This window comes from Cibotium barometz, chromosome 14, assembly GCF_041138505.1.
Source record: "Cibotium barometz isolate CiBa-2024 chromosome 14, ASM4113850v1, whole genome shotgun sequence".
Lineage (NCBI taxonomy): Eukaryota > Viridiplantae > Streptophyta > Polypodiopsida > Cyatheales > Cibotiaceae > Cibotium > Cibotium barometz.
In genome coordinates, this window is record NC_141059.1 from 35,408,388 (window position 1) to 35,480,476 (window position 72,089).

Here is a 72,089-nt window from a genome sequence, read left to right on the forward strand (position 1 = left end):
CTTGGGACAACAACCCACTTTCTGCTATAGCACATCATTGTTTTTCTTCTACAGTTTACCTTGGGATAGCAGCACTCTCTCTTGTCACATGCACGTCCATGACATGGCTTAATCTTCAGCATGTGTGTACTGATCCACAGTCATAAGCACACTTAAGAACAATGATGCTAATTATTTATGATTAAGACACAGAGGAGAGAGAAGAAGAGATAGATTAAAGCTCAGGGTTTTCTTGTATAACTGTTACAAAAAGGTTACTGATGCTTTTACATGCATGAGGCTTGTGGTCAGGTCCATAGGGGTTGACCCTAGCCCTTTTACATTTATTCTACTCTCGACTGAATATTGATTTATGAACTGAACTATGACTTACAAATTGCTGAATATGCTTGAGTTACTTATATATATTTTCTAAGGACCAGTCGGCCAATAGGGAAGCAAGTCGGCCAACTTTGGGTGGACAAACAAAAGCTAATTGGCTTTATTCACTATTGCGCTTCACTATGGCTCGTCATGCCTTGCTACTACTGCCCCTTATGTTGACTGTAACCTAGACAACACTGTTGGCTGTAGATAGTGTACCAGGCTCCTCATGCGCATTGTATACTGCTGCAAATGAAGATGATGATGATGATGTGATGTTGTTAATGCTATGGTGCTGATGATGATGTTGTTCTAGACCATCTTGATGATTGAAGATGCTTCTGCCTACTATTGATTAGGGATTTAGACAGTTCATACTAAAGATTAAGCCATGGCACGGGCATGCACATGACATCTCTGCTCACCATCTCACATTATCGAGACGGCAGCCATCTCTGCTTCTTCTACAGTTTACCTCAGGATAGCAACCATTTCGTATCATCAAGATGGTAGCCCTCTCTTGTTATCTTCACCATCAACACCACTTGGGACGATAGCCCTCTTTGCTCCTCACCACCCCTCAGGTATTGCAGCACCCTTGCCACCAGAGCTTGCACCACTCGGGGCAGCATCCTTATCTACTCTTCATCAGTGCAAGCTCCAGTGACAAGGGTGTTGCAAGAGTGGTCGGTGTTGAAGGCTCACATCGCTGCATGCATAGGCACTCTGAGGTGGTAGTGGGCAGTAGAAGATGAAGTGATGATGATGCAAATTTTGTTGATGCTACGGTACCTGAATGGTACTACAACACTCAGGACACAACCCTCTCTGCTCTTCATCTACCACCTCAGGTATCGCAACACCCTTGTCACCAGAGCCTGCATCACCTCATCTTCCACTGCCACTACCCCTTTGGAGTGCCTCTGCATCCACCGTCGGTGAGCCTTCGACACCGACCACTTGTCGGAGTTCTTTGCCTCACATTGATGCAAGACTTCATCATCAACCGGGCTTTTGCTTTGCTGTGTTGTTTTTCTCTAATCTCTCATGCATTTGGTCCTTTCGTCCTTTTGTCCTCACATGGTATCAGAGCTATCGAAAGCACACACAGCATGGATCGTCTAGCCACACTCCTGGAAGGACCAATTATTCTCACCACAAGTTGATTCTCCAAACTCTGATCTGGACCACACAACAAGGAAAGGGACTTCTTACTCAGTGGAATTCTTTCCATCACGATGATCGCCCTCTCTAACTTTACACATCAATGTTTACTACTGGCAACACCTAGGGACAACAACCCACTCTGCTACAATATAATACTTCAACATTTTTCAATTGGCTACACTTTGGGACAACATCCCTCTATGCCACATAGATCACATCAATGTTACATATCTGTTCATAGGATAGCAGCCCTCTCTACTATAGTAGAGCATATCAGCATTTTATCTTTAGCTCATGGGACAGCAGCCCTCTCTGCCACATAGAGCACTTTAGCGTTTTTCCTCAACTCACACCATCGGGACAAAAGCCCACTCTACTATAGTAGAGCATATCAGCATTTCATCTTTAGCTCATGGGACAACAGCCCTCTCTGCCACATAGAGCACTTTAGCGTTTTTCCTCAACTCACACCATCGGGACAAAAGCCCACTCTGCTACTACAATATAGGACATCATCATTTTATCACCAGTACTCTCTGGGAACAGCAGCCCACTCTCTACTACATCACATCATTGGGACAACAGCCCACTCTCTGCTTATCTTCACCCCGTAGCCCTCTATGCTCTTCACCACCCCTCAAGTATGCAACACCCTTATCACCAAATCCTGCACCCTTCAAGTATACACCACCCTTAATACAAGAGCCTACACCCTTTAGGTTTTGTAGCACCCTTATCACTAGAGCTTACACCACTACACCATGCGGGATAGTAGTATCTCTGCTCTTCATCTACCTCAAGTACCGCAGCACCCTTGTCACCAGAGCTTGCATCACCTCATCTTCTGCTCTGCCACTACCACCTCGGAGTGCCTCTGCAACCATTGATGCGAGCCTTCGACAGAGACCACCTGTCAAAGTGCTGCTTGGTCTGAGATGATCCCAAGCTCGTAGTAATAAACTGGCAAATCTATCCTCACTAGCCCATAGAAATTTGTGGGTCAATCGTTGAACCTAACCCCATGAGAAGGCCCAACAAGAAGTGATATACCGCATGGTGGCAAGAAGAACCTAGTTTGCCACCACTACCTGGACGGCTAAGGAAAGCCTTGTTGAACTCCAGTATAGTAGCTTCTTTCGATTGCTCAAAAGAAGAGGACTGCTCCAGGGAGATATCGATGTTGCAGCCCACTTGGCATAGGAGAACTGATTCTTTTATTGTCATGTATTAGGCCATTCTAAGTTGAAGTGTCCCAAGCGTATAGTGAGTGAACCATAGTGCTGGAGGTGACAATTCTTGTAGCTACTCTTAGGTTATCACATGACTGGAAGTTGTGGTGGATTATCCCATATGCAAGAACATGGGAAGTTGATATATAGGGTGGCACCTTGTCATAGATATATAGAGTGTGGTGGCACCTTGTCTAGATATCTCCTCCGGCCAGGTTTTGGGGGGGGGGGAGAAATGGCTAGGAGATGGGAGCCCAACCACCAACATTGCTCAATGCCCTAGGGTGGTGTGTGTGTTTTGCTGCTTGCATGACTTTAACATGGTATCAAAGCTCAGCCTATGTGGTCCTAGGCAGTCCTAACTTCTATTTGATCGAGGTGCTCGAATTGAAGGAGGGCGTTGGAGGTGGTAATTCTCGTAGCTACTCTTGGGTTATCGCATGACTAGAAGTTGTGGTGGATTATCCCATATGTAAGAGCATGGGAAGTCAAAGTGCCATATATAGGGTGTGGTGGCACCTTGTCATAGATATCTCCTCTGGCCAAGTTTTTGGGGGGAGAAACGGGCTGGGAGATGGGAGCCCATCCACCAATGTTGCTCAGTGCCCTAGGGTGGTGTGCGTGCTGCTATGCTGCATGACTTTGACACATAGGGAACACTATAGCTAGTAGTAGCACTCTAGTTCTAGCTTCCATAGTCACTAGGTTTGAAGCTCAATAGACTAGGGTCTCAACCTTGGGCAAGGTCGAAAACCTAAGCACGAAGGGGTCTCAATCGATATCCATATTGATGTGCTTCAAAGTTCACCAGTTAGTCCTATGAGTGGAGAATACTATGTGGGTAGTTCTTGGGCTTTAGTTAAGGTGGCTAGTAATTTTGAGTTGTTTAAGGCTAGGGGCATCTAAATGATTACCTGGTCATGCTTCTTTTAGATTGTGGTAGTACCAAGGAGGATGCCATTTTTGAACAAGTGGCTCAAAGGGCTAAGTTGGAAGTTGTCTTAGTCGATAGAAAAGTCTCATGATTTGTGTCAAACTTGACTCACAATGTCAAGCACTTAAACATCAACAAAAATAAATTCACTAGAGATTACATTTTTTTGCAAGGCATAGCTTGAACATCGACTAAGGAGGTTCAAAGAAGTATCTCTCGCACTAGTCAGGTTGGTAGTGGTAGCACACCGACGATGAGTGTTCATCTACTCATAATGTGGTGTGTGGCACAAAAATTGACCCATCACACACGCAAACTACAGAGGGGACACATGGCACGAAAAGAGAAAGTTGGCTGCAAGTAGAGGAGTGCAAAATTCTAGGGCATCTGTGTGCAAATTTTGGTGCCAATCCGGTATGATTTTTACATGGTCATGCATGCATGTGTGTGGGACTTGGCCAGCTAGGTGGCCAAGCACAAAGCTTGCTCACAAGGCAACCAAGAACAGAGCTTGCCCTTAGGCATCGAAGCACAGAGGAGGTTGCAGGCAGCCAAGCATCGAGAAGGTTGCAAGGATCTTGTAAATCTAGAAAAAATAGAAGCGAACAAAATGGAGCATTACTTGGATGGAGGGAACGTGGCGGATGGGAGGAGAGGCGGTGGGCCAGTGGGCACTGATTGATCCCTTGCTTGAGCTAAGCCGAGAACGCAAATGGCTCCTGCGAATTTGTAGTAGCCATCTGATTTAGTTTTTTTTTTAAATTTCCCATAGTGTCGCTTACATGACGTCTGTATAAGTGATGTCATGTAAGCGACACATTATAGTATGCAGTCATCGTGTAGACGACACTAAATCAATCGTCGTGTAAATGACATTCAAAGCAATAGATATTTGTGATGGAACATTATTTTTTTCAAACGCACCGCTTATGCGACGTTTGTCATCATTTAAGTGACATGTTTGAATAAACCTACCAGTTTAGCCATGTTGCGGGTTGTTCTAGTGCTATGTGCTGTCAATTGGCTCTGTTTGGGGTTTATGGTTGTTTATAGTCCCCAAACTAGCTGTCACATGGGCAAACAGCCATGGGCTAGCTTGTGGCTAGCCCATAGGCATGCCTTTCTTAGCCTACATGCTAACTACTTGCTCCTAATGAAAATCTACTACTATGGCTTGACTTCTATAGGCATTTATCTGATGATTTCTCCAAGTGGGTAAGAGAATTGATACGTGGAGACTCTCTATGGCTGTGGAGACTGACCTATGTAGCTCGTGCCTAACATGTCCCAGACTGGGGCTCACAATGGGACTACAACATATAACAAATATTCCTAAAAAGGTAAATCCTACTAATAAATATAGCACCTGGTGTAAAGCCATAGTGTGTCGCATAGCACTCCAGTGCAGGGTGCATGTGACTTTCTCTCCTGCTTAGCTTGGCGGAGGTTCATCACTTCCAAGTAGTCCGCCATGAGCTGGGGATACTCGGGGAAGAACTCTTCGTCGAGCCATACTGCTTCATGGGGGTACCTCGGTCTCAAAACTTTGTGTAGAATTGTCTTTATCTTTGACCAGATCCATGCTTCCACCTATGGAGCAGAATCTGTTCAAGCTCAAAAACTTTGGCTTTGTCTACCACGACTAGTGTAAAGTTGGACCAATGTAGGGCTCTAACTAAGAAACATGGAAAACATTATGCATAGTCCAACTATCTGGAAGCTTAGGATTCATAGAGACATCATTTATCTTTTTAATGATAGAAAAGGCTCTGAAGCTGCAAAAGGAGAGTTTTGGACAATGTTTGCCCACTTGCTTTAGTCTTTGCTTCATAATCTAGAGATATACCGAGTTCCCTTCTTTAAAGTTGACATCTTTTCTTGATTTGTTGGCTTGCATGGTGTATGATTCTTGTGCTTTGGCAAGCCGCTCTTTAACAGAATCAATGGTCTTTGAAAATGTTTTGGTGTTCTTGTTGGCCTCCAAGGAAGGTGATACCATTCTTGTCAGAAGTGATAAGAAACAGCGGCCAAACGCTGCCTCGTACACGGAGTTCGGCCAATGCTAGGTGAATGAGCATCATTTGAGGATGGCTTGAACCAAAGGAATATAATTCTTCCACTTTGACTGCTTGTCATTGCAATATGATTTGAGAACATCAAAAGCCAAGCTGATTGTATATTTCTGTCTGGCCGTCTGTCTCTAGCAAAATAGAGATAGAATGTACTGGACAGATGTAACTTGGTCCCAAAGTTATCAAACAATTCTCTACAAAATTTTGAAGTAAACTTGGGATCCCTGTCTGATTTTATTGTCCTTTGGTAAACCTCTGATAGGGTACCAATGTGAGATGAACAGGTGAGCAATGTCTTCGGCTGTGGGGCTGCTTGCTTGCATGGGATCAACATGGAGAATTTCTTAAATCGATCCAAAATTTTCATGGACCATGTGTTCCGAGATCCAAATGCAATGGGAAGAGGTCCAACAAAGTCTATACTGATATCCTGGAAAGGATCGTCTAGAACTAGAAAAGGTTGAAGTAACCCTACCTATTTTGTATGAGGTACCTTCATTTTTTGGCATTTTGTATGAGGTACCTTCATTTTTTGGCATATTTTGTATGAGATACCTTCATTTTTTGGCATATTTAACATGATTTGGCATATTGATAGCCATCCCATCTCATCTTTGGCCAATAGAATAATCGTTCAAGTTTCTCTAGCGCACTGTTATTAAATACCACAATGACCTCCAACGAGAGAGTCATGAGCATCATGGAGAAGTGTCTATCATTTTTCCCTAAGAATGCACAGCCAATTCTTATAAAATAAACAGCCATCATGAGTTGTATAGTGAACTGGTTTTGACTACATGGCCAATCTAAATTGAGTCCCGGATCCCAACGAATCCTTGTATTGTGCCTTCGTACTGTCAAGATCTTTTCCGTGTATTTCAAGCACAGTGGACTCCTACAAATTTAAATTGTGCCTTTTTTATAGAGAGAGCACCAGCAATGGGGTTATTTGAGCCAGGGATGTATTCAATCATACCTCAAAACTATTGGAAGATCTGACTTCATCTGGCATGTATGTCACTCCGTTGGGCACTAGGCATGGTTTGTATCCATCTCACTGCCTAGTGATCTGTCTTAACTATGAACTCTCTCCCATAAAGGAAATGTTCCCAATGTTTAAGCGTTGTCATCAACCCCAATAACTCTTTTTTATAAACATAATGATTCTTTTCTGTATAATTTAATTTTCACTTATAATAAGCCACCGGCGGGCACCCTTCTTGTTTTAGAGGACCTCAAAAGGATCATCCCATGAAACCAATTTGAGAACCGAAGACTTAGAGGCCACTTTTTTCAAACTTATGTGAGTAGGGAAATACACTCCGCCTTGTGCAACTCTCACAATGTAGTCAATATATGTTAGCCGGCAAGCATAGGTACTTTCCAGCTTGACCATAAGGTAGTTGGATGCATATTTTATGCTTCCAGCTTGCTTACGTGCAAGCTAGCAAGCACCCATGTTGTAAATAGCCCTGAAATTGGCCCTAGTTTGTAGCCCAAACATAGGAGTTTCATCGTCAAAAATGGTGTGCTTGACCTACTTGCTTGCTACCTCTTCCAAGTCCTTGGTCTTGCTTCACTTTAGCCCTCCCTTGCTTATATGAAAATGCAAAAGTATAGCCCTATGTGGCTTCCCCAAAACATAGATATCTCACCCTAAGATGGCACCTAGATTGCTTCAAAGTAGCCCTGCTTGGCCTTCCTAGATCACTTGCTTGCTACTTGACAGTTTGACCATAAGCAAGTGGGACATGCATTTTATATTTCCAACTCACTTATGGCCAATCCGACAAGCCTACATGCTTGCCGGAGGACATAGATCGAAGCCAGCAAGCATGGGTGCTTTTTGGCTTGACCATAAGCAAGTTGGAAGCAAATTTTACGCTTCTTCCAACTCGCCTATGTCCAATCCGATAGCTTACATGCTTGCCGGCTAACATAGATGAAGGCTAGCAAGCATGGGCACTTTCTAGCTTGATCGTAAGCAAGTCGGAAGAAAATTTTATGCTAACAATTTGAAATGACATTGAATAAGAAACAAGAACCACATGCATGTATTACCTTTGTGCCACTGCCATATGCATGCTAAAAACCATTCTTTTGTCCATAATAAATTTGTCGATCTGCAATCTGATGTCCATAACATGATCCATGACATATGGCCTACACAAAAATAACCAAGAAAAAGCCCAAGGGGAATCAAACCCCTAAGTAGCCATGTATAGCTACTCTATGACCGATAGGCTCCCTCTTCCACCCCACCCATAGTTAGTAACTTATCAAAGAAAAAAAAGCAAGCAAAGAAAAATCTTGCCGCATTCGTCTTTGCAATTGTATCTGCGTCCTTGGAGCTAGGGTAGAAAAGGATTAAACTGCACATTCACATGTCCAATTCTTTTATGCCAAATGTCTATGTCTACAACAATTCTTGAACCATTTGCAAACATCACAGCACTCACTTCAGGCATGTTTACATTCAATGTAAACATTCAGCCCACTCTGTTGCCTTTTGCAACCAACCTGCACTTGTCTTTAAAGTCTTCAACACATAACAACCACCATCAGGATTAAACCGAACCTGCAAACCCTGCTCAATCATCTGGCCATCTGAAACCAGATTCTTTGTTATGTTCGAAACATGAAGTACATCTGCAAGGGTACTTCACTTTGCCATCCTGCATAGACAATGGCACATCTCCAATATGGGCAATTGGATGAGCAGTGTCATCCCCTATTTCCACAAAACTTGGTCTTTCAAGGTTTTTCATCTCCTTGAACCACTCCCCATGACTTGTCATGTGGTTCGAAGCACGTGAATCAACGTACCATACATCATCTTTATGTGCTGCTTCAACATTTTTAGACATGGCATTAACGACATGCTGCATAACAAACAACCTTACATTATCCTCATTGTTTCTGCTCGAGGATGCATAGTTGTTTTGCTGCAATTTTCCATTTTACATGTCAGCCTGCTTCTTATAACAATCTGCCTGCACATGTCTAGGCTTACCACCATAATAAAAGCATCCACGTGTATCATTATATTGCCTTTGCCAATTTCCACGACCTCTTTGACTCCCCCTGCCTCTGAATTGGCCTCTTCCACCTACGTGTTGTTGTTATTGTGAATTCTGGGACTATTGTTGTTGCTGCTGGCTGCTGGCCATAATTCTAATTACCTGTTCGGCCACCTCCTTGGCTGTGTCCACGGCCTTCTCTACCTCGTCCTCTTCTTGAACTTGTGTAGAAGGCCTGTTGCTCTGAGCTGTTTTTGTTTTGTGAAGACTGTTGGTCTTCACCCAAGCTCTTCTATTCTATAATCAACATAGACACCAAATCTGTGAAATTGGGAATGTTTTCTCGAGTCTGAATAGACGTTTTGAACACCTTGTATTGTGGCCTGAGACCATGTAGACAGACTTCCACCTTATCATCATCATCTTCTACTGAAACGCCAATAGATCCAAGGGAGTCCACAATACCCTTGAGCTTCAATGCATAGTCATTCATAGACATACTCTTTTTCTCCATAGTATGAAGTTCATTCTTCAATTGTATCTTTCGTGCCTTGGTATTCATTTCATAGAGTTTTACCAAGGTGTCCCATGCCTCCTTGGGGGACTTGGCATCATGTATGTGCCCAATCATGGTGTCCTGTATACAGATGGTGGAGAGCCAATACATAACTTTTTTGGCTCCTTGGTTCCAATCCTTGAACTCTTTCACATTTGCAGCAGTCGGATTGATCTCCGGTATCTCCGGTATCTCTGGTGCCTCTTCATGCTCACCTTCTATGTAGTCCCAGCAGTAACCCTTTCCCATCAGGAAATTTGTCAACCTAAACCTCCAAGCATGGAAGTTGTTCTTATCAAGCTTCTCAGCAACAATCTGGTTTATGCCATCATTTGACATCTTGCCAGACACACAAATTTACCAAAAACAACACTCTGGTTTGTTTTGCACAAACTGTTGTATTTTCTGCAGCGGTACTGTACTACACTCAAATGTCACAACCAGTGACCTCAATGTGAATACATACACCCAATGGCAACTGTTGACCTCCTCGCAGCACACACAATGTCTGCACAACCAATCTATCTTCCTGTAATTCTTAAAATAAAATTCTACATAGAAACGATGACTTACCCATCGCAGTGCTCAAAACACCTGCTTTTTGAAAAACAAAGGTCCTAACGCGCCCGAAACACGTTTTTGGCCCAAAAAACGATGTTCAATAGGACAAAATAGTTTCCCTATAGCTTTACTCCCACGAAGAAAGCTCCTCAATCAGAGATCATTTGTGCCGGTGCTGCCCGTAGAGCTCCCAACAAGGGTGTAGTCACCAACACAAATAGGGAAGATTAGTTGAAGCTCTTACCCTCGTACCGCTTCCTGTGCTTCTCTTGCTTGCAGCTCAGCCCTTAGCAAGCTCTGATACCATGTAAAGATGCAGGGGAGAAGAGAGCTTGAGCTCTTGCAAGCACACACACACTCACAAAACCCTAAAAGAGAACACACAAGGTGAGAGGCTGAAAATCTTCTTTTTCTTCACAGAACACTCAACACACCATATACAAAGATAAGAGTACACACAATAAGAAAAGGTACTCAACCAGGGTTCTCTATAGTGTGAACCCAACTAAATGAGCTGGCTCTATAACTATGCCAGTCTCTAGAATGGCTATCACATAGCCTGTCATCCCACTGGCCCCATATCACCCATGATCTCACCAACCATGCCAGTGGTGTAAGTGTGGGGCCTATCCCCTAGGCGGGTCACCAGTGTTTTGTCCACCGCCTCACTAGATGAGCTCGATATCTCAACAAATGGTATCTTTCTCTCTCTCTCTCTCTCTCTCTCTCTCTCTCTCTCTCTCTCTCTCTCTCAATATCTTAGTCTGTCTCTCACTCTCACTCTCCCTATCTCTCACTCTCACTCTCCCTCTCCCTCTCCCTCTCAATCTCTCTCTCCCTCTCCCTCTCCCTCTCAATCTCTATCTCTCCCTCTCAATCTCTATCTCCCTCTCAATCTCTCTATCTCTCACTCTCCCTCTCTATATCACTCTCCCTCTCCCTCTCAATCCCTCTCAATCGCTATGTCACTCTCCCTCTCCCTCTCCCTCTCTCAATGTCTCTATCTCTCCCTCTCAATCTCTAAACCTTTGCGATGTCGCATACAAAAAACCATGTGTTAAGTTTATTTTAGTTTTTGAAAAAAGATAGGCGTCACTTAAGTGATCCATTTTATAGACATCATATAAGCAACACTAGTCAAGCTACAGACGTCGCTCTAACGGTGTCATATAAGTGACGGTAAAAAAAGTTTTGCATAGGCGAAGCCGTATAGCGACACATAAAAATATTATCTTAAACGAAACTTTAAAATAAAATTTTTTTATGGGACCTAGCTAGGAGTAGGGAGAATGGATCATTGGCCCTCCTCCTTAATAAATAGCCTCAAATGGTTAATAAATAGCCTCTCTTTATCAGCCTCAAATGGATCATTGGCCCTCCTCCTTAATAAATAGCCTCAAATGGATCAGTGGCCCTCCTCCTTAATAAATAGCCTCTCTTTGTCAGCCAAATGGTTAATCTATGGAGTGTATTATCCATGGGTGGGTGTACTAGGGAATATGGAGCTACCACAAGAGGAGGCACCTCTAATGGAACCACCTACTACAAAATCAAGGTGTAGTTATAATGGAGGATCCATAGGTGAACATACTAGGGATTTCTATAAAGGAGTTACTAGAATCTCAAAATTTAACATAGAAAGGTGAGCTACTTATTTCAAACAAGAGGGAGAGGCCTAAAGTTAAGGAAAGAAAACCTCTAAAAATCAATAGAAAGAAGAAAAAGAAGAAGAAGTGTTCATGTAGTAGGAAGATTGGCATGCAAAACTTTCCATTAGGCTATGTAGTAATGAAGTGTACGATCTCCTAGAGGACATGAAAACCAAGAAGGTGGATATGATGGCTTTCCAAAGCTATCCCTTGTGCTTCTCCAAGCCACGTGGCCTTCACTCCACCCTAACCCTCATGTCCCTTTAATACAACTGGTTCTTGCACCCCCTTTTCATGCATGATCTTCATAGCCTTAAAAGAAAGCCTCTACACATGGCCCTCATAATTGAGGTAACCCTTGTAGCTTAAGTGGCCTTCCTTAGCTGCATGTAAGAGTTTTCTTCAAGGTAGACCTCTTGCCTTTAGGAGAAGCTACTTGGCCTTCACAACTTCCATTTTAAGGAAGCTCTCATGCTTCACAAGCTATGTGGCCTTTGGAGCCTCCCTTGGGGCAATCACTCTATAAAAAACCATATAACCGCATGTGAGTAGACATGTATTTTAAATATCTCTATTTTTATTTTTACATTTTTTCATAAATGTTTACCACCTTGTATGTATACATGTTTGGATTTTGAAATTCAAACCTCCTCCCCTTCTGGCTCCATGTAAGGGTTTGCTTCAAGGTGGCCCTCTTGCCTTTGCAAGAAGCTACTTGGCCCTTCACAACTTCCATTTTAAGGAAGTTCTCATGCTTCACAAGCTATGTGGCCTTTTTAGCCTCCTTCGGGGCAATCACTTTATAAAAAACCATATAGCCACATGTGAGAAGACATGTATTTAAAATATCCATATTTTTACATTTTTTCATAAATGTTTACCACCTTCTTGTATTTATACATGTTTAGATTTTGAATTTCAAACCACCTATGTAAATTTACATACATGAATTTTATTAAACAACTATTTATTTGGTCCCTCCTACATGTATATTAATTATTAAAAAATCCATCCATTCACTATTATGCTATGTTACATATACATAAGGTGGCCTCCCTGGTGGGCAGCCTCTATTCTGTGCGGTTGTTGTTTCCTCAAAAGCCAAGTGGACTTTGTGCACCATTAAAGCAAGAAGGTGGTGCTCATGTTTCTTTCTCACAACTGGCCCCCACTTGTAGCCTCATGACCTCACAATGAAGCTTCTACATTATCCCTTATAAGAATATACAACTTATGTGCTAGAAAGATCTTCCATAAGACAAAGATTTTAAATTAAGAAGATAGATAGAAATCAATACTAAAATATTGTTGTTGCACAAATATAATTACAAAATTGATAGTGTATGTTCACCCATGCACTCTAGCTTTGATGATCTAGGGACTTTGAAATAAAGAATACCATCTAGAAAGGGTGTATAACACAATTAAGATAGATCTAAATCTAATGATCTCACTATGACTAAGGAGGCTTCCAAACACATCTATACATAGTACTTAAGGTTTCTCCAAGTCACCCATCCACAACTATTAGACTAGACAGAGACCCATTGGGGAGGTTTGGGTGCTATTCAAGGTTTCTTGATGCTTGTTGGGCTCCACAACCCTAAGATTATGTGTCACGAGAAGATATCCTTTTACCCTTGAGTGTGGTCTATCAGCCTACACTCTCATTCATCCTATTTGGCATGGTTCCAAATCTATACAAGCCAACTCCTAACCATTTAGCCACCTATGGCAAACTCAATTGTCTCTTCCGGCCACCGTCGGTGCCGCGGTACGTTTAATTTATTTATTATAATATTTATTTTCCATCCAATGGGGTTTGGGGCCTAGGGCAGGCAACCCCCTTACTATTTCGCGTGTTCGCATATGGCGGCACATATCTATAGTTGATATGTTGCCACATATGGGACGATGCCGAACAATTGCAAGATTCCTATATACTTCGCAAAGCAATTATATGCGGAGTTTGTCTTAGGAGAGAAGGTGGATTACACTAGCCATCAGCCTGCTGGTGGTGGTGCTAGCCAAGGCCGTCTCTAGGACTAGGGTAGGTGGTCTCCACCAGCTTGTTTCAGAGAATGGTATTGATCCAGATCCTGATAAAGTCAAGTCTCTTCTTCTTCTTCCTACACCAAAGAATACAAAGCAAAATGTATCAGTATGGATTTTGTTACTGGATTACCTTCAGTGCAATCAGGTTACAACTCCATCTTCGTGGTAGTTGATAGACTAACCAAAGTTGCCCATCTCATTCCAGTAAAAGAAACCTACACTACTGCAGTGGATGTGGCCAGAGTGTTCCTCAAGGAAATCTTTAGATTGCATGGCCTACCCAGAAGAATAGTAAGTGATCGAGACCCCAAATTCACGTTAAGATTCTGGACTGCATTTTTTGAAGCAGTAGGAACTTTCTTGGATCTCAACACAGCTTACCACCCCGAGACCGACGGTCAAACTGAAAGGGTGAACCGAGTAATCGAAGATATACTTCGGTCATGCTGTGGTAGGGAACCCAAGAAGTGGCTAAGCTATCTGCACCTAGTCGAGTTTGCCTACAATGCTTCTTATCATCACCGAAGTATTGGGATGAGCCCTTTCAAAGCTCTGTATGGACAAGATTTCTTAACTCCATTAACTTGGTCTGACCCATTGATTAGGCTTGAGATGTCCAGACAGATGCTTGATGACATGGAGTAACAGATGCAGTCAATTCGCAAAGATATAAAAGCTGCCCAGGATAGACAGAAACAATATGCAGATAAGAAGAGAGGACAGACAAAAAATTCGAAGAAGCAGATATGGTCTTCATTCGAGTACGCTCCAAAAGAAGTTTTCTATCTCTTGTGAAGTACAAGAAGTTATCCCCCAGATATTGTGGACCATATCTGATTACAAATAAAGTAAGTGACTTAGCCTACGAGCTTCTTCTGCCTCCTCATCTCAAAGTACATAATGTATTTCATGTCAGCCTTCTTAAAAAGTATATACCAAGCCCGAATCATGTGCTTGATGATAAAATCTTAACTTCTTCAACCCAAGGGCAGATGGAACTCCAACCTAAAGAAATACTTGAAAAGGTTCTCAAGATTAGAATTTTGAGAGAATTATTGGTTAAATGGAAGTTCTATCCTTTTGAAGATGCCACCTGGGAGAAAGAAGCCGAACTGTTTGCGGGATTACCCCCAGTTTGCGAGATGAGGATATCTCGCATTTTTCAAGTGGGAGAGAATGTAAGATTCCTCCCCAGCTCCTCAAGATGTCCAATATCTTCCCTTGTTATAATCAATCCCCTCTTCAGATTAATAAAAGATCTTGTTTCTACATATTTTAGCTTAGAGAGAGAAAATATTCTAGAGAGAGATTATTCAGATTTTAGATATTTTGGATGGAAAAATATCTCTTCTTATCAAAATAAATTTCCCCGAAATAGAAGTTCAAAAAGATTTTTAGAAGGTGCATTAGAAATAAATTATAATATGTTCAAAAGGCCTTATCCTAAGGGTCCAGATTTTCTGAAAATTTTAAATTAAGGTTCTGAGGAGCCAATCAGATTCATCCGAATGTATGGAGGAGATAAATTGAAGAAATAAAGAAAATCCCCTCCAAAAATGAGTAAATACTCACATAAGATGAAGAGTGGACTAAGGACCAAAGGAAATACTAAAAAAATTAATTTTTGACACCTCAGAGTGGGGATTCCCCCTCATGAAGGAGGCGCCTATTTCACATGTGTGGTGGAGTTTTAAATTCTCAAATATTGAGATATTTCATCTCTCCTTTCTCCTAATTCAAGTCTAGTTCCAAAAAGTAAGCTAAACTGACCCGAAAATGGTCAAAAATTATCCAAACTGATCTGAAAAATTCTAGAATCAGTTTGCTTGGTTAGAAGCTCACTTTTTCCTATAAATAGAAGCCTCCCCCTTTGTAGAAGCTTAATAGTGTTTTATTCACTGTAACTCTACTCCTCCTCCTCCCCCTAGAGCCAAAAACAGTGGATTTATTGATAATTCATTAGTTTTTGACCTTTCCCTCTTCAAAATAATTGGTGGCCACTCTTGTTGCAAACACTGGATTTATTGATAATTCATTAGTTTTTGACCTTTCCCTCTTCAAAATAATTGGTGGCCACTCTTGTTGCAAACAAGAGTAGATTCGTCAAATCATCAAGCCAAAGGAAAGCTCACAGAAATTCAAGTAAGCTAGATATCCTACTTTTTCTTTATTCCTTTTAATGGTTTTCTAATTTTATTTTCTTTAAAATGAAAAAATGATGTTATGCCTTGTTGGAAAGGCTTTCTCCCTCTATTCATTCTTAAATTCAGTCCTTCTTTATCCTAGATAAGTAATCAAATTGCTAGAATTAAACTTTTTATATTGTTTCTCTTTTAAAAGTGGAATTTGATTAGTTTAGAATGCTTTAAACCATTTGGGATAATTTTTAAGTAACTTGAGGATAGAAAAAAATTAAAAAATGGTCAGCCATACAAAGGAGGTTATGGTGAAATTTTCTTAAATTTTATGAAATAAGTTTTATCTTTCATTATTCAAAAAGAGTAATCCCCACCATTTGTGTATTCTAAACGTATTATTTTTATTCTAGGCATACAAAAATGCATAGTAGAAATATTTTTATTATAAAAGTGTTATTTCCATTAAAATTTAAATTCTATGCATAGAAAGATGCATATTGGTTATTTTTTATTATAAAAGAGTCATTTTCATTAGATTTAAATTCGAAAGATGCATATTGGTTTTTTTCTATTATAAAAGAGTGATTTTCATTAGATTTAAATTCTATGCATAGAAAGCTGCATATTGGTTATTTTTTATTATAGAAGAGTGATTTTCATTAGATTTAAATTCTATGTATAGAAAGATGCATATTGGATATTTTTTTATTATAAAAGTGTGATTTTCATTAGAATTAAGTTCTATGCATGTATTGTAAATAATTTTTTTATTATAAAAGTGTTACTTTCACCAATATTGACTCTTATGCATAAAATGATGCATAAAAGAAATTTTTTATTATAAAAGTGTTACTTTCATCAAAATTGTTTTTTATGCTTAAATTTTTATTATTATAAAAGTGTTACTTTCACCAAAATTGATTTTTATGCATAAAATGATGCATAAAAGAATTTTTTTTATTATAAAAGTGTTACTTTCATCAAAATTGATTTTTATGCATAAAATCATGCATAAAAGAATTTTTTTATTATAAAAGTGTTACTTTCATCAATATTTATTTTTATGCATACAATGATTCATAAAAGAATTTTTTTATTATAAAAGTGTTACTTTCACCAATATTGATTTTTATGCATAAAATGATGCATAAAAGAATTTTTTTATTATAATAGTGTTAGTTTTATCAATATTGATTTTTATGCATAAAAGAATTTTTTTAATTATAAAAGTGTTACTTCACCAATATTGATTTTTATGCATAAATTGATGCATAAAAGAAATTTTTTTATTATAAAAGTGTTACTTTCATCAAAATTGATTTTTTATGCATAAATAGATACATAAAAGGATTTTCTTTTATATAAAAGTGTTATTTCCATAGAAGTTGGATTTTATGCATAGATAGACGCATACATAATTTTTATATCAAAATAAGAGTTCTCTTTAATCCTATGTTTAAATCCCATGAATATTGGCAAATGAATAAGTAAATACTCTGTGAGAGAAAATTCTACCGTTTCATATTCTCTAGGATGGTAATGAGAAAATTGAGAAAAACTATCGAAGTCAGAATTTTAGATGAATGATTAATTTATTCCTCATAGGAATTCATGATTAATTTTAAATTCAGTTAAGCAAAATACTTGAAATGAATGAAATTCAGTAAAGTAGTAATTGAAATATTACCCTTCGAGAAAGTTAGTTCAAGGAGAACCTTTCCAGACTCAAACCCTGAATCATCAAACTATGACCAAGACTTAATCTCCTTTGTCAGTTTCAAGAAAAGACGATGTGACCAGTTCAGGAAAATTTCACTCAAATCACCCACCAAATCTGAAATCAAGTTAAGACCCTTGATTCTGATCTGAGGATCAAGGTTATAGAATTCAGGAAATTCTGTTGGAATTTTAGACCTGCGATCTAGAAGTATTGGGATACGGATTTAAGATATACCCATTGTATTCAAAAGAAAATCAAAATTGAAAACTTGCATAGAAACCCTGTTTTCTTAAAGGACTGTCTTACGCCAGAATGCTGGAGGGAGCATTTGGTATATGTGTTTTTCTAAGGAAAGTTCGGTTACAACAGTTGGCGGGGGAGTGTTCAAAGGACGGCTGACGCGGCAAAAACCTACCTAGGTCTTGACCAGCCTTGGTATGGTGAAAAATGGTGTGCTTCTGGTATGATGGGCGAGGGCCGATGAAGCGGTCCTCCCTAAGTGAAGTGCCAGGATACCTAAGGAGGATCCTCGAGGGTTTTGACCAAGCGATGCACGATCTCACGATGCTTAGGACACCCATGCGTATGTCGTGGAAGATATATATGTATGATGATGAAAAGTTATTGTAATCTGTTACTAGATCTCGTTGCCAGCTGGTCTCGACGGAGAGTCCAGAGTGATACCTGTTTTTGAGAAACAAGGAATTGGATGGAAATTTTGAGTTATGATATCTGTAACCAATAATTGTTTGTCAATGGATTGTTTTATAAGTTAAATTTTAAAGAGGAGTGTGTGCGTATCTGTATTCTAAAGCAAAAGTTAAGAAAGGCATTCAATTATGGGTGGGTGAGTACTTGTCTGGTTCTACTAATTCCAATGGTTGGGCGATGGCTAACCCATGGGCCGGATGGGGTAGGCTGGAATCAGTAGAGTTTTAATAATAAAATTGATTAATAGGAATACGCTTAGAACTCAAGTAGTTAAATAAAAGCCTGAAGACTTCTCTAATGAATAGATCAATGGGTGTGCCTGATTCAATTAGGAAAAAAGTGTTGATTCCTTAAAGTTAAGTCTGTAGTAATAGTTTTCCTTCTATATGATTTAATCAGATAGAAGGTTAGTTCCGTATCTTAATCTTGTTAGAGAAATTCGTTAAGAAAATAAAAATGGTGGAATCGTCCCCATTTTTCGGGCATGGGAAATTTTCCCGATTTTGGTTTTCAGAATGACCACCAGCTTAGTCTTGTGCTGTCCGGACATTCGAGGGTGAGGCCTCGGGTGGGAAACCTTTCCCCGCACATGAGGGAGCTGCTTTCGCTGCTGCTGCTAGCCTAGCGGGAATTTGGTGTGCGGAGGGGGCAGTGGGATCTCACATAGAGCACTTTAGCATTTTTCCTCAACTTACACCATCGGGACAAAAGCCCACTCTACTACAGTACAAGACATCATCATTTTATCACCAGTACTCTCTGGGACAGCAGCCCACTCTCTGCTACATCACACCATCGGGATGGCAGCCCACTCTCTGCTTATCTTCACCATCGACACCACTCGGGACAGTAGCTCTTCACCACCCCTTAGGTACGCAACACCCTTATCACCAAATCCTGCACCCTTCAAGTATACACCACCCTTGACACCAGAGACTGCACCCTTCAGATCTTGTAGCACCCTTGTCATTAGAGCTTGGATAACTACACCACTCGGGATAGCAGCCTCTCTGCTCTTCATCTACCACCTCAAGTACTGCAGCACCCTTGTCACCAAAGTCTGCATCACCTCATTTTCACTGCCACTACCACCTCGGAGTGCCTCTGCAACCACTGATGTGAGCCTTCAAAACCGACCACCTGTCAGAGTGCTGCTTGGTTTGAGATGATCCCAAGCTCGTAGTAGTAAATTGGCAAATCTAGCTTCACCATCCCATAGAAAGTTGTGGGTTAATTGTTGAACCTACCCCCATGAGAAGGCCCAACAAGAAGTGATATACCGCATGGTGGCAAGAAGAACCTGGTTTGCCACCACTACCTAGACGGCTAAGGAAAGCCTCATTGAACTCCAGTATAGTAGCTTCTTCCGATTGCTCAAAAGAAGAGGACTGCTCCAGGGAGATATCGATAATGATGCAGCCCACCTGGCATAGGAGAACTGATGCTTTTATTGTCATGTAGTAGGCCATTCTAAGTTGAAGTGTCCCAAGAATGTCAGTAGTGTTGGAGGTGACAATTCTTGTAGCTACTCTTAGGTCATCGCACATGACTAGAAGCTGTGGTGGATTATCCCATATGCAAGAACATGGGAAGTTGATACATAGGGTGGCACCTTGTCATAGATATATAGAGTGTGGTGGCACCTTGGTGGGGAGAAATGGTTAGGAGATGGGAGCCCAACCACCAACGTTGCTTAATGCCCTAGGGTGGTGTGTGTGTTGCTGCTTGCATGACTTTGACATGGTATCAAAGCTCAGCGTGTGTGGTCCTAGGTAGTCCTAACCTCTATTTGATCGAGGTGCTCAAATTGAAGGAGGGTGTTGGAGGTGGAAATTCTCATAGCTACTCTTGGGTTATCGCATGACTAGAAGTTGTGGTGGATTATCCCATATGCAAGAGCATGGGAAGTCGAAGCGCCATATATAGGGTGTGGTGGCACCTTGTCATAGATATCTCCTCTTGCCAAGTTTTTGGGGGGAGAAACGGGCTAGGAGATGGGAGCCCATCCACTAATGTTGCTCAGTGCCCTAGGGTGGTGTGCGTGCTGCTGTGGTGCATGACTTTGACACATAGGGAACACTATAGCTAGTAGTAGCACTCTAGTTCTAGCTTCCATAATCACTAGGTTTGAAGCTCAATAGACTAGGGTCTCAACCTTGGGCAAGGTTGAAAACCTAAGCACAAAGCGGTCTCAATCGCTATCCATATTGGTGTGCTTCAAAGTTCACCTAGTCCTATGAGTTGGAAGTTGTCTTAGTCGTCGATAGAAAAGTCTCATGATTTGTGTCAAACCTTACTCACAATGTCAAGCACTTAGTTAAGAATGCATTGTTAAACATCAAGAAAAATAAATTCACTAGAGATTACATTTTTTTGCAAGCCATAGCTTGAACATTGACTTAGGAGGTTCAAAGAAGTATATCTCGCACTAATGAGGTTTGTAGTGGTAGCACATCGAGGATCGTGAGTGTTCATCTAGATACTCATAATGTGGTGTGTGGCACAAAAATTGACCCATCACACACGCAAACTACATAGGGGACACAAGGCACAAAAAGAGAAAGTTGGCTGCAAGTAGAGGAGTGCAAATTCTAAGGCATGTGTGTGCAAAGTTTGGTGCCAATCCGGTTTGATTTTTACATGGTCATGCATGCATGTGTGTGGGACTTGACCAGCTAGGCGGCTGTCAGGCAAAATCTTATAAGGTGTTTTGGGCTTGTGTACATATGGGATGCATAGCATGTAAAAAGACTTGGCCCTGAATGCCCTGGTAGGTGTACAGAGTGGATGGTTGGTAGTAAGCTACTACATGCATGGTTTTTTTTGGAAGCAGGTGCTTGAGGTTTGAAGTTTTTTTCATTGTAGCTGTGTGTGGCCTGGAGGAAAGTTGGTCTCCAATGTGTGGAAAGCTTGCGGAAGGCTTTTGATGTTGACAACCTTTGGGCTTTGATATATGTATGTTGGAACAACAGGGTGGTTTTATGCTTTTTTATGAGCTTTTGGTAATGCCTCCACGTGAAAATACATGGGAACCCCAAATGTGATGATGGCTGGTCAATCGTGGGCTGATTCTGGATGTAGTCCATATGGCGCTCCATTTTTAGCAAGCACGTGATGATGATCGGCAGTGCATGGCACCGACTGCAATAGCCATGTTTTGGAAAATTATGGTGTAGCTAATGAAGAGTAGGTGGCAGCTCTAAAGGGTGTGCTGACGATGGCAAAAGGGCAGCTCTTGCATTCGTTTTGGAAAGTTGTGGGCGTGAGCACTAAGGCCACCAATTGGGTTGTTTTCGTGGCCATCCTCCAAGCCTTTCGAGACGCCAAAGGTCCCCGCTACTCAGACGACGGCAACTTCACCAAAGCACAATGGAGACCTCAGCTGTTTTGGGTGGGGGGGAGTTTTGGAGTTTTTCTCTGTTTTTGGCCGCCGGGAGAAGCTGGTAGCAAGGAGATTGAGAGGGAGCAAGCTACAGGGTGTGTTTTTTCGGGGCTGCTGCGCGGTGGCTGGTGTGCCAGCGAGAGTCTTTTACGTGTGGGTTCGTGGTTGAGTTGCTGGAGCAGTTCTAGGTAGCGGGTGATGCAAAGAGAGTTTTAGCATGTGGAGTACCTGGTTGTGGTTGCTGCCAGCGCAGCAGTGTGAAGTTGCCTTGTCAAACCGTCAGCTGGAAGAGCTGCATTTCTTTTGTTTTTTTTTTCTATGCTATGAGTGATTGGGCGGCTCTGCAGGAGGGTGGTCGTGGCTATTGTAAATACATGATTGCTGCAGTAGTGTGGTTTTTTCTCAGGGGATTAACAATGACAGTATTGCTGCTTGCGCCGGCCGGTGTCTGATAGAGGAGAGAGCGTGTGGGCTACTTGGTTGAATTGCTTCCTCTGAACGTAGAGAGTGTGTGTGTGTGTCGCTTCATTGGCCCGCTATCGGCTCCAGAGGGTGTGTTTTGGCGCAATTAGCTGGGCGCTGTTTTCTCTCTCTCTTGTGATCAGGCTGTTGTGGTTAGTAGAGGATCATTGTGCAGTTTTTTCTGGTGTGGGTGGTGTGGTGAATTGTGTGAGAAGTGTTCCAGCCAATGTGGTGGTGGTGCCCTAGGCTCATGGTATTTCCAAGGCTGTTGGATGGACAGCTATAGAGGCAGGTGATTCCGTGTCCGGAATTTCCGACAGCTTTCTGGTGCCCCCACTGAGGAGGACCAAGCTCTTGCCTACAAGGGTGTATGCCCCAGAGTAAGAGATTGAAGGAAGGTGTTTCTAGATGTTTTTCTTCGGTTTGAAGGTGAAAGCTTGACAAGATGTTTTTCTTTGGTTTGAAGGTGAAAGCTTGACAAGATGTTTTTCTTTGGTTTGAAGGTGAAAGCTTGACAAGATGATGTCGTATCCAAAATTTTTCGGTGGACCCAACGAAGATGTGACAGATTTCTTTGAAAAGATGGAGGTGGCTTACATAAGTAATCATATTGAGGAGCCTGCTCAGGTACTCAGGTTATTGAGCATCTGCTTGAAAGGGGATGCAAGGACTTGGTACAGAACTTATGAGGAGTCATTGAGAGTTTTTGTTCCACGTATCGATATGACTGAGAATGGATTGAAGATAGCACTTAGCAATAGGTTTAAGAAGGTAGAAGACCCCGACAAGGTTTGGCATGAGGTGCAAGCTCTGACACACAGGGTGAGTTGGAATCAATTGATGATTATGTAAAAAAAATTTCTTTGTTATGGGAGACTTTGTGCAGGGTTTTTGGGGAAGACCAGGTGCCCCCTGACATGATGAAGAAAAACAGGTTTGTAGCCGGGCTTAAGAGGAGTATTTGCTGGAAGGTGGAATTAAAGAAACCCAGGTCTTATGAGGATGCGGTAGAGATTGCCAAGACAAAAGATTGGAAGCTACAACGTATGAATCAGTTGGGGATGATTCCAGTTGTAGCACAGCCAGAGATTCGTAGAGTGGAGGCTACACCTATGAATGCACTGATTGAGAAAATGAAACCCGCTGAAGCCTAGACTATACAGAGACGGTACCTCAAGTTGGTCAAGGAGTACCTATGGTTCCTGTAGGTTCTGATGAGGGATTGCGACAAGATATGAAACAGATGGTTGATCTTATGAATAATTTGAGCTTAAGTTTAATGGGAAGTACAGGTGGTGGACATGGTAGAGGTAGAGGCAATAATCAAGAAGGGGGAGATGGACAGGCAGGGTATGGACGTGGTCGTGGTAGGGGCCATCGTTTCATCCCTACATGTTGGAATTGTGGTGAACTTGGACATCTAAGTACAGATTGTGATAAGCCTCAGCGAATGGTTGGTGATATGTACCCACTACCTTCACAGTTACCTGACAGGTCAAACGACTATGGTATTGATATCAGGGATCAAGAGGGTCCCAGTGGAATCACAGCAGAGGAGAAGCGGAAAACAAACGTTGTGAATGTTGTTACTTTGGAGAATGTTCAGGTGAAGGAAGAAGGGGATGTGATGCCTATTGGCAAGCTCACAACACGGATGAAAGAGAAGGAAAAGGAGTGGCTGGACCCAGTCATAAGAAGGGGAAGCAACAGGAAGGAGAAGATGTGAAAGCCAAAAGGAAACGGAAGCCTCGTAGAAGGTTCCAGGTGTCAGACTTTCCACTGGGAGATGGGCAAACCAGCTATAGCCTGAAATCTGATATGGTGAACAGGAAGGCTAACATCATCCTGGGGCAGTTGGTGGAGATGGTGCCAAAATTGAGAAGGCAGTGGAAGGGACTTGTGAATCCAATGGAAAAGGAGTCAGAGAAGAGGTCAGTCAAAGTACTATCTTTAGAGGAGCTTCCAGATATTTGCCCTATGGTGGAGGTGTGGAGTAAAGGTAGGAACCTTGATCAGGCATATATAGACGGAGAAGCTCAAATCTGTGTGATTACCCAATCATGTGTGGAGCAGTTAGGCTTGAGGGTGTCTGGGGTTTCTGGTTTTCGAATCAGGATGGCTAACCATCAAAAGGTAAAATGTCTTGGCATGGTAAAGGAGCTGGAAGTTGAAGTCTTTAATGTCAAAGCTATTGTAGATTTCCATGTAATAGCTCATTGAAAGAATGCTGAGTCCGGATCTCTCGAATGGAGAAAAGGTTAGGTATGTTAATATGCTGTCTCAATTTCCAGAATTGTTCATCACCTCTTATAAGGAGATTCGGGGATTTAAAGGGCCAGATTTGAGGATTGAATTGAAAGAAGGTGTAAAAACAGTTAGGCAGAATCTTCGCAAGATGGGACGAGAGCAAATGTAGGCCTTGAGAGAGGAAGTTGATAAGTTGTTGAGTGCAGGTTTCATTACACAAGTGGACATGGCTGAGTGGGTAAGTCCTACAGTGGTGAGTCCAAAGAAGGATGGCAGGTGGCGTATATGCATGGATTTCAAGCCTTTGAATGCTGCTACAAAAAAGGATCCTTACCCCCTACCCTTTTTGGATGAGATCTTGGATACTGTAGCTGGATATGAAAGGTACAGTGTTTGTGATGGATTTTTATGCTATTTTCAGTTAAAGATTGCAGAAGAAGATCAGCAAAAACGACTTTCATTACACCATGGGGATGCTTCTGCTATACAAAGTCCTTCCTTTTGGATTGATGAATGGGCCAACCTACTATCAGAAAATGGTAAATTGGGTATTATCTTCTTTTTTGGGCAAGTTTGTCAAAGATTTTATTGATGATTTTTGTATATACAGCTCCAAGCAAGAGCATTGTGACAGGCTCTGGCTACAGTTTTTCAGCGTTATGATGAGTGTGGTGGTCAATTAAATCCAAAAAAGTGTTTTTTGGCTCAACCAAGGGTGAAGCTCTTGGGCCAGGGGATCTCTAATGGATGCAACTTCCTAGGCATTTTTACTCTCTCGGCCTTGACTTTTTGACAGGTCAGACATTGACGTACATGATTAAGCACATCCTTTTTTAGACCAGGCCAAAAGAAGCTTTTCTTCACAGACATGTAGGTTTTGATGAAACCTGGATGTCTTGCAATAAGGCTATCATGGGCTTCATTCAGAATTTGACCCTTAGTTCCCTCAACATTGGGAATGCATAGCCTGTGATTATAATACATAATTCCATCATCAAGAGGCTATACCCTTGAACTCGGTTCAACTCCTGTTGTTGTGGAGGAGTTTTGCTTTCTTGCATCAGTAGGGTAGCAATAGGGCCAAAGAATCTATCCGTGCATGATCTTTCTTCTCTCTTGCTTCAATAATCAAAGGATGTGACAATACAGTAATTGCAAGCAAGGAGGCTTTTCTGTTGAGGGTATCTGCTACCACATTTTCTTTGCCTGAGCGATACTTGATTTCAAAATCAAATTCCTGCAGGGTCTACATCCACCTTCTTTGGCGCATGTTGAGATCCTTCTGAGTGAAGATCCACTTTAAGCTCTGATGATTTCTCATCAAAGTGAATCTTTGACCCAGTACGTAATGTCTCCACAACTTCAAGGCATATACTACTGAAAGTAGTTCCAGGTCGTGGTGGACAACATAATTTCTCTCATGCGTTCTAAGTTTTCGGGATTCATAGGCCACTGCATGACCTTCCTGGATGAGTGCACCTCCCAGGGCAAAACCACCGGCATCAGATTACTACCTCAAATGGTAGAGAGAAATCCGGTAGCTTCAGAACGGGATTGGTTACCAAGGCGATCTCCAGCTTATCAAAAGCTGGCAGACCATTGAAACAGAATATTCTTCTTGAGAAGATTAGTCAGGGGGGGAGCTATGAGAGCATACTTTGGTATAAAAATTCTATACCAACCAGTCAATCCCAAGAATCCTCTGACTTCTTTCACTATCTTTGGTTCAGGCCAATCTATGACTACTTGGACTTTTGCAGAATCTAGAGAAATTCCATCTTTGGATACCAGAAAGTCCAAGTATTCAACATGGTCAGCAGAGAAAGTGCATTTGCTCTTTTTTGCAAAGAGTTGGTGTTTCCTTAGAATCTCAAGAACTTTTCTGACATGAGCTTCATGGTCAACTGCATTCTTTGAGTAAATCAGAATATCATCAAAGAAAACAAGAACAAAATCATCCAAGTATTCTCTGAGAATGTCCTGCATTAGGCGATTGAATGTAGCTAGGGCATTTGTCAATCCAAACAACATGATAGTGAATTCATAATGCCCATACCGAGTATTGATGGCTGTCTCCGGATATCTTGCTCATTAATCCTGATCTGATAATACCTTGATTTGAGATCTATCATTGTGAAGATCTGGGCTCCACTTAGCCTATCCAGAAGCTCATCAATTCTGGGGATAGGGTACTTATTCTTAACTGTCAGCACAGCAGAGCTGATTGAGGCCTCTGTAGTAGTCCACACAGAGTCTTAGCGTTCCATCTTTCTTTTTCTGAAAGAGAATTGGTGCACCCCAAGGTGAAACATTGGGTCTTACAAACCCTTGTTCTAACAACTGTCTAAGCTGTTCCTTGAGTTTGATGGCTTCAGGGAACTGGCATTTTGTACGTGCGTAGGGCTACTGGCTGAGCTCCGGGGGTCAATTCTACATGATCTACTTCCCGAATTGGAGGCATCTCTCTTAATTCTGCTAGGAATAAATCATCATAATCACTTAACCATTCAGGTTCTTTAGCTTTTAACTTTGTGTCTACTGGATTCATTTTGACAACATAAATGAGTTGCTTCTTTCTAAGTCCTTTTAGTAACTACTAACTGTAGACTTGGGGATCCTGAAATTTTGGTTCCTTGAACTTTATTTCTGTGAAGGTCACGGAAGGAAATGGTTCCATTATGACAGTGAATGTCAGCTTGATTTTTGTGGAGCCAATCCATTCCAAGGATCCCGTCGAAAACTCCCAAAGGTATAACTCTGGAACTGACAACAGTCAATTAAATTCCCATCTAGATTGAACTAAATACGATTTGTCTCAAGGTGAGTGAAAAGAATCTTCCCACTGGCCAATTCAACACTTGCATAGATTTTCGTGATTTCTATTCTAAGACTAGCTTACGTAAGCATCCTGGGGAAATGAAAGGATGAGTACTGCCTAAATCAATCAAAAGCTTAAAAGGCTTACCCTGATACTTAGCTGGAGTATGGATGACTGAGAATTGGCGATTTGGCCCTTGGTTTTCAATTGCTGCATAAATCTATCCTCTTTCCTCTTTCCTCTTCCACTACTTCTGCTATTGTTGTGACTACTATGGCTGCTGCAGTCTGAGGCGGAACTCTTTCTCTTTGGTTGCCCCAATTCTGGGAAGGAGTTTTGAGGCTACTCTGGAGAGAGGCAGATGGCTGAGCTGGAGTTCTCCTGGGATTGCCCTGATTTTGATGAGATGGACCACCCTGATTTGACTGATAGTAGGAAGGGGCTGGTCTTTACACTCTCGGTCCTTGACTTCCCTGTCCCCTTGACATGGCAGGAGGAGTCGGGCAATCTTTCAGCTGGTGACCAAAACCCTGACATCCAAAACACCGGTTCTCACTTTTGAGCTCATCCCTCTGAATCCTTGAAAGAGGTGGGGCTCTTGAGAAAGTGTTCTGTGGGAAGGGTCTTCCTTCACTTCTGAAACTCCCAGTATCTTGAATCTGAATTGGGCCTTGTTGCCTCTTTGGGGTGGAAAGTTTGAAGTACTTCCTGGGGTTTGGAATCTTTTAAAATTAGAAGGTGCAGGCTTTGGCGGGACCTTAACTACAAAGGCTTTGGCAAAGTCCTTTGCCATTCTTACTGCTTCGGCCATTAAGACAGGTTTGGAATTCTTCACTAAGGTGTCCAATGGCTCGTTCATTCCTCGAATGAATCTGGCCATCAGCTGCTCTTCATCCAATTGTGGGGAATATTTGAGGAGAAGGCAAAAGCTTTGATGGTACTCTTCAATTGTCCGGTTATCGTGCTTTAGTTCCAAGAACTCATTCATTTTAGTTTCAAGGAAGCTCGGAGGACAAAACCTCTTTCTGAGGTAAGCTTTAAGATCGGTCCAGGTCTGGGTATTCCGGTCGAGACGGTTAGTCTCGCAGTGATTCCTCCAAAGCGACCCTGGCCATTTCCGTAATCTTTAACTTGGCGAGAGCCATTTTGCTTCTCTCATGGTAGCCAGTTACATCAAAGTATTCTTCCATAGCCTCAATCCACTTTTCCACTACTTCACCTAACGGCTCCCCTTCACCCTTGAAGGGACCAGGTTGGGATGTATGCAGGGCTTTTTGAACATCCAGATCTAACTCTTCGTCACATCGGTTAGAGGATCCAGTTGCCTTGCTTCTCTCATGAATTGGAGTGGTTAAGTGAGTATGCAGATGTGTTCCCTGAAGAGCTAACTGAGATGTCTCCGTCTCGCAAAGTAGATCATGAGATCGAGTTAACCCCTAGAGCTCAGCTAGTGGCCCAGCGTGCATACAAAATGCCAGTCCCTGAAGCCATAGAACTTAAGGAGTAGTTAAGACAAATGTTAGAGTAGGGATTTGTAAGACCCAGTGTCTCACCTTGGGGTGCACCCGATCTTTATACCTAGGTATGCTCAGATAGCATCCCCTTTAACTAACCTTCTCAAGAAGAGTACACTTTTTCAGTGGACTGTAATGTGTCATAGTGCCTTTGATAAACTGAAGACAACCTTAGTAAACCAACCCTATCTTTAAGTTACCAAATTTTACCAAACCCTTTGAGGTAGTTACTGATGCCAGTGGGTTTGCCTTAGGTAGCGCTCTTATGCAGGAAGGTCATGTAGTGGCCTACAAATCAAAAAAACTCAGAACACATGAGAGAAATTATGCCGTCCACCATGACTTGGAGTTACTCTCAGTAGTTTATGCTCTGAAGTTGTGGAGACATTATCTTTTGGGATAGAGATTCACCTTGATGACAGATCATCAAAGTCTGAAGTGGATCTTCACCCAAAGGGATCTCAACATGCATCAAAGGAGATGAATGTAAACCCTGCAGGAATTTGATTTTGAAATTAAGTATCAACCGGGGAAAGAAAATGTGGTGGAAGATGTGCTTAGTAGAAAAGCCTCCTTACTTGCAATTACAGTGGTGTCAAATCCATTGATCAGTGAAGTAAAGGAGTTAATCATTTAAGACAAATTCTTTGCCCCTTCTATTGCTACCCTTCTGATGCAGGAAAGCAAGACTCCTCAAGAAATGAGTCAAGTTCTTGGGTACAAATTGGATTAAGGATGCATGTATTATAATAATCAGCTATGTATTCCCAATGATGAGGTAATAAAGGGAAGAATTCTGAGAGAGAAGCCCATGATAGCCTGATAGCTGGACATCTAGGGTTTATAAAAACCTATATGTGTGTGAAGAAAAGCTTCTTCTGGCCAGGACTCAAAAAGGATGTACTTCATCATGTGCAAAAACGCTTAATGTGTCAGAGAGTCAAGATGCCACGAAAACTACAGCCTCTAGACATTCCTCAGATGAATGTATTAGTATGGACACTACCCTTGAACTAAACTAGTTTTCCTTTGACCCAAATCACCAAGAATATAGTTGGACAATCAGTCAAATGATGGGTATATTACCCTGATGAGAGATCAAGGATTCTCATATTATGAAATTGGAAATTAAGGAAAAAGGGGCTTTGTGGAACCAATCTCAAACTGGGAATTTTACTTGCATTGGAATATCTGTTTTTCATTTAAAGGACTGTTTTATGCCAGAATGCTGGAGGAAGCATTTGGCATGTGTTTTACAAAGAGAAGGTTCATTGCAACAGCTGGCAAAGAGTCGTCGAGGGGGACGTCGTTCGCGGAAAAGCTTGCCGAGGTCTTGACCAGCCTCAATACGGTTAAAATGATGCGCTTTCGGTACAATGGGCGAGGACCGACGAAACAGTCCCTGAGTGAAGTGCTAGGACACCTAAGGAGGATCCTAGAGGGTTCTGACCAAGTGATGCACGGGCTCGCGGTTGCTAGGACACCCATGCGTGCGTCGAGGAAGATTTGGATGGACTAAGAAGAATGACTTTTGTGGATCAAATTTTGATATTGGATCTCGTTAGTTGGCCAGCTGGTCTTCAACACGGAGAGTCCAAAGGACACATTTTGTAATACAATGGACCCAAAATTTCAGATGATCAGTAATATTATGATTTTCATTAAAGGATTGTTTTAAAGATAGCCAAATCTGTTATAAATGGCAATTTCATATTGGGTGTGTATGTGGAATGCCTACCTTAATTTTTGATGAAACACCGGCTAGGGGGCCTGGAACTCTTTTCCTCGATACCCGGGCAAAACATAACCAAATCTTTATAAAGGAATCCCACCAATATAGTGGTCGGGTGGTTGGCTAACCCATGGGCCCGTTGGGGTTAGGCTGGATCAGGGGATTCCTGCAAAACAATTAAGATATGATTAGTTACATTAGTTAGATTAAGTCTTGAGAAGATCCTTGTTCTGTGGGAGGGAATCAGCAGCTGTGCCTCGTTATTAAAGGAGGAAAAAATGGTGATTCTATTGACCAAGTGCAAGTCTCTTCTTTGATCTGACCATGTGACTTCAGGTTCGGTCGGATTAGTTTAAATAGTTAAGACTTTGACCCGTTAGATTAATTCTCCTGTTTGAAGATTTTCCCATTATGGCAGAATCGCCCATGCTTTCCGGGCGAGGGAAGTTTTTTCGGGCTTGGTTTTGGAGGAACCGCTGGGCTAGTCTCTTGTCCAGACATCTGCCGGGCGAGGCCCTGAGTGTGGATCCCCACCCCGCGCGAGAGGCTGACGCTGCTTTTACCGTCAACGCTCTCAGAGGGGGCACCACGAAGGGGGCGGGGGTCTCACAAAGGTTATAGATGCTATAACCCTACTGTAAGATTCCTCCCCAGCCTGTAAGATTTCTCCCCAGCCTCTCAGGATGTCCAGTATCTTCCCTTGTAGTCCAATCCCTCTTGAGAAATATAAAAGATCTTGTTTCTACCAGTTTTGGCCTAGAGAGAGAAAATCTTTTAGAGAGTGGTAATTCAGTTTTTAAATATTTTTGGATGGAAAAATATCTCTTCTTATTAAAATAAGTTTCCCTGAAACAGAAGTTCAAAAAGATTTTCAGAAGGTGCATTAGAAATCAAGTATAATCTATTCAAGAGGCCTTATCCTGAGGGTCAAGATTTTTTCAAAATTTTAAATTAAGGTTCCTATGGGCCAATAAGATTCATCCAAATGTGTGGAGGAGATAAATGGAAGAAATAAAGAAAATCCCCCGAAAATGAGTAAATACTCACATAAGATGAAGAGTTGACTAAGGACAAGGTTATTAGTTAAAAAAGAGAGATATTTAGAAGAGATGATGCATTTTTGACACCTCAGTATGGGGGAATTCCCCTCATGAAGGAGGCACCTATTTCACATGTGGGGGAGAGTTTTAAACTCCCAAATAATGAGATATTTTTATCTCTCCTCTCTCTTGTTTCAACTAGATCCAAAAGGTGAGCTAAATTGACCTAAAAATGGTCAAAAATTCACCAAACTGATCTGGAAAATTCTAGAATCAGTTTGCTTGGTTAGAGGCTCACTTTTTCCTATAAATAGAAGCCTCCCCTTTGTTGAAGCTTAATAGTGTTTTTTGCACTGTTACCCTGCTTCTCCCAAGAGCCAAAAACTGTGAATTTACTCATAATTCATTAGTTTTTGACCTTCCCTCTTCTAAAGATTGGTGGCCACTCTTGTTTCAAACAAGAGTAGATCCCTCAAACCATCAAGCCAAAGGAAAGGTCTCAAATTCTCCTTGTAAGTTGGAGATTCTTCTCTTTTCTATTTCATTTTATGGTTTTTATGATTTTTGTCTTCTCTAAAATGATTATGATGTTATGCCTCATTGAAAAAAGGCATTCCCCTCTCTTCTTTAGTAAATCCAACCATTCTTTATCCTAGATGAATGATTAATAGATAAAATCAAGTTTTTCATAATGTTTCGCTTTGATAAGTAGAAAATGTTTACATTAGAATGATTTAAATACTCTTGGTGAACTTCCAATTAATTTTAGAGAATTAAAAATTGAGAAATGGTCAGCCATACAAAGGAGGTTATGGTAAATTTTATAAAATTGTGAAAAATAAGTTTTATTTTTTTAAATTCAAAAAGAGTAATTCCCATCGCATATGTATTCTTAAAGTGTTAATTTTCATCCTAGGTAAGTATAAGAAAATGTATACTAAAAATATTTTATTAAAAAAGTATTACTTTCTTTAGAATTAAATTCCATGCATAGAAGAAAGTATATTGAAATTGTTATTTTGATCATAAAAGTGTTTTTTTCATCATAAATGATTTGTATGCATAAACATATGCATAAAAGATATTTTTTATATTAAAAGTGTGATTTTTATCATAAATGATTTTTATGCATAAATAGATGCATAAAAGAAATTCTTTTATATTAAAAGAGTGATTTTCATCATAAATGATTTGTATGCATAAACATATGCATAAAAGATATTTTTTTATATTAAAAGTGTGATTTTCATCATAAATGGATTTTATGCATAAATTAGATGCATAAGAGAAATTCTTTTATTCTAAAAGTGTAATTCCTACTAAAATGGATTTATGCATGGAAAGATACATAAAGAATTTATTTTAATCCAAAAGTATTATTCTCATCAATTTTAATTTTATGCATAAATAGATGCATAAAGAATTTTATTTTTAATTTAAAAGAGTTATTTTCATCAATTTTGATTTTATGCATAAATAGATGCATAAAGAATTTTATTTTTAATTCAAAAGAGTTATTTTCATCAATTTTAATTTTATGTATAAATAGATGCATAAAGAATTTTATTTTTATTCCAAAAGAGTTATTCTTATCAATTTTTATTTTATGCATAAATAGATGCATAAAGAATTTTATTTTTAATTCAAAAGAGTTATTTTCATCAATTTTGATTTTATGTATAAATAGATGCATAAAGAATTTTATTTTTATTCCAAAAGAGTTATTCTTATCCATTTTGATTTTATGCATAGAAAGATGCATAAAGAATTTTATTTTTAATTCAAGAGTTATTTTCATCAATTTTGATTTTATGTATAAATAGATGCATAAAGAATTTTATTTTTATTCCAAAAGAGTTATTTTTATCAATTTTGATTTTATGCATAGAAAGATGCATAAAGAATTTTATTTTTAATTCAAAAGAGTTATTTTCATCAATTTTGATTTTATGCATAGAAAGATGCATAAAGAATTTTATTTTTTATTCAAAAGATTTATTCTTATCAATATTGATTTTATGCATAGAAAGATGCATAAAAGATTTTTTTTATTTTGAAAGTATTATTTTCATTGAAATTAAATTTATGCATAGTTAGATGCATAAAAGATTTATTTTTATTTTGAAAGTGAAGTAAAATGCATAAAAGATTTATTTTTATTTTGAAAGTGTTATTCTCATTAAAATGGAATTTATGGATAGTAAAATGCATAAAAGATTTATTTTTATTTTGAAAGTGTTATTCTCATTAAAATGGAATTCATGCATAGTAAAATGCATAAAAGATTTATTTTTATTTTGAAAGTGTTATTCTCATTAAAATGGAATTTATGCATAGTAAAATGCATAAAAGGTTTATTTTTAATTTGAAAGTGTTATTTTCCTTAAAATTGAACTTATGCCTAAAAAGATGCATAAAGGGATTTTTATAAAAGTGTTATTCCTACTAAAGTTATCTTTATGCCTAATTAGATGCGTAAAGAATCTTTATATCAAAAAATTAGAATTCTCCTACATTCTATAAATAGATGTGATAAGATGTGATAGGAATCAGATAGATGTAAATGGATGTATGGATGTGAATGTGAATGTGGATGAATGGATGTGGGTGTATGGATGTAGATGTGGAATGTGGATATGGATGTATGGATGTGAATGTGGATGTGGATGTATGAATGTAGATGTGGATGTGGATGTATGAATGTGAATGTGGATATGGATATGGATGTATGAATGTGGAATGTGGATATGGATGTATGGATGTATGGATGTGAATGTGGATGTGGATATGGATGTATGGATGTAGATGCGGATGTGGATGTATGTATGTGGATGTGGATGTATGAATGTGGATGTGAAAATGGATGTATGGATGTAGATGTGGATGTATGGATGTGGAAGTGGAAGTGGATGTATGGATGTGGATGTGGATGTATGGATGTATGTATGTGGATGTGGATGTATGAATGAGGATGTGAAAATGGATGTATGAATGTGAATGTGGATGTGGATGTGGATGTGGATGTGGATGTATGAATGTGGAATGTGGATATGGATGTATGAATGTGGAATGTGGATATGGATGTATAGATGTGAATGTGAATGTGGATGTATGGATGTGGATGTATAGATGTAGATATGGAATGTGGATGTGGATGTGAAAATGGATGTATGCATGTGGATGTGGATGTGGAAATGGATGTATGGATGTGGATGTGGATATGGATGTATGAATGTGGATGTGGATGTATGGATGTGGATATGGATGTGTATGTATGAATGCGGATGCGGAATTCGATGTATGATGTGGATGTACGAATGTGGATGTGTATGTAGAATAATGAATGCGAATGTGTATGTGAAATGATGTGTCGTCGATATGAGTGAATGGATTAGATGTGATGACATGTGAATTGGATGTGAATATATGATATGTGATGTGAATGAATCTGAGGTGATGAGATGGAAAATGATGTGATTGGATGAGAATGAGTACACATATGAATGGAATGTGGAATAAGTAATGTGGACTGTATGTCAAGAATGCTGGGGAAGCATTTTGACCATCTTGTGATTAAGGTCATGGAGACCTAACTGATAAAGTTGCAACTGCTGAGATGGAGAGTCAATGGAGGACGTCTCGCGTAGCAAGGTCAGCCGAGGTCTTGACCAGCCTCGGTTCGATTTAAATGGTGAGCTTCTGGTACGGTGGATGAGGGACCAAGGAAGCGGCCTATGAGTGAAGCGCTAGGTGACCTGCGAAGGATCCTAGAGGGTGCTGACCATACGGTGCTCGGGCTCTGGGTCGCTGAAGATACCCACACGTGCGTCGTGGAAGACATTGGAACAAGGAGTAAGAGTTGTTTTCTGAAACCGAGTATGGATCTGGTTGATTGACCTTGCTGGTCCTCAACAACTGATGAGTCCATAGCTCTCTTATATGGATCTATTGGTTGATCTTGCTGATCTTCAATGAGGATTCCATCTTGATTTTTATAAGTGATTATCTGTCGGGTACTATGAGCTAGGAACTATCGAAAAGGCCCCTGAGTGAACATGTGGTGAGCGTTCTGGTTGCTAATGATGCCATAGATACTTCGATGAAGGAATGATTGGAAATTAAGATTCAACCGGATACTTGGAAGTTTATGATCAGTAACACTATGATTTCATTAAATGACTGAATTAAATACATTTGAATCTAGGAAAAAGGCAATTTCATACTGGGTGTGTAAGTGGTGTGATTGGAGTTAAATTTGTTTGAAAATCTGGCTAGGGGTCCTGGGAACTCTTTTCCCTGGTACCCGAGACAAAACCTAACCAAATTCCTAATTGGATCCCATAACTACAGTGGTTGGGCGGTTGGCTAACCCATGGGACTGGATGGGGTTAGGCTGGAGACTGATGGATCCGTAAATTGAGACTCAATTTCTGTCTAGTTCGATAGATGAATTAAATCCCGGACAAAAATTGTTCTATGGAAAAGAATCAATGGTTGTGCCTCTCAATGAGGAAAAAAGCGTTGGTCTCTATGATCCAAGTAGAGTCTTTTTTCCTGATCTGACTATGGGACTTACGGGTTCGATAAGATGAGCTCAGTTAGTTAAGGCTTTTGACTACGTTAGGGAAAAGTTATCTTGGTGGAATCGCCCGTGCTTTCCGAAAAAGGAAGTTTTTCTGGGTTCGGTTTTGGAAAAACCGATGGATTAGTCTCTTGTCCGGATATCCGTGGGCGAGGCCCCGAGTGTGAGACCTTGCCCCGCGCAAGAAGTGCTACTTCCGCTGCAAGCACCCCTGAAATTGTTGCACGGTGGGGAGAGGGATCTTACAGTTGGAATCAGAGCGAATTGACTAATGAGGATCAACCAAAAAGCCAAAAATGTCAAAAATTTATGAAGTAGCAGTATAAGATCAGAATTGTGTGATGAAATTCATACAAATTGCTATTTGATCTGGAATTCATAATTTAGTAATTGGGTCTTCAGATGGAAGTACCACAATTGTATGGAATCCTTGACTTGCTTAAGGCCTAGACATGATGGTCTTTACCTTATAATTCTAAGGACCATGACTACCCGTATATACCGAGGATATAACTGTAGCTTTTTACTGGCAGTATATACGAGTAAATCTAAGACTTGAAATTATAAGCATTAATGCTATCCAGATGATGAATTCGAATGTGGTTGATATGATTTTTAAAATTCTGGTTGTGAATTGATGAATTGATTTGGATTCTGATTGAAAAATGAAGATTCCTAAAATTTGGTTGAAATGTAATAAGCCGAGCAAAACCACAATGAGGATGAATGGGACGAGTCCCTATGATAATGTTCGTAGCTAGAATGACGTTAATGACTTCAGCAAATCACTATGAGATTAGTGAATTGTACTGGCAGATTACTACTGTTAACTTTTGATCAGTGGATCAAGTTAAGGGTTGATAAATTAAAAATCTAAAAATTTGAAATCCCCATGGAGGATTGTTTAGATAGAAAAATTCAGTCTGATGGACTGTTTGGGACATCATAGTATAGCGGAGGCTACACTCCAACCCACACACTTGTCAATCCGTGAATGCAACCCGGTTAGCGCATAGAGGCTATCCCGAATGGGAGAAGATGAGTTAACCACATACTAATGACTTCTAGTCCTACTCAATCCTTCTCAACACTCAAGCAATCAATCTAACACAATCAACACATCAATCTAACATTATCAAAGCATCAAGATTAGGCTACACTTAAGCACAAAGATACAACTTATGCAAAGAACCTAACATGCAAAGAGCTATCACACAAGCCTCAACTACACATCAATTCATGCACAAGCTTCATCACATGCACAACTCACAAATCAAAACATCATTAAGAAATCTAGATTAGCAAGTGTGTAGACCAAAACCTCATATCATTGAAAATGTAGAGAGTAGAGAGTACAAGATTAAAGCATGAATGGAGATGGAGAGCCTTGGGAGAGCACATGAGAAGGAGCTATGGGCAAGCTCTCTCTATGAGCCTCTCAACCAAATGACAAAAGAGTACTCTAGCTCTCAAATGGGCCACTTTTATACAAAAATTCTAGAACTCCCAAAAGTTCCCATGTGGGATTATTGTCAAGCCCTCTCCCACATTCATCTACAACTTGGGATTCTTTTCAAGAACCCTAAGTGTCTTTTTTGTTGCATCCTTGTATTGATCTTGATTCGTCATGCAACACTCCCCCCTTCCTATTTTGCGCACGTCCTCGAGCGCGGTAGTAGCAAGAGCTGCAACAAAAAAACAATGGATACAAGTAAAGTCTCTTATTGAAAAAAAAGAAAAGAAAAGAAAAACCAGCAATGATAATTTCACACGTGAGCATACAAGTGCAAGGCTGATTAAAGTTTTAATGAGTACTAAAATAGGTGAGTAAAGACTAGTCAAAGTGAGACTTAAGTGGTAGATAGTGCTATGCAAAGGCAAGTGTGCTTTGTACACCGCCGGTTATGACCGCAGTCTCAATGTCCTACAAGTATGTAAGTTATTCCTAAGTGGCAAACCTACTCCTAAATATGAGCAAAGGTGATTGGAATTCTCTTGTTTTTTTTTTCTTTCTTTTCTTTTTTTTAAAATATTTTTTATATTTTTTTGGATGTGTGTGTAGAAGGTGATAAAGATTAAGGTTCCATCCCAAAGAGACCCAAGCAATGGCCAAGAGACCTCCGCCAAGAGAATCTAAAGACAGCTAAGTATCTCAAGGGCGACAGACCCTTTTTCTTTCTTTTATGACCTAAGGAGTACCCCATGAAGATGAGGGCATCGGTCTCGAGGGCCCATAGTGTACCCCAGAGTCCTACCAACATCCATCAAGGCGATAGATTCCTCAAAGGTTTTTTTCTAAAGCTTTTAGACATCAGTGTTCACCCCATGGAAACCAAGGCATCGGCCCCAAGGTGCTAAGACAACCCCAGGTCCTACCAAGCATTTCTCATGGCTGTAGACACGTCATGTCTCAATTTACTTTGGATATATATATTTTTTAGGGTATAATAATTTTTTTAAATAAATTATTATTACTCCTAGCACCTAGCTCAGGGGTAGCTACCACTAGGGATAACTAATATACCTTGAAAGCATAAGAACTTGGCATATTCCCTTGGTATATATCCTACACTGTCTTTAGATAGAAATATCTTTTCCTAAGTCTTCTAAGACTCTAGAATTCACTCACCATATTTTAACAACTAATCAAAAACTTCAAGCAGCCAACATTGTGTGAACATGCAAACCATGTATTCGAAAGATAAGAGCACATAAAGAAATAAAGATTAAGATTTGAAAACACCTGTTGTAGTGCCCTGTTGATGTTGTTTGTTTGCATTGATGCATTGCTGATTTTGTGCAGATTGCTCCTCCTTGATCTTTGTAAGCGTAGCATGTCTCCCCCCTTCCTAATTTGTTTGCACGATAGGTGGACTATTGGGGCGTGTTTGATGCTCTTGTTTTTTACGGAGATTCCTGTAAAATTTTTATTAACAAACACGAAAAGAAAAGAAAATAATAAAATTTGCTATTGGTGCCAAACACCGAATATAGCCGAGGGAAAAAACCCAGTGGGATAAAAGTACCCTGGCTTGTCAATCTTATTGTGGAGTCGATATGCTTACCCTTGCCCTGGTAGTGGAGATCATCTCAAAAAGAACATAATCCTCTAAAGGCATAAGGAACCACACTATTCAAACATTGATCTACCAAAGAGCTTCAATTGTAGTGTTAATGCCTTATCTTTGGTGTTAGGTATGTCCTTCTTGAGTGGAAATTTTATCAATTGTCTTGGAATTTGAGCAAGATAAGAGGATTTAGGCTTTGAAATGCTAGAATCTATGCTCAAATGAGACTCCTTTGGAGTTGGTACACCAGTTGATGATGGAATTGTGTAATATGGAGAAATCGGGACAACCGGTGTCTTAGGTACACCAGTTGATGATGGAATTGTGTAATATGGAGAAATCAGGACAACCGGTGTTTCAATACATGTTTTAGGAAGATCAACACAAGTAGATTTGTAGGTGCTATCACAGCCACCTATCCTATCCTGAAGAGTTTGTGTTGATTTCTTTTGCACCCACTGATATGGAAACCTAAGGGTGGCTTTTGGGATCTTTCTGAAACGCTCTTTTACCCCTAGCAAAGCATGGCATTTTGGAATCCAAATTGCTGTTGCACCCTCATAATAGCCTTGTGCTTTAAGAACATGTTTTGGGACCCATCGAGTAACAATCCGAGGTTTAGGCTTGGAAATGATGTGCTTTTTAGGAGGTTTGGCAACTGGACTAGATGGTACAAGTTTGTACGCATCTTTGGGTAGCCACATTGATAATTCTTTCTTGCCTGGCCTTCTTTGAGTGGCAACTAGAGTAGTTGGGACATGCCAGCCATGACCCTCACTTGAGTACTCATCAATTATCCACATCATTTGTTTTGGAGTTTCAAGAGCAGATTTTGATTGTGGGTTGGGTAAGGTAGAAACATTACCCCTTTGACACGATAAAGCTCGTTGAGTAGCAGAGACTTTCTCTACATGCAGTGCTGTTGTGGATGCATTCCTATAGTACAAATCATCTAGAAGGGCACGTGGTTGTACCATTCGTATAGGAATAATGTCATATCCATCTGAGTCACAAAATTGAATTGGCTTCGGTAAAGCACATGTCGATAATGTTGCAAGGACATGACTCCATTCTAATGGATCAATTAAATGCTCAGGGAAGGGTTGTGGAATGTATGCCTTGTCTGATACACTTCGATTACCCTTAAGTCTCTCAGTGTTGAAATCCCTACATGAGGCTCCGCACATCCATAGATATTCTTGTCCATCGGACAATGTAACTCTTGAGCCCTCAGATGAAGCAGAATCAAACTCATCTATTGGAGACCTTGTTACATCACGATATGAGTGATTCCTTAGGTTGACCCTTGTGATAACAGAATCATGTCGGAGGTACAAATAATTGTATCCCCAATCTTGAATCATTTGAAATTATCGCATGAATGGTCTACCCAATATCACTTCGTAGTTTGGATGTTTTCCAAAATCCACTACTGCAAAGGTGTGCTCATATTCAATCCCACACGTGGTGACCAATATGTTCTCAAGCAGCCCAAGGGGATGTTCTAAGCTTCCATCTGCTAGCTACAAGCGAATCCTGGTACTCCTAATAGCTGGTTTGCCCCATTTTTCCCAAATGGACCTTGTCACAATGCCCACTCCTACGCCACTATCAAGTATTGCAGTTGAAGATACTTTTCGCACTTCTAATGGGAGGGTAGCATTTCCCTGATCGTCCTCACAAAATTTTCCTACTTTGTTGATAGGAACTGGCATTACATGCTTTGTCTCGGGGTGTATAGTACACTCATGGTGAACCTTTTGTAGCAATACCTGCTCTGACAAACATGTGGCAATATCATTCCACAACTCAGGTCGAATTTTTATCAAATCAAGCAAAGGTAAGGTACAAGCCACTGGTGCTGACAAAATAGCTTGCACCATACTCATATCTTTCTCCTTTGTCAACCTTTTATGCATGGAGGGTATCCTCAAGGTTTGAGAACAGTTCTCATATTCTCCCAGATATGATGGTAAGGTTTTCATTGTATGCTTACTTCTAGGAGAAACAATTGTTTGAACTTCCTCCTGGATGCTCGGGTGTCTAAATTTATTTTCCGTGCCTCTGGTAAAATCCACCTCAGAGAATGGAGGCAAACTAATAGAAGACATGTTCTCATTAACTTTCTCATGAACTACGGCCCACATCTCATTTGCCATGTCCTCATTAGCATCAATAACTTCATCATTGCATGGGAAGACAAGGTTAGGTGGTGGCAGAATTTCATCTTTCAATGGAGTGTCAATTGGTGCAGACCTTTTGCTATGAGCTTGTGAAATGAACTCACTTTTCATTTCCCTACTTGATGACACTTCTGGTATGGTTTCTAATGTTGGCTTAAGAGAGGTTGGGCCCCGAGGAATAGGTGGTGGTGGTCCCTCAAGTATTGACTGAGCTTCCCTAATGAGTTGCTGATGTACAGCTAGATTGATCTTCTCCTCACGAGGGTTTGGGTATTCTTGAAGTTTCTTGGGTAGCTCAGTTAAAGCTGCAATGCGACTTCTATGAGCATCAATGATGGCATCTAGAGTCTCATTCACTTTATCCACAAAAACAGAACCCCCAGAACTAACCTCAGTCATACTAGCCTCATCTTGTTTAACACTAGGCTCAGGTTGAGGTTGATGTTCCTCACACACTTCTTGGGAAGTAAAAGTTTTATCCCTCATGTTTTGTTTAAAGGCTTCTTGAGAACTAGTGGATGTACTTTTAGTTCGCTTGTTTCGGTTCTTCTTCCTCCTAGTGGTCTTTTTTCTATTGGACTGTAGGGTCTTGTCCACTAGATTTGTCTTTGCATCCCTAGTTCGAGGTGTCTCATCAGTTTGTATTTCTGCATTTCGTGTCTGTGATCTAGTCATGATTCTAAGTGGCACGACATCATCATTCTCAAATGAAGGTGGTGATGGAATTGCGCCTACAAGGTTGAGTGAGACCTTTGGTTGAGAGGTGCCTTCCTCATGTGGTTTCAGCAGACAATCCTTTGGGAAGTGTTCTACACAACGCCCTAGACAATATCTTTCAATTGGTGGAAACTGTTGTACTGTTGTATTGGACCGAGATGCTTGCCTAGAGCGATGTGGACAATCACGAGCCCAATGGGGTTCTCCGCACTCATAACAGGGGCCCATTGGTTTGGCCTCTACTTTCCTTGGCTGCCATTGACCTGTGGGGCCTGGAGTCCTAGGTTGGTAGCCACCTAGCAACATTAAAGAGTTTTGTTCCCCTGGTTGAGCGTCTAGTGCTGGGCTTGGGTATGCGGGACTTTCAAAGATATTTTCTCTGGATGAATATGATGCGTATTCCTCCTCCATATAGCCTGGGTTTATTAAGTCTCTACACATATTTGAATTGTCGTAGTCGACAACCCTCACAGGAGCAGTCCCTAGAGCAGGAGGTTGAGCACCAAGTACAGGTCGTGCTTGCTCTTGTGTCATCGGTGGCTTACGTTCAAAACTAGTATACTGTTGATACATTTGTGGAGCCACTCCACCCCTCGGCTGCTCACGTTCCTGTCTCATTCTCGCGATGCGAGTACATTCCTGTGTGGTATGAGTAAAGTTCCAAGCACAGGCTTGGCACCACTTCTTTGTGGGTTGGTTTGTGACTAGAGGAGAAAAGGTATTACAGTCCTCTGTTTTATGGTCACCGCCACATGCTCCACAAAGATGAGGACCTGTAGGAAGTACACTCCTCATTCTCTGCTGCTGTTGTTGTGGCTGCATGGGTGGACGATAGGTCTGTCCCAATCTCCTTAGTACTAGGTTAGCTATCTGGTCTAGATTTACTAGCGCGCTAGACCCTGAACTTTGGTCGTCTCCCCACTGATCTCTAGGTTTCACCTCTGGGCCAGAACCATCTTGGAACTTGAAGTTATCGGTGAAATCCATAGCATCATGGCAACACTCATTGAAATTTGTATGTTTCTTCGCATAGAGATGTGTATGCAGTGTTGGATTTTTGAGTCCTTTTAAGAAGAGAGAAATTAATCGACTTTGGGTGGGCTTCTCATCTTCAGGGCAACGATTAATGTACTGCTTCATTCTATTTACACAGTCTCTAACACTCTCATTCTCGCCTTGTTTGAAAGAGTAGATGTGTGCTACCGTGTCATGTTGTATTCCCATCAAGGAAAAAGCAGCAATGAATCTCTCTTCCAAAACTCATAAAGAAGATTTGTCTGAAGCCTCTAATGCCTGAAACCAAGCCAGGGCTTTTCCCTCAACCAAAGCCTTCAATTTGAGTATGCTTGTCAGCCACTTGCTCAGCTCAAACTGCTTGCCTAAATGTTGCTACATGGTCGTATGGATCTCCCGACCCTTCATACTTCTTTACCAGTTTCTGAAGAGTTGATGGCCTTACTTGTCTTGAATACTCATCATAGGGCCTACGGCCTCTTACTCTCAGTGGGAATTGTTCCTCTCTTTGGAAAGATGGTCCACATGTTTCCAAAATTGGTGTGGGTACCCTATTACCAGCCTCACCAAACCCCTCCAAAGATCTTGTCACCCGCATTTCAGGAGGTGCATTAATGGGAGGTCGAGTTGGCTCCCCTACCCTCCGATTGTTATAGTGAGAAAGATGTTGGTGTGATGTGACCTGTGGTCGCACATTTGGTGTAGGATGATATCTTGGTGCTAGAGTTGGACTACTAGCTGTGGTCCACTTAGATGTTGAAGGTCCCTCTCTAGTGAACTCTCGTAGGGGAGGAGTAACAGTTTCTCCAAGAAAGGCTGTCTCTCCTGGTTTGGCTGTATTTGTTGAGAACACTTCCATGAATAATGGATGTCCTTTCCACGTGAGTTCCTGAATCTCTTTCCAATCTAAGGTTTGGTATTCATTGGCCCATTTATCAATTATTCTGTTCATGTGTCCTGCAAGCTTCTCAACTACCACCACATGAGCTAGAGGAAGATCCAACTGTGGCAATCTAGTTGTGGCATAATATCCCTCTAACGAGTCCTTATAGACCTCTTGAAGTGGGTCATCCCCGGCAGCGGCGCCATTGTTTGGGACATCATAGCATAGCGGAGGCTACACTCCAACCCACACACTTGTCAATCCGTGAATGCAACCTGGTTAGCGCATAGAGGCTATCTCGAATGGGAGAAGATGAGTTAACCACATACTAATGACTTCTAGTCCTACTCAATCCTTCTCAACACTCAAGCAATCAATCTAACACAATCAACACATCAATCTAACATTATCAAAGCATCAAGATTAGGCTACACTTAAGCACAAAGATACAACTTATGCAAAGAACCTAACATGCAAAGAGCTATCACACAAGCCTCAACTACACATCAATTCATGCACAAGCTTCATCACATGCACAACTCACAAATCAAAACATCATTAAGAAATCTAGATTAGCAAGTGTGTAGACCAAAACCTCATATCATTGAAAATGTAGAGAGTAGAGAGTACAAGATTAAAGCATGAATGGAGATGGAGAGCCTTGGGAGAGCACATGAGAAGGAGCTATGGGCAAGCTCTCTCTATGAGCCTCTCAACCAAATGACAAAAGAGTACTCTAGCTCTCAAATGGGCCACCTTTTATACAAAAATTCTAGAACTCCCAAAAGTTCCCATGTGGAATTATTGTCAAGCCCTCTCCCACATTCATCTACAACTTGGGATTCTTTTCAAGAACCCTAAGTGTCTTTTTTGTTGCATCCTTGTATTGATCTTGATTCGTCATGCAACATGGACCATTATTGTGTTAAAGATATGAATGAGATAATTCTGAATGAATTGTTAACTGATAATGCATTCTATATGAGTATTATTATCCCTTGACTCTATGGGGAGCCGACCTATTTAGAGAACCCCGGAATCAGTTGAATAAAAAATCGGATTGAATCATAAATAAAGAGACTTAACAAGAATTTTCGTATTGATAGGAACATGGATCGAGGTCGTCGTGGTAGAAATGTTAACCCCCAACTCAATGAAGAAGAGCTCGACCTAGATGTTCGTAAAACTCTTCATAGTTCGCAGCCTGGACCTTTCAAGGGAGAAGGGGAAAACTTGGGCGAGGCTGTGGAGAAGTGGATCGAATCAATGGAAGAATACTTCGATGTCACCGGGTACAATGAGAAGAGCAAAATGTCTCTTGCAAGGCTAAAGATAGTGGAGTTAGCTAGAGTGGCATGGAGAAACCACTGCGAGACAAACCGTCTCGACCGAAATACCCAAACCTGGACTGATCTCAAAATTTACCTAAGGATGAGGTTCTGTCCTCCCGACTTTTTAGAAACAAAGATGAACGAATTCTTAGAGTTAACCTAGGAGAGTAGAACTATTGAAGCATATCACCAAGCATTCGCTCTCCTGCTCAAATACTCGCCTCCGTTGGGGATGAAGAACAGCTGATGGCCAGGTTCATTCGGGGACTCAACGAACCTTTGAATATCCTTGCTGGTCAACTGATGAGTCCATAGCTCTCTTATATGGATCTGTTGGTTGATCTTGCTGATCTTCAACGAGGATTCCATCTTGATTTTTATAAGTGATTATCTGCCGGGTACTATGAGCTAGGAGCCCCTGAGTGAACAGGTGGTGAGCATTCTGGTTGCCAATGATGCCATAGATACTCCGATGATGAAGGAATGATTGGAAATTAAGATTCAACCGGATACTTGGAAGTTTATGATCAGTAACACTATGATTTCATTAAATGACTGAATTAAATACATTTGAATCTAGGAAAAAGGCATTTTCATACTGGGGTGTGTAAGTGGTGTGACTGGAGTTAAATTTGCTTGAAAATCCGGCTAGGGGGCCTGGGAACTCTTTTCCCTGGTACTCGGGACGAAACCTAACCAAATTCCTAATTGGATCCCATCACTATAGTGGTTGGGAGGTTGGCTAACCCATAGGACTGGATGGAGTTAGGCCGGACTGATGGATCCGTAAATCGAGACTCAATTTCTGTCTAGTTCGATAGATGAAGTAAATCCCACACAAAAATTGTTCTATGGAGAAGAATCAACGGCTGTGCCTCTCAATGAGGAAAAAAGCGTTGGTCTCTATGATCCAAGTACAGTCTTTTTCCTTGATCTGACTATGGGACTTACGGGTTCGGTGAGATGAGCTCAGTTAGTTAAGGCTTTTGACTACATTAGGAAAAAGTTATCCTAGTGGAATCGCCTATGCTTTCCGAAAAAGGAAGTTTTTCTGGGTTCGATTTTGGAAAAACCGATGGAAAAACCGATGGATTAGTCTCTTGTCCGAATATCCGTGTGGACGAGGCCCCGAGTGTGGGACCCTGCCCCGCGCAAGAAGTGCTACTTCCGCTGCTAGCACCCCTGAAATTGTTGCGCGGTGGGGACAGGGATCTTACATAGCCCCTCAAGATGTCCAGTATCTTTCCCTGTAATCAACCCCCTTTTTAGAATAATAAAAGATCCTGTTTCTACCTATCTTGGCCTAGAGAGAGAAAATATTCTAGAGAGAGATAACTCAGTTTTTTGATATCTTTGGATGGAAAAATATCCTTTCTTATTAAACTAAATTTCCTCGAAACAGACTGAGTTTAAAAAGAATTTCCTAAGGTGCATTAGAAATAAATTATAATCTGCTCAAAAGACCTTAGCCTAAGAGGGTACAGCGCCTGGATGATGGAATTATGTATTATAATAGTAGGCTATGCATTCCCAATGATGAGGGAACTAAGGGTCAAATTTTGAATGAAGCCCATGACAGCCTTATTGTTGCAGGACATCCAGGTTTCATCAAGACCTACATGTCTGTAAAGAAAAGCTTCTTTTGGAATGGACTAAAAAAGGATGTACTTAATCATGTACGCCAATGCCTAAATTGTCAGAAAGTCAAAGAAGAAAGAGTAAAAATGCCTGGGAAGTTACATCCATTAGCCCCAGATGAAGTCGATAGAAGTTCTATCCTTTTGAAGATGCCACCTGGGAGAAAGAAGCTGAACTGATGCAGGATTACCCCTAGTTTACGAGATGAGGACATCTCACGTTTTTCAAGTGGGAGAGAATGTAAGATTCGTCCCCAGCCCCTCAAGATGTCCAGTATCTTCCCCTGTAATCAATCCCCTTTTCAGAATAATAAAAGATCTTGTTTCTACCTATTTTGGCCTAGAGAGAGAAAATATTCTAGAGAGAGGTAACTCAGTTTTTTGATATCTTTGGATGGAAAAATATCCTTTCTTATTAAACTAAACTCCCCATAAACAAAAGTTTAAAAAGATTTTCCTAAGGTGCATTAGAAATAAATTATACTCTGCTCAAAGACCTTAGCCTAAGGGTCCAAATTTTCTGAAAACTTTGGATTAAGGTTCTGAGGGGCCAATAAGATTAATCCAAATGTAGGGAGGAGGAGATAAATTGAAGAAATAAAGAAAAAACCCCCAAAAATGAGTAAATACTCACATAAGATAAAGAGTGGACTAAGGACCAAAGAAAATAGTTGCAAAACTGATTTTTGACACCTCAGAGAGTGGGGATTCCCCCTCATGAAGGAGACGCCTTTTTTCTCATCATTTCTTTCCATTTTAAATCAATAAAATGAGATATTTCATCTCTCCTCTCTCCTATTTCAAGTCTAGTTCCAAAAAGTAAGCTGAACTGACCCAAAAATGGTCAAAAATTGACCGAACTGATCTGGAAAATTCTAGAATCAGTTTGCTTGGTTTGAGGCTCACATTTTACTATAAATAGAAGCCTCCCCCTTTGTAAAAGCTTAATAGTGTTTATGCACTGTTACTCTACTCCTCCCTAGAGCCAAAGACATTGAATTGACTTGATAATTCAATTGTTTTTGACTAAATCCTCTACAAAGAATTGGTGGCCACTCTTGATTCAAACAAGAGTAGAACCCTCAATCCCTTAAGCTAAAGGAAAGCTCACAAAACTCCATGTAAGTTAGAAATTCTACTTTTTTTTAATTCTAATCTATGGTTTTCTGATTTCTTTACTTTTTTAGTTGATTAATGTGAATATGGATGTTATGCCTTGATGAAAAGGCCACCCTCTTCTCTTCATTAAGAATTCAGCCTTTCTTTATCCTAAAAAGAGTAACAAATAAATTGATTTAAACTTTTCTTATTGTTTACTCTTTAGAAAGTGAAAATTGGGTAGATTAGAGTGCTTTACTTCAACTTGGGATTAATTTTAAAGTGATATTAGAATGTAAAAATTGAGAAATGGTCAGTCACACAAAGGAGGTTATGGAAAAAATTTCTTAACGTTTGTGGAAATAAAATATCTATATATATAGATATATATATAGATGTTATATCCCTACGCTATGACAAAGCCAATGCCTTGAGGAAAACCTGTATGGAATGGTAACCGTAAGCCATGTCCTTCATCATGACTTTCGGAGTCTTTTTCGGGTGACCATGCCCTATTCAACGTGTTTGCCTCGATTTGGTACCGCTCTCGCAGAGCCCAGCCGCACCGGTTCGATTCTGATTTCTCACATGCCTACTTGGATATCTTTATGTTATTCGAAAAGAGTAATCCCCACCGTTTGTTCATCCTAAAAGAAATATTTTTATTTACTCCATGTACATATTCATCTATGAATATGCATGGATATCATTGATATAATTATTGAAATTAAATTCTACGCATAGAAAGATGCATATTGGAAATTTTTTATTTAAAAGTGTTATTTTCATTAGATTTAAATTCTATGCATAGAAAGATGCATATCGGATTTTTTTTTAATTATAATTTAATTATAAAAGTGTTATTTTCATTAGATTTGAATTCTATGCATAGAAAGATGCATATTGGAATTTTTTTAATTATAAAAGTGTTATTTTCATCAGATTTAAATTCTATGCATAGAAAGATGCATATTGAAATTTTTTTATTAAAAAAGTGTTATTTTCATTAGATTTAAATTCTATGCATAGAAAGATGCATATTGGAAATTTTTTTATTATAAAAGTATTATTTTCATTAGATTTAAATTTTATGCATAGAAAGATGCATATTGGAATTTTTTTTATATAAAAGTGTTATTTTCATTAGATTTAAACTCTATGCATAGAAAGATGCATATTGGAATTTTTTTTAATTATAAAAGTTTTATTTTCATTGAATTCAATTTCTATGCATAAAAAGATGCATAAAGAAATGCGCTTTATTTTAAAAGTGTTATTCCTATTAAATTGATTTTATGCATAAATAGATGCATAAAAGGATTTTTGTTTATATAAAGGTGTTATTTCCATTTAAGTTGGATTTTATGCATAAATAGATGCACAAAGAATTTTTTATATCAAAATTAGAGTTCTCTTTAATTCTATGTTTAATTTCTATGAATATTTGATAAATGAATAAGTAAATACTCTGAGAGAGAAATTTCTATCGTTTCATATTCACTCAGATTGTAATGAGAAAATTCAAAAAATCTATCGAAGTCGGAATTTCAGATAAATGATTAATTTATTCCTCATCGAAATTCATGATTAGTTTAGAAATCAGTTAAGTGAATATTCAATGAATGAAATTCAGTAAAATAGTAATTGAAATATCACCCGCCTTTTGAGAAAGCTAGTTCAGGAAGAACCTTATCAGACTTGAACCCAGAATCAAACTTTGACCAAGACCAAACTCTTTCGTCAGTTTTGAGGAAAGAAGATGTGACCAGTTCAGGAAAATACATTCCAATCTCCCGCCAAACCTAAAACTAAGTTGAGACCCTTTGTGTTGATATGAGGATCAAGGTTACAGAATTCGAGAAATTCTGATTTTGAATTCAAACCTACGATCAAGAAGTTTTGGGGATACCAATTTAAGATACACTCATTGTATTCAAAAGAAAATCAAACTAAAAACTTGCATAAAAACCCTGTTTTCTTAAAGGACTGTCTTACGCCAAATTGCTGGAGGGAGCATTTGATATATGTGTTTTTCTAAGGGAAGTTTGGTTTCAACAGTTGGCGGCGGGGAGTGTTCAAAGCACAGCTCACGCGGCAAAGCCTGCCCAGGTCTTGACCAGCCTCGGTACGGTTAAAATGGTGCACTGCCGGTACGATGGACAAGGATCGACGAAGCGGTCCCTGAGTGAAGTGCCAGGACACCTAAGGAGGATCCTAGAGGGTTCTGACTAGGCGATGCATAGGCTCGCAGTGCTGAGGACACCCATGCGTATGTCGTGGAAGATATTGTATGATGGATCAATTATTATTGTAATCTGTTACTGGATCTCGTTGCTCACCAGCCAGCTGGTCTCAATGGAGAGTCCAGAGTGATACTTTTTTTTGAGAAAACAAGGATTGGATGGAAATTTTGAGTTATGACATCTGTAATCAATAACTGTTTGTCAATGGATTGTTTTATAAGTTAAAGTTTAAAGAGGAGTGTGTACATATTTGTATTCGAAAGCAAAAGTTAAGAAAGGCATTCAATTATGGGTGGGTGAGTAATTATCTGGTTCTACCAATTCCAGTGGTTGGGCGGTGGCTAACCCATGGGCTGGATGGGGTTAGTAGGCTGGAATTAGTAGAGTTTTAATAATAAAATTGAATAATAGGAATACGATTAGAACTCGAGTAGATAAATAAAAACCTGAAGACTTCTCAAATGAATAAGATCAACGGCTGTGCCTGATTCAATTAGAAAAAAAGCATTGATTTCTTCAAGTTAAGTCTGTAATAGTTTTCCTTCTATCTGGTTTAATAGTTTGAATAATAGGAATACGATTAGAACTCGAGTAGATAAATAAAAACCTGAAGACTTCTCAAATGAATAAGATCAACGGATGTGCCTGATTCAGTTAGGAAAAAAGCATTGATTTCTTCAAGTTAAGTCTGTAATAGTTTTCCTTCTATCTGGTTTAATCAGGTGAAGGATTGTTTAGTCTCTTGACCCCGTTAGAAAATTCGTTAAAGAAATAAAAAAGGTGGAATCGTCCCTGTTTACCGGGCAAGGAAAATTTTTTGGGTTTCAATTTGGGAATGACCACCAGATTAGTCTCGTGTCTGGACATTCAAGGCAAGGCCCCGAGTGGGAAACCCTGCCCCCCGTGCAAGAAGAAGCTACTTCCACTGCTATCAACCGAGAATCCGGTGCACGAAGAAGGGGGCAGTGGGACCTCATAGCTGGTATCAGAGCGCTGTTGTAAAAACAGTAGCAGAAATTGTCTAAAATTTTAAAGTAAATCTGTGAAAAAAATGTTTTCACTTGCTAAGATTATGTTTGAAATGAATTCATGAATTGAAAACTCATAAATTGAATTGGATTTTTAGATGGAACCCCAAATCTGTCTAGCATTCCTGGAGTTTCCCAGAGTTAGGATATGATCACCTTTGCCTTCAAAAATCTCAACTCTGCTACAACCCAAGAAAATAGAGTGAGGCTCGCTGTCACTTTGAGGACCTATACTTTCCTGATGCAGTAGAGCGATGTCAGCACATGTGGTTCTCTAGAGGGCGATGTATTAACAACAATACCAATCAGCTTCAAAGACTCAGGCAAAATATCTCACTAGCTATGATCTTGATAAGGCTAGGAGTTGTTCATTATGTCCAACTCTTTAATCATTCACCCCAGAATTTTATAAATTCTTGCCAAATTTTTAGACTTCTGAGTCGCTTTATCTCTAGAAGTAGAATTACAGCACCCTTATCAGTGATGGATCGTGTATATCATAGCATGTCCCCATCGCAGTATCGCCTTTCAATGCGTACGCGATTGAGGCAGTGACTTTTGGAGCTGAGAAGCTCTATGTATATATCAAAAACTTTTGATAATAAATGATGTTTTGAAAAAGACTCCAAATTGTTTTTGTGGTTATGAATATTGATTAGCAAAATTATCGGAGTGAATCTTGTTTTTAAAAATTATGATGGAATAATTATTGTTTAAGAAATAAATCTAAAAAAAGTCATAAATCTGATGATGAAGTTAAGTTGAAAAAAATCTCATTTTGTCAGAATCATGAGGTGCGCGGCCTGTGCTAGGTAACCAGATCCTCTTACCGATGATAAAGAGTTAAATTCAGACGTTCGTAAAGCCCTGCATTGATCCTAACCTGGTCCATTTAAGGGTGAAGGGGAACACTTAGGAGAAACAGTGAAAAAATGGATTGAGGCAATGGAAGAGTACTTTGATGTAACCGGTCAATGAGAGGAGCAAGATGGCTCTTGCCAGATCAAAAATTGTGGAAACGGCTAGGGTCGCATGGAGGAACCATTGCAAGACAAACCATCTCGACCGAAATACCCAGACCTCGTCAGATCTTAGAGCTTACCTCAGGAAAAGGTTCTGTCCTCCGGGCTTCCTGGAAACCAAAATGAATGAGTTCTTGGAATTGAAGCAGGATAGCCGGACAATTGAAGAATACCATCAGGCATTTGCCTTTCTACTCAAATATTCTCCACTTTTGGATGAAAAGCAGCTGATGGCCAGATTCATTCGAGGAATGAACGAGCCATTAGACACTTTAGTAAAAAATGCTAAACCAGTCTCAACCAGTCTCAATGGCGGAAGCTGTCAGAATGGCAAAGGACTTTGCCAAGGCATTTGTTGTCAAGGTCCCACCAAAGCCTGCACCCTCAAACTTTAAAAGGATCCAAACCCTGGGAAGTGCTTCAAACTTTCCACCCCCAAAGAGGCAGCAAGGCCCAAATCAGAATCAAGATGCTGGTAGATTCCGAAGTGAAGGAAGACCCTTCCCTCGAACACTTTCTCTAGAGCCCCACCTTTTTCAAGGACTCAGCAGGATGAGCTTAGAAGTGAGAACAGATGTTTTGGATGTCAGGGTTTTGGTCACCAACTTAAAGACTGCCTGACTCCTGCCATGTCAAGAGGACAGGGAAGTCAAGGACCTAGAATGCAAAGACCAGCCCCCTATCAGTCAAATCAGGGCAATCCCAAGAGGAATCTAGCTCAGCCGTCTCGTCAAAATCGTCAAAATGAGGGCAATCCCAGGAGGAATCCAGCTCAGTCATCTACCTGTGTTCAAAGTAATCTCAAAACTCCCTCCCAGAACTAGGGTAACCAAAGGGAAAGAGTTCCACCCCAATCTGCTGTGCAGAGCAGCTTGAGCATTTACAATAGCAGATGTAGTGAAAGAGGAAAGAGGTCAGATTTATGCCGCAATTGAGAACCAAGGGCCAAATCGTCAATTCTCTATCATCCATACTCCAGCTGAGTATAAGGGTAAGTCATCCATACTCCAGCTGAGTATAAGGGTAAGTCATTCAAACTTTTGATTGATTCAAGAAGTACTCATTCATTTATTTCCCCTGGTGGATGCTTGCGTAAGCTAGTCTTAGAATAGAAATCAGGGAAACCTATGCAAGTTGAATTGGCCAGTGGGAAGATCCTTTTCACTCACCATGAGACAAATCATATTCAGTGTAATCTAGATGGGAATATAACTAACTGTCAGTTCAGAGTCCTACCTTTGGGATTTTTCGATGGGATCCTTGGAATGGATTGGCTCCACAAAAATCAAGTTGACGTTCACTATCATAATGGAACCATTTCCTTCCGTGACCTTCACGAAAACAAAGTTCAAGGAACCAGAATTTCAGGATCCCCAGTTTTGCAATTAGTAAAAGCTTCTGAATTACTGAAAGTACTTAGAGAGAAGAAGCTCATTTACGTTGTCAAAATGAGTCCGGTAGACACAAAGTTAAAGGCTAAAGAACCAGAATGGTTAAGTGAGTATGATGATTTATTCCTAGTAGAGCTAACAAAGATGCCTCCAATTCGAGAAGTAGATCATGTGATAGAATTGACCCCCGAAGCTCAGCCCAGCAGCCCAGCGCACATACAAAATGCCAGTCCCTAAAGCCATTGAACTCAAGGAGTAGCTTAGGCAGCTGTTAGAACAAGGGTTTGTAAGACCTAGTGTTTCACCTTGGGGAGCGCCAGTTCTCTTTCAGAAAAAGAAAGATGGAACGCTAAGACTCTGTGTGGATTACAGAGGTCTCAATTAGACTGACAGTTAAGAATAAGTATCCTATCCTTAGAATTGATGAGCTTCTGGATGACAGGCTAAGTGGAGCCCAGATCTTCACTAAGATAGATCTCAAATTAGGGTATTACTAGATCAGGATTAATGAGCAAGATATCTCGAAGACAGCCATCAATACTCGATATGGGCACTATGAATTTACAGTCATGCCGTTTGGATTAACAAATGCCCCAGCTGCATTCAATTGCCTAATGCAGGACATTCTCAGAGAATACTTGGATGGTTTTGTTCTTGTTTTCTTTGATGATATTCTAATTTACTCAAAGAATGCAGCTAGCCATGAAGCTCATGTCCGAAAATCTCTTGAGATTCTAAGGAAGCACCAACTCTTTGCAAAAAAGAACAAATGCACTTTCTATGTCAACCATGTTGAATACTTGGGCTTTCTGGTATCCAAAGATAAAATTTCTCTAGATTTTGCAAAAGTCCAAGTAGTCATAGATTGGCCTGAACCAAAGACAGTGAAAAAAGTCAGAGGATTCTTCGGATTAACTGGTTGGTTGGTATAAAAATTTTTAACCTAATTATGCTCTCAGAGGACTCTTGGGATTAACTGGTTGGTTGGTTGGTATAGAATTTTTTAACCTAATTATGCTCTCATAGCTTCCCCCCTGACTAATCTTCTCAAGAAGAATATCTTGTTCCAATGGTCTGCAATGTGTTAGAGCACTTTTGATAAGCTGATGAAGACCACCTTGGTAACCAATCCCATTCTAAAGTTGCCAGATTTCTCTCTACCCTTTGAGGTAGTAATTGATGCCAGTGGTTTTGCCCTGGGAGGTGCACTCATGCGTAGGAAGGTCATGCAGTGGCCTACGAATCCCGAAAACTCAGAACGCATGAGAGAAATTATGTTGTCCACAAACCTGGAGCTACTTTCAGTAGTATATGCCCTGAAGTTGTGGAGACATTACCTACTGGGTCAAAGATTCACTTTGATGAGATAGATCATCAGAGCTTAAAGTGGATCTTCACTCAGAAGGATCTCAACATGCATCAAAGAAGGTGGATGCAGACCCTGTAGGAATTTGATTTTGAAATCAAGTACCGCCCAGGCAAAGAAAATGTGGTAACACATGCCCTTAGCAGAAAAGCCTCCTTGCTTGCAATCACAGTGGTGTCAAATCCATTGATTAATGAAGCAAGAGAGAAGATCATGCAGGATAGATTCTTTGGCCCTATTGCTACCCTACTTATGCAGGAAAGCAAAACTCCTCAGGAGTTGAACCGACTCAAGGGTACAGCGCCTGAATGATGGAATTATGTATTATAAAAGCAGGCTATACATTCCCAATGATGAGGGAACTAAGGGTCAAATTCTGAATGAAGCCCATGATAGCCTTATTTGCAGGACATCCAGGTTTCATCAAGACCTACATGTCTGCAAAGAAAAGCTTCTTTTGGCCTAGACTAAAAAAGGATGTACTTAATCACGTACGTCAATGCCTGAATTGTCAGAAAGTCAAAGCAGAAAGAGTAAAAATGCCTGGGAAGTTACATCCATTAGACATCCCCCAGATGAAGTGGGAATGTATCAGTATGGATTTTATTACTGGACTACCTTCAGTGCAATCAGGTTATAGCTCCATCTTCGTGGTAGTTGATAGACTAACCAAAGCTACCCATCTGATTCCAGTAAAAGAAACCTACATTGCAGTGGAAGAGTGTTGCTCAAGGAAATCTTTAGATTGCATGGCCTACCCAGGAGAATAATAAGTGATCGAGATCCCAAGTTCACGTCAAGATTCTGGACTGCATTTTTCGAAGCAGTAGGAACTTTCTTAGATCTCAGCACAGCTTACCACCCCGAGACTGATGGTCAAACAGAAAGGGTGAACCAAGTAATCGAAGATATACTTTGGTCATGTTGTGGTAGGGAACCCAAGAAGTGGCTAAGCTATCTGCACCTAGTCGAGTAAACCTACAATGCCTCTTATCACCGTGAAGCATCGGGATGAGCCCTTTCAAAGCTCTGTATGGACAAGATTGCCTAACACCATTAACTTGGTCCGCCCCATTGATTAGGGTCCAGATGTCCAAACAGATGCTTGACGCCATGGAGTAGCAAATGCAGTCAATCCGCAAAGATTTAAGAGCTACCTAGGATAGACAAAAGCACTATGCATATAAGAAGAGGTCAGACAAAAAATTCGAAGAAGCAGATATGGTCTTCATTGGAGTACGCCCCAAAAGAAGTTCTCTATCTCTTGGGAAGTACAAGAAGTTACCCCCCAGATACTGATGGCCATATCTGATTACAAAGAAAGTATGTGACTTAGCCTATGAACTTCTTCTTCCTCCTCATCTCTCTCGAAGTACATAATGTATTTCATGTCAGCCTACTTAAAAAGTATGTACCAAGCCTATGAACTTCTTCTTCCTCCTCATCTCTCTCGAAGTACATAATGTATTTCATGTCAGCCTACTTAAAAAGTATGTACCAAGCCCAAATCATGTGCTTAATGATGAACTCTTAACTTCTTCAACCAAAGGGCTGATGGAACTCCAACTTGAAGAAATCCTTGATGTTCGAGAGAAGGTTCTGAGGAACAGAATTCTAAGAGAATTATTAGTCAAAATGGAAGTTCGCCACTTGGGAGAAAGAAGCTGAACTGATGCGGGATTACCCCCAGTTTGCGAGATGAGGACATCTCGCATTCTTCAAGTGGGAGAGAATGTAAGATTCCTCCCCAGCCCCTCAAGATATCCAGTATCTTCGCCTGTATAATAAAAGATCTTATTTCTACCTATTTTGGCCTAGAGAGAGAAAATGTTCTAGAGAGAGGTAACTCAGTTTTTTGATATCTTTGGATGGAAAAATATCCTTTCTTATTAAACTAAATTCCCCATAAACAGAAGTTTAAAAAGATTTTCCTAAGGTACATTAGAAAAAAATAAATTATAATCTGCTCAAAAGAGGCCTAAGGGTCTAGATTTTCTAAAAATTTTGGATTAAGGTTTTGAGGGGCCAATAAGATTAATCCAAATGTAGGGAGGAGGAGATAAATTGAAGAAATAAAGAAAAAACCCCCAAAAATGAGTAAATACTCACATAAGATAAAGAGTGGACTAAGGACCAAAGAAAATAGTTGCAAAACTGATTTTTGACACCTCAGAGAGTGGGGATTCCCCCTCATGAAGGAGACGCCTTTTTTCTCATCATTTCTTTCCATTTTAAATCAATAAAATGAGATATTTCATCTCTCCTCTCTCCTATTTCAAGTCTAGTTCTAAAAAGTAAGCTGAACTGAGCCAAAAATGGTCAAAAATTGACCGAACTGATCTGGAAAATTCTAGAATCAGTTTGCTTGGTTTGAGGCTCACATTTTACTATAAATAGAAGCCTTCCCCTTTGTAAAAGCTTAATAGTGTTATGCACTATTACTCTACTCCTCCCCAAAGCTAAAAATATTGAATTCACTTGATAATTCAATTGTTTTTGACTAAATCCTATACAAAGAATTGGTGGCCACTCTTGATCCAAACAAGAGTAGAACCCTCAATCCCTCAAGCCAAAGGAAAGCTCACAAAACTCCATGTAAGTTAGAGATTCTACTTTTTTTAATTCTAATCTATGGTTTTCTGATTTCTTTGCTTTTTTAGTTGATTAATGTGAATATGGATGTTATGCCTTGATGAAAAGGCCACCCCCTTCTCTTCATTAAGAATTTAGCCTTTCTTTATCCTAAAAAGAGTAACAAATAAATTGATTTAAACTTTTCTTATTGTTTACTCTTTAGAAAGTGAAAATTGGGTAGATTAGAGTGCTTTACTTCAACTTAAGATTAATTTTCAAGTGATATTAGAATGTGAAAATTGAGAAATGGTCAGCCATACAAAGAAGGTTATGGCAAAATTTTCTTAAATTTTGTGAAAATAAAATTTATCTTTATGTTATTCTAAAAGAGTAATCCCCACCATTTGTTCATCCTAAAAGAAATATTTTTATTTACTCCATGTATATATTCATCTATGAATATGCATGGATATCATTGATATAATTATTGAAATTAAATTCTACGCATAGAAAGATGCATATTGGAAATTTTTTTATTATAAAAGTGTTATTTTTATTAGATTTAAATTCTATGCATAGAAAGATGCATATTGGAAAATTTTTTAATTATAAAAGTGTTATTTTCATTAGATTTAAATTCTATGCATACAGAAAGATGTATATTGGAATTTTTTTAATTATAAAAGTGTTACTTTCATTAGATTTGAATTCTATGCATAGAAAGATGCATATTGGAAATTTTTAATTATAAAAGTGTTATTTTCATTAGATTTAAATTCTATGCATAGAAAGATGCATATTGGAAATTTTTTTATTAAAAAAGTGTTATTTTCATTAGATTTAAATTCTATGCATAGAAAGATGCATATTGAAAATTTTTTTATTAAAAAAGTGTTATTTTCATTAGATTTAAATTCTATGCATAGAAAGATGCATATTGGAAATTTTTTTAATTATAAAAGTGCTATTTTCATTGAATTTGATTTCTATGCATAAAGAAATTGTTTTTATTTTAAAAGTGTTATTCCTATTAAATTGATTTTATGCATAAATAGATGCATAAAGGAATTTTTGTTTATATAAAGGTGTTATTTCCATTGAAGTTGGATTTTATACATAAATAGATGCATAAAGAATTTTTTATATCAAAATTAGAGTTCTCTTTAATCCTATGTTTAATTTCCATGAATATTTGATAAATGAATGAGTAAATACTCTGAGAGAGAAATTTCTATCGTTTCATATTCACTTGGATTGTAATGAGAAAATTCAAAAAATCTATCGAAGTCAGAATTTCAGAAAAATGATTAATCTATTCCTTATCAAAATTCGTGATTAGTTTAGAAATCAGTTAAGTGAATATTCAATGAATGAAATTCAGTAAAATAGTAATTGAAATATCACCCCCCTTTTGAGAAAGATAGTTCAGGAAAGAACTTATCAGACTCGAACCCAAAATCAGACTTTGACCAAGACCAAACTCTTTCCTCAGTTCTAGGAAAGAAGATGTGACCAGTTCTGGAAAATACACTCCAATCTCCCGCCAAACCTAAAACTAAGTTGAGACCCTTTGAGTTGATCTAAGGATCAAGGTAAGGCATAGAGGTGGTGAGATCACCTCATGGAATTTTGCTATTGCAAAGTTAATATGGCTTGGACATGTTATCCAAGTATGATATGACAGGTTGTAAGCCTATTTCAGTGCCATTTGAGTAGAACACAAAGCTTTCCACACATACAAGTGAGCTTTTGGAGTACCCCACTACATATAGGCACATAGTGGGTAGTTTGATCTACATGACCATTATGTCAAAATTATGGGGAGTATGCACAACGGAAGCAATAGTTGATGGCAAGATAGATCAACATATATGAGAGAGAGCAAGAACATAAGATGTATAGAAAGCTTCTATACTACCTTCTATTTCAGTCACTCCAAAGTTGGCTTAACCTTCACCTTCATGTGTTGGTTGTGTTGCGTTACAAAAAGTGAAGCCTCCTGCCCTTTATATAGGGTTCACCAAGGGCTAGGGTTGGGCCAACCCTAGATCCCTTTTACACCCACATGCCAACTTTATTTGGGGTGTGTTCACACCTACATGACCTCTTTCTCTCACCCTATATCACGTGTACACATCATATATTTCAACACCCCCTCTCAATGCCACCATGGGACAATGCCAAACATGGAGCAAGGTGAGCATTGGACATACAAGAACAAAATGACCCCCTATCAACCATAGGATAGATGACAAGGTAGGTAGCCTTTATAAATTAGGCTTTTACATGAGTTTTAGAGCAATTCTATCAAACATGCTTCTACTCCTCGATTAGAAGAGTTTCTTATGTAGAACATTTGAGGAATTTACATAATTCCTCTCAACCTTAGTAACATCTTTGGTACCATCTCTTCCATAGTGGTTTTGTGCACCACTCTTGTTGCTCCTTTGCTTTGATGAAACCATCTTCTTGTAAAAGACAATCTTCAAGTGGGATTTGGATGTACCATTCTTCATTACATTGGCTTCATTGGTTGCATCTTCGTGCTTCTCTAATCCTTTCTCATGGTAGACACGCTTCATGCGTACATGTCTCCTTCCAATCATGCTAGCCTCCTTAGTCTAGCTACCACATAGACTAACACAAGGCTACCACCCATGTTTCAATAGCTTATGCATGTGCTTCTCAATATGCTTCTTGCTTCCACCTTCCACTTCATCATGATGCATAAATACATACACCAATGTGAACATTGATTTAGGAGAGGTCTTACCACTTGTTTATAACACAAGGGCAGTGTCTAACTCCATTACAATATGGTAGATGACTTCCATGCATATGAGTTCATTAAAAAAATTTAGGATTGGATTTCATGCTTGATGCGTTGAATTTTGCTTGGTTTCAAAAATTGTGCATGCCTTGCACTTCCCAAGCGAGAACGGCACCAAAAAATTTCTTCCTCCACTTGCCTCGAGCTTGAAAGAAATGAAGGCAAAAACCTTTGAGTTCTCAACAACCTTAAAGCAAAAGGTTTAAAGAAAGAGATCTTTGAAAGGTTTCAAAGAACCTTATTAGAGAGTTGGGTTTGTTTTTTTGTTTTTTAAAGAAAACTGATGGATAAAAAATAGCAAAGGTTTTTAACCTTTAGAATGTGTTTTTTTTCCTTCTCTGAAAAACGTGTTGTGCGTTTGTTTTTCATGCTGCACCAGCTCTGCGTTTATTGGCGTAGCTGTTGTGCTATGTTAAGGCTTGTTTTGTTGAGGCTTGCCAAGATTGGTACTTGTCACAGTGTTGTTCACCATAGCAACATAGTTGTTGCTTATACCAGCTATTGTTACTATGCACAAAGCGACAGTCGACAGACGTTGATGGAGAGAACCAATAGAATGGACTACAGAGCATGGACGGCGACGTGACGAGCGACGACGGCCAACAGAACCAGTAGATCTATTGTGCTATTGTTGTTGACGCTATGAAGTTGTAGCTTACAAAGCTGTTGCTTAGGCAATAGCCAACCAGCATACACAAGGCGACATCCACACTGGATGGAACTTTGACATCCACACTAGATGGAACTTCAACGGCGGCGACGACAAAAATGCTGGAAGGCGACGAACGAAAATGTTGAAATATACAAGTGAACAAGGTGTGTGTGGGAACAAGCCCTTGGCTAGAGGCTATAAAAGAGAATCTGTAAATGTGAGATGTTGCCATATATATAGGCAGTGATGTGTGTGAACACACTTAGGACTGCCGGGGTACTTTTTCCCTCATTAGGAGGTTTTTTCCCCCGGCTTGTATATACGCCCATCATTCTAGGGCTAACTTATCTTTGTACATTGACACAATCTTATACACTTCATGTTGTGTGAATTCTTGCTTCTTCTTCTCCAAGCTTTGTGTGCTTTCCTGCAACCCTAATTCCAACAATTGGTATCAGAGCAGGCATCGGCTCCTAGGGCTACACCGCCAGCACCCTCCGACTCACGTTCTCCGATTGAGGTGAGTTTTCACGAGCGCTTGTAGGTCCCTATGCTCTACAGCTCGGCCCATAGGGCTTAACGTTCTCAGAAATTGCATCTGAGATTGTTTCGGGCTCTGTTTTTGCATTTCAAGTTTTGCACAGGTGTTTTCGTCGTTTTGTGCAGAAATTTTGACAGTGCAGTTTCTGCAAAATAGGCATACGTATTCTATTGTGGACCGTGCTACATAGCACAAGTTGTTTTCTGTTCAGTCTTTGCTTCATTACATGCAGCTTTTGCGTCAGTTTCAGTCAGTGGCCATGGCTGATAACAGCAATGATGTATTTCGCAGGGTATGGATGTACGTCCAAGTTCTGTGGATGTAGGATCTGTTGAGGATGTTGTAGGTTCTAGCAGCTCTATTGTTGTGCTGCTGTTTTACCCACTGCTGAACAAGCTCGTTGGGATGGTAAAGATGCGCAGGCTCATACCTTGATTGCATTTTCTGTCAAACGTAATATCACCCCATATATTCATTCAGCTAAAACAGCAAAACAGGCTTGGGATATTCTAGCTCGTTTGTATGCAGGTCGAACGAGGCAAAAATCTCTTACCTGCGTAAAGAGCTAGAATCGAAGATTATGCAGGAAGATGATGACGTGAATGTTTTTCTTACTGAGATTGAAGATCTTAAGGAACAGTTGATTTCTACAGGTGAGATTATTCGTGATCATTCTCTTATGCAGACTGTTCTTGATGCTTTACCTGAGTCATATCAGACTTTTGCTTCCATGTGGAGACTTGTTACTAAGAGGATAGACCTGATGTTGTCAAGTATGATACTTTAGTCAACAAGATCTTGCAAGAAGCGCAGTCCAGGCAAAACAGGGCTAGGCAGCATGTAGTTGATCAGGCATTTGTTGTGCTGAGAAGTGGTAAGGCAGCCCCTTCCACTGTTTCTTCTCCTATTAGTAGGTCTGCAACTTCTTCTCCTTCCACAGGTAGCAACAATAAATCTGAGAAGGCTCTTGATAAAGACAAGAAAAAAATTAGGTGCAACTATTGTAAGGCAACTGATCATGTCATTAAGAATTGCCCTAAGCTAAAGGCTAAAGAGGCAAAGAAGAAGAGTCAAATGCAACCATAATAGCGGATGCTTCTACGAATACAGATTCTGCAAATGTTGTGCAGGATACAGAATGGGCATTTAGCGTGTATTGCCAGTATGATCCATCTATACATGATGCATGTTTGGCAGTTTCTGTTGACTCTCATGTATGGTATTTTGACAGTGGTGCTACAAAGCACATTACCTCGCATCGTGAGATGTTCACTTGTCTTGAGGCTGTCCCTAATGGGAATACTGTCACATGTGCCAATAATGCTTCTTACCCAGTGAGGGGCATTGGTAAAATTATGTTTACTGTTGCAAATGGCAGCGCTTTCACACTTTCAGATGCTTTGTATGTGCCAGGGATAAAGAAGAATCTATTGTCTGTGTCTCTGCGCTTGCTAGACTTGGACTTGTAGTCAAATTTATGGATGACAGATGTACTATTCATGATTTGACTTCTGGTGATACGATTATTGTATCTGGCACCTTGTTTCGTGGGCTATATAGGCTCAATTCTTATGACAAGTGTGTGGAAGATTCAGCAAATGCAGTTTCTGATGAAAAGGTAGTTTCAGATGCAAAACTATGGTATGCTCGTTTTGGTCATCTGAACTTTGCTAGTTTGCTGCGTTTGCAGAAATTTGATATGGTTACTTCATTGCCCCCTCTTGAGGCACCATTGAAACATGTTTGTGAAGGCTGTATTTTGGGCAAAATGCAGTGTTCTGCGTTTCCAAAGGATGGTTCTGTGCGGGCCAATCACAAATTGCAACTTGTACATAGTGATGTATGTGGGCCTATGCAAACTCCGTCATTTGGTAAACACTTGTACTTCGTGACTTTCATTGATGATTACTCAAGGCATGCATGGGTATATCCACTGAAGGCAAAGTCCGAAGTGTTTTTGTGCTTCAAACAGTTTTTGCTTATGGTTGAAAATGTATCCAATTGTACTGTGGGCACCCTCCGTTCTGATCGAGGGGGGGAGTACATGTCTAAAGAGTTTGATGTATTTCTGGGGCTAGTCGTGGGATAAAACACCAATATACAGTGCCGTATACCCCTCAGCAAAATGGTGTTGCTGAGAGAAAAAACAGGTCACTTATGGAGATGGCACGATGTATGGTCAAGAGCCAAGCTTTGCCACATGCGTTCTGGCTTGAGGCTGTCCTGTGTGCTGCATATGTACTCAACACGTGTCCCACTAAGGCCTTGCAGTCTATTACTCCATACAAAGCTTGGCATGGCAAGAAGCCTTCTATTGGTCACTTGCGTGTCTTTGGTTGCTTGGCCTATGCTTTAGTGCCCGTGCAACAACGCAGAAAATTGGATGATAAGGCTGTCAAATGCATTTTTGTTGGTTACAGTGCTGAGAGAAAGGGTTACAGATTGTATCATCCGCAGTCAAAGCGTATCTTGATTAGTCGAGATGTTGTTTTTGTGGAAGATGCTGTGCAGCCTTTGTTATCATGTACCAGAGAGACAGGTGCGAGCTCACGGGATGTATTTGATACGTTGTTGCCTCTGTTTAAAGGTGGGAATTCAAATGTAAGCCCTAATGAGGCAATTATTTAGCCTATGCAGATTTCAAACGACATCATAGATCAGCCTATTTCTGATACAGATTTACAGGATGTAATTCATGAGGATAGGGCTAAAAAATGAGCAGGCAAGAGGTATACCTAAATGGTTGTGCAAACCTTGCGTGATAGTAAAATTGATGCACCTATGTCTAGTCGTACTCGTTCAGGTTTTCAGCATGCCTCTTATGCATCAGATTGTTATGCTTTGACTGTGTCTAGTATGTGTGAAGAGGAAGAACCTCTTTCATTTGATGAGGCACAAAAATCAGAAAATTGGTTGGCTGTAATGCAAAGTGAATATGATGCTATAATGAAGAATGGCACATGGTCTTTGTGTGATTTACCTATTGGTAAAAAGGCTATTGGATGTAAGTGGGTTTTTAAGTTGAAACGAAAGCCAGATGGTAGTGTTGATCGCTATAAAGCTAGACTTGTTGCAAAGGGTTATGCTCAAGAAAAGGGCATTGATTTTGATGAGACCTTTGCTCGCACTTGTCGTATGACTACCATTCGTAGCATTTGTGCATTGGTAGCTCATAATGGTTGGAATGTACATCAGTTGGACATAAAGACTGCGTTCTTGAATGGAGATTTGCATGAGGAGATGTATGTAACGCAGCCTCGTGGTTTTGTTCAAAGAGGACAGGAAAACAAAGTGTGCACGTTGAAAAAGGCTTTATATGGTTTAAAGCAAGCTCCACGAGCTTGGTATGAAAAGATACATGCATATTTGACTGCACATAATTTTCAGAATAGTCCAACAGAAAGCACTTTGTATGTTAAATGTGTGGATGATGTACATCTAGTCATCGCTCTCTATGTCGATGACATGCTGCTCACAGGACCAAATGAGAGTCATATTGCTGATTTTAAGGCTGATTTGAATGCCTCTTTTGAGATGTCAGATTTGGGGCGTTTGCATCATTATTTGGGGATACAATTTAAGCAGTGTGATGGAGGTATTGCTTTGTGTTAGACAAAGTATATTGCTCGACATTGTTGCAGAGATTTGGCCTTAAAGACTGCAAGCCTATTGCTACTCCAATGGAGACAGGTTTGAAGTTGAGTCTTCATGATGCTGGAGATCACTTTGATGTCACACTCTATCAGACAGCTGTTGGTTGCCTCATTTATGTATGCATTAGGAGGCCGGACATTCAGTTTGCAGTCTCACAAGTGAGCAGGTTTATGCATAGCCCAAGGTCTCATCATTGGAAGGCAGTTAAACGCATCTTTCGCTACTTGAGTGGCACCATACATCTTGGGTTGTTTTATCCCAAGGGGAGATCATTGCCGCCAGATTTACATGCTTTTTCGAACTCAGATTGGGCTGGTTGCTATGACACAAGAGTGTCCACAAGTGGTTTTTGTTTCATGCTCGGTAGCTCATGCATATCTTGGTTGAGCAAGAAGCAACCTACTGTGGCCACTTCTAGTTGTGAAGCTGAGTACAGGGCAGCTTTCACAGCTACGGTTGAGTTTGTGTGGCTCAGATGGCTTATGGTGGCTGACTTGGGTGTTGGACAGGAGTCTTCCACCCCTATCTTCACTGACAGTTAGAGCGCATTGGCAGTTTTGCAAGAAACCTAGTTTTTCATGCTCGCACAAAGCACATTGAGGTGCATTATCACTATGTCAGGGAGAGACTCTCAGGAGAGATCAGCTTGGCCTATGTGCCAACACAGGACAACCTTGCCGATCTTTTCACAAAGGCGCTTCTCGTGAGAAGTTCAAAGCTTTCCGCAAAGCTTTGGGCTTGCTCCCCTTTGTGGACTGATCTACTTCGGGCATAGCACTCCCCTATACATGAGTGCCAGCTCTCGTTCACACTGTTGCCATATATATAGGCATATAGGCAGTGTTGTGTGTGAACACACTTAGGACCGCCGGGGCACTTTTTCCCTCTTTAGGAGGTTTTTTCCCCCGGGTTGTATATACGCCCATCATTCTAGGGCTAACTTATCTTTGTACATTGACACAATCTAATACACTTTGTGTTGTGTGCATTCTTGCTTCTTCTTCTCCAAGCTTTGTGTGCTTTCCTGCAACCCTAATTCCAACATGAGAGAACCTGTGAAAAGGGGAGAAGAATCTACTGCTGGTGGGAGAGAATAAAGGGTAGCATGAGGAGATTTAGAGGTGTGGAGATATTCTAGGAGAGGTGGAGAGAATCAAGCAAAAGAGGTGGAGAGATATTCTAGGAGAGGTGTGGAGATATTCTAGGAGAGGTGGAGAGAATCAAGCAAAAGAGGTGGAGTGAATCAAGGAGAAATCAGTGGGATTGGATGCTTGGATGAAAACTCTATAAATTGAGGCATTTGCCTAATGAGAATTTGCTGGTTTTTGATTATCCATGCCTACATTAAGCTATACATCTTAATTATCATCTTTATTAATGATGTTGATTCTAGCATTTGATCCACCATAGCTCATCTCATTGTTGTAATTTTAACATGGTATCAGAGCCTAGCCTAGAATCCATCAAGTTTATGAGCCCATTATCTTAGTAGATGATTAGGAAATAATCACTTTTTTAGCTATTTTCAACTAGCCCTCTGTACCCCGAGCCAGTGGAGGGGCTTGATCTCCCTCCAAGAGCAACATTAGGGCAAGCCCTTCTAGGTATACATAGCTACTTCATTGGTGCTCTAGCCAACGAATCAGCGCACCAAATCGCCTACGGAAGCTCACGTTTTTTGCTAATCTACAGGCACCTTTTTTTTTGAGGAAAAATGACCTCTTCTTCTCCAGTTGCAATGGGTCTAATTCCTCTTGGCCCTACGGGTTTTCAAGGGTTCTCTACAAGCTGGTGAAGTCAGAATTTGATTTGATCAAGTCTACAATGAGATCCAAGCTCTTCATCAAATTTGCATTCATCAATGTTTGGTCAAATCTTGTATTTCTTGGCTTAATCCTTTACTAGACTAATTTCTGTTGATGGCCTTGGAAGGATTTGAGCTCATTTGAACTCTAAGGCCTCAGATCTGGGCTCCCCGCATACTCTATTTTTTGCACACAAAATAGAGGATTAATTTGCTAATTAGTGATTAATCAATGCTAATCACTATTTTTTGGTATAATAATTGAGGGTTCAAATTAACCATTAGGTATCTGATATAGATCCCTATAACTTCAGATTACAATTCGGAGATGGTTTGATACTCCAACCATTCCGTACAAATTGGTTACCCTTGATTTAATGTAATTTCTGGTGATTTTATGCTGATAAATCTGTTGTTGTAATCATCTCTTAAACACCAGATTGAGTTGTAAAAGGGTATTAGATCAAAAGGTAAGACCCCCTTCACATCATCATGAGTACAGCACAAGAGATAGCCAAATTTAAAGGGGAGCAGTTTTACACATGGCAGACAAAAACCATGTATCTGCTCATGAGGAAAAATCTGTGGGGGCTAGTTGAGGGAAGAGATGAATGACTAGAGATGAGAGGGGAAAATGAGTGGAAGAGCAAGAATGAAAAAGCATTGGGACTTATTGCACTCAGTTTAAATGATGAAATCACAGGGATACAATGGGCAAAAGATGCATGGGATAAAAATAAATTATTTGGCACACAAGCTAAAAAATTTAAAGATAAATCCTTAATGCAATTCTACAAATTGTATATGAAGGAAATTGAACCTTTAATCACACACTTGAATAGATATAAAAGCATTAAGCAACAATTGGTAGCTATTGGCAAAAAGGTAGAAGATGATGAGGCACTAGCAGTGCTTCTGAAGAGTGTAGACAAAGGTGAATATGAAAATATTGTAGCAACACTAAAGAATGTACCTGAATTGAAGCTACACGAGATAGAAGGAGCTTTACTAGAGTAAGAGAGCAAAGGCAAAGAGAAGAAATGGCTCGACTCAACAGCAAGAGCAGAAAAAGCATTCTTCACCCGAGGAGGATTCTCTCAAGGACGAGGACGAGGAAGAGGCATAGCAGGAGGAAGGAACTTCACTTTTGTCACAACTGTGGAAAGCCAGGACACATGGCAAGAGACTGCTCTACAGCAAACCCAGTGGAGAAGGAACGACATCAGCAAACTTCATGGAGGCTCCTAAGGAAGTGGAGTCGGATCATCTTTTTTGAGAGAGAGAGAGAGAGAGAGAAACCCCACAACCCAATGTAACCTGCCCCAACAGAGTAAAACCACCTCTGCGCCACCGATGATGTAGGCCATGTGGTAGATGTGTCTACGAGCACTTTAGTCAAGGTCATGGGCACTTGTAGTAGCCTTGGACACAGAGAGAGAGAGAGAGAGTGTTTCAAAGAACTATGAGTTTAGGGACTTGAGGCACTGGTCGTCGCGAACTATCAAGTAAGAAGAAAACTTGGTATAGGGTCCAGATGTGCTAGGATTATTCACTTGAGGGGAGGTGTTGAAATATACAAGTGAATAGGGTGTGTGCGGGGACAAGCCCTTGGCTAGAGGCTACAAAAGAGAATCTATAAATGTGAGAGAACTTGTGAAAAGGTGAGAAGAATCTACTGGGAGAGAATAAAGGGTAGCATGAGGAGATTTAGGAGGTGTGGAGATATTCTAGGAGAGGTGGAGAGAATCAAGCAAAAGAGGTGGAGTGAATCAAGGAGAAATCAAGCAAAAGAGGTCGAGAGAATCAAGCAAAAGAGGTGGAGTGAATCAAGGAGAAATCAGTGGGATTGGATGCTTGGATGTAAACTCTATAAATTGAGGCATTGGCCTAATGAGAATTGGCTGGTTTTTTATTATCCATGCTTACATTAAGCTATCAGTTAATTGCTCACTAATCATGTCTTAATTATTGTCCAATCTCTTTGTTAATGATGTTGATTCTTTGATCCACCATAGCTCATCACATTGTTGTAATTTTAACAGGAAAAATGCACGGAACTACAGAAGTGGCGGCTGCGTTTTTTTCTTCTTCTTCTTCTTGCACGTTTGTCTTCCACCTTGATTGTGAGGCAAAGGAAACAATAGCTTAGCAACTTCAAAAGACTCTCATACCTCTTCTTCATGGCTCCAAAGCTTTAAGGAGATCATCAACGGCGGAGAACAAGGACGGATTTTTTTTGACAAAATCGTGTTTTCTTCTTCTTCTTCTTCTCCTCTTTGTCGAAGCTCTTTTGTTGCCTTCCTTCTTGACGCCTTTTTGCTTCTCACCTTCTTCTACCACCATCCTTCTTGATGAGGATGTGAATGGCTTATGATAGTGAGAGAGAGAGAGAAAAGGGGAACTTAGCCTTTGCAAGGCTATGATACCATGTCAAAATTATGGGGAGTATGCACAACGGAAGCAATAGTTGATGACAAGATAGAGCAACATATATGAGAGAGAGCAAGAACACAAGATGTATAGAAAGCTTCTATATTACCTTCTATTTCAGCCACTCCAAAGTTGGCTTAACCTTCACCTTCATGTGTTGGTTATGTTGTGTTACAAAAAGTGAACCAAGGGCTAGGGTTGGGCCAACCCTAGATCCCTTTTACACCCACATGCCCACTTTATTTGGGGTGTGTTCACACCTACATGACCTCTTTCACCCTATATCACTTGTATTCACTTATTTGGGGTGTGTTCACACCTACATGACCTCTTTCTCTCACCCTATATCACTTGTATACATCGTATATTTCAACACATTACAAGGTCAAACGTGAGCTATGTTGTTGAAATTGTGAGTCAATTTACGCAGGCCCCTAGGAAGCCACACTTGGATGTGGCTAGACGGATCCTCAGGTACAAAAAGTCCACAGTTGATTATGGACTTTTCTATGAGATTGGTATAGAGATATAGTTGCATGGGTACACAGATGCTGATTGGGCTGGTAGTATTGCAGACAGGAGATCTACCAGTGGTTTTATGTTCTCATTTGGGAGCTGATCTGAGTTGGAGTAGTAAGAAGCAGCCAATAGTTGCCTTGTTAAGTACAGAGGCAGAGTATAGGGGTGCTGCTATGGCAACTTGGTGACATGGGAGAGCCCGTGGATAGAGCAATTATCATATATTGTGACAACATGAGTAGCATATAGCTGGCCAGTAACCCAATATATCATGCTAGAATGAAGAAGCACATTGAGGTGCATTATCACTTTGTGAGGGAGAAGGTTCTAGCAAGAGGTGTAGATCTGGTATATGTTAGCACAGAGGATCAGGTGACTGACATCTTCCTGAAGGCATTGGGCATAGAGAAGCTCCACAAGTTTAGGAGCTTACTTGGAGTGCAGTGTGTGGAGTTGAGCTCGAGCGGGAGTGTTGAGTTATTGAGCTCAACTAGTGCTACGGCACGGCGGACATTGATGACCCGCCTAGGTGATAGCTTTCACATCTACACCACTGGCATGGTTGGTGAGATTATGGGTGATATGCGGCCAATGGGATGACAGGCTATGTGACAGCCATTTTGGATTACTAGAGACTGGCATAGTTATAGCACCAACTCATTTAGTCGGGTTCACATTATGGATCAACCTTTTTATGTTATAGTAGTTGAGTACTAACCCATATAGTGTGTACTCTTATCTTTATGTTATGTTGGTTGAGTAGAGAATGTAAGATTCCTCCCCCAACCCCCTTTTGATGTCTAGTATCTTCCCCTGTAATCAATCCCTCTTCAGAAATATAAAGACCTTGTTTCTAACTGTTTTAACTTAGAGAGAGAAAATATTCTAGAGAGAGAATATTCAGATTTTTAATATTTTTGGATAGAAAATTATCTCATCTTATTAAAATAAGTTCCCCTGAAATAGAAATTCAAAAAGAACTTTCCAATGTGCAATTGGAATTAATTGGAAATGGGTATAAAGGACCTTAGCCTAAGGGTCTAGATTTTCAGAAATTTTTGGATTATGGTCCAATTAAGGTTCCTATGGGCCAATAGCATCAATCCATGTGTAGGGAGGAGATAAATCCAATTTGTAAAAGAAGATACCCAAAAATGAGTAAATGCTCACATAAGATGAAGAGTTGAAAATGTACAAGGTTTATTAGTAAAAAAGTATGAGCAATATTAAAAATATGAGATATTTTGGGTATAGTGATTCCATTTTGACACATATGTAAGGAAGGGGAGTTATTTAAAGGAGGTGCATATTTCACATGCTTGAATGAGTTTTAAACTAAAAAATAATGTGATATTTTTATCTCTCCTCTCTCTTGAACCAAACCAAATCAAAATGAAACCAAACCGAATCAAAAAGTAACCAAACTAGGTCCAAATCTAGTCCAAATTTAACCAAACTGAATTTGGAAAATTCTAGAATTCAGTTAGCTTTGGTTAGAGCTTCCCTCTCCTATAAATAGAACATGAGCCCTTTGAAAAAAAGGGAAGAATTTTACTATACTAGAGTTATGCTGAAATAATGCTAATTTCTACTATTCTCTAAAATTCTCTCCAAATTGAAGAAATTGGAGCTTCCCTCTTTCTTCAATCCCCATTAGTGGCTCCATCAACATACTTAACCAATTGATTGGTTGGGGGCCTCTACCGTGAACAAAGAATCAAGCAAATTGTAAGGTAAATGGTGAATTTTGATCTTTTCTATAATTTCTCAATGCTTCTCTCTTCTCAACCCCTCTCAAGCTTGAGAAGCTTAATTGGAATGGTTTTTGAATGCTATTGAAGTTAATTGATGAATGGTAGTGAAGAGTTACATAATTTGATGAATGCTATTGAAGTTAATTGATTAATGATAGTTAAGAATTACATAAATTTCCATTTATGCTTAATTCAAATGGTTTTTATGTAATTTCTCTCTCTCACTCAAGAAATGGTCATACTCATGACCCATTCTCAATCCAAATGAAGCTTTTCATAAAGCTTTTCCTTAATCCAAGATTAATCTATGCTTGAGGTCAAATTAATGGCTTTTTTCTATGCTTTTAGTTTATGTATTTCATGAATATTGATGATTCAATCCATTATGGATTAAGGAT